The following is a 72,089-nucleotide window of genomic DNA, read 5'->3' on the forward strand; positions in this document are numbered from 1 at the left end:
TCCTTAAGTCCTTCTTTTACAAGAGAGACCTGGCCAAGATAGCAGCCATACAAACACACCACATATTAAAATACAGTATTTCTCATTTACCAAATTCAGATTTTTATTTATTTTAATATCTTTTGTACAGTATTTTAGCAAGCCCAAGCTGCGTTCAAATGTGCTCTAGAAATAAAGTTGACTTGACTTGACTCTTCAGAGTGTTTTAGCATCTTTCAGCTCATTGTATTGGTTTTCCAGCCCTTAACTACACTGTTTTGATCCGCTCAAAGCACCAACAACAGACAATGTTAGCGAGTAGCTGGTTAGTGTAGCATTTAAAAGCCAGTTATTTTCCTCAGGAGTTCATGGAAATCCAAAACAAAGATAACAATAGCAGAGTAAATTTTGCTTGTGCGTCCATTAATTGGACACCAGCACCACTCCAAATTAGGGTTAATGTTGCTCTGTATCTGATGGATGTTCATTACAGTTCGTTAACGAGTTTGCCGTACCCTGAGATGAGAATATGTTTGGTGTTTCATTTACTGCGTGTTTCCGCCGTCTCCATGTGACCAAATAATCAGCTACTGCAGGTTGAAAACTTGAACTGGTGTTCAGTATTGGTCAGGGTAATCGGTCCTGAGGCTACAGCAGATAAACTGAAGCTTATACATATGATGTTGACCCATAAAGTGAGCAAATGCACTCACTAAATGTGCATACAGACTGAACATGGAGTGACTCCTTATAAATGTCAGTGGAAAAAATGTCAGTGGATCCAATAGTGCAAGTACTCTCATGTCATTTTCATTTGAGTTTAAAATGTTTTTAAAAAATGTACACTTATCACATCCCACTGCTCTGATTTTGGTGGCCTTAATGAACATCAGTACGCTCATTTTCACTGTAAACCGATGATGCTTTTAGCAAAAGGCTGTATATCGAAGAGTGCTTCCTACTATTATTGCTGTAGGTTGTTTATACTTTCATTAAGTGGCAGTGATGTCATTCCCATCTGCTTCCAAAAGTCGCCGCAATCGTCCCTGCTTGTTAAGAGAAAGAGAAAACAACAGTGAGTGCAGCAGGTCAAACAGGGAGAGGGTGGAGCAGACCCACACCTCTCTGCCTGGGTTTTCATCGAACACTATGAGTGGGAGTATTTGCTGTGATGGTTTTTTTGCTCTAACATATGGTGATCTTAACATTTTATAGTTATATACATCATGCATCATGAGTGATTCACTGAGCCCTGACATTCGGAGCTCCAGTGTATACTGACATATGCATGACGATGCTGACATGCTGCCCAGCTGACTGCCCACATCTGTTTCAAACTTGCAACGTGCTGCTCACTGTTTTACATAAGTAAATGATAAATGCAGCTGTTCTCTCCTTCACAACAATCCCTCCAAGTGTTATGCTTCTGAAATAAACCCTGGACAAAGCTGAGTCCCACGGACTGTTTTTGTTGCCACTTGATAAAGAGTCAGAGTAGTGCATGGCTGCCTGGGCCTCATTAAATCATGTTATCTAGCTCTGATCTAGATGTGCTCTCATCTCAGAAAGAAACAATGGCTTAAGAAATTATTCTTGTCATTTTGGTAATCCAGAACACAAGGCAGCACCCTGCTTTGTGTGCATTTGTAGGGGATGTTTAGGAACACTCATACATACACACAGAGGGAATGAAATCCTCCCCCTGGCTGCAGAGCTGGTGCAGATTTATAAATGAGACAGGCATCACAGAACATGTTGTAGAATTTCACCAAGGCAGTATGGTCAATCAGGAAAATATACATTGTGGTTTTCTGTTTGGGACCCAGGTTGGGGTTTGGGAGATTATCTGACATAGGGTCGAGATGAGAGATGTAATTTGGCATGTTGTTATGTATTCCATGTGCCGCCACATCAGGGAGCATCTCCATCCATCCAATTTCCATATCCTGTGCTGGTTCTCGGGGGGCTGGAGGCTATCCCAGTACAAATTGGATGAAAGGCAGGCTACAACCTGGACGGGTTTCCAGTCTATGACAGAGCTAATACATATACACAGACAATCATTCACACTCCCATTCACAGTTCACCTGATAAGCAAGTCTTTGCAGCGCAGGATGAAACCCTCGCAGACACAAAACTCCTCAGAGAACAGCATGGTCAGTTTCAATTCCAGGACCTTCTTTCTGTGAGGAACCAATACTTACCACTAAATCACTATATTGGTCCATCCCTGCATGTCAGTATAGCAAAATTATAATTCCACCTTCATCCTCTATGTGACCAGTGTTCTGGTGTTCCTGAAAGGAACAGATCCATTTCCAAAGGAAAAATATATCTATATATAGTTATTTTTTGGTGATTTTGCCTTTATTGTTGAAAGGCAGTGAGAGAGAGACAGGAAGTCTGGGAGAAAGAGAGGGATAGACATGCAGCAAAAGAGCTGTGGGTCAGACTCAATCCCATGGCCGCTGTGGTTAGGACTAAACCTGTATGGCACGCGCTCTACCAGGTGAGCCACTGAGGTGCTCACCGTTTCCAAAGGAAATATATGCAGTTCTAACCCTGTATGAGCTTTTGCCAGAGGTGGGCCAACATCATTCTCTTGCAGGTCACAGGTAAGTTCTAGCTATGAAGTCCCAAGTCAAGACCAACAAGTCACAAGTTAAGATCAACAAGTCACAAGTCAAATCTCAAGTGAAGGCCAACAATTATCAACTAATTTCCCAGGACAAGAGCGGCAAGTTCAAGTCAAGTCCCAAGTTAAAACCGTCAAGTTCCATCTCAGATCCCAAGTTAAGACCAGCAACTTCCAAAATAAGTTACAAGTCAAGACCAACAAGTTCAAAGTGAAGACCAACAAGTCAAGGCAAGGACCTGAACTTTGTGCCTCAAGTCCTAAGCAAGTATATTGTTATTGGCTGTCTTCAGGTCTGAACTGATAACTGCATCTTCCTCTCTCGCATAGCATTCAAAGAATCACTCATTGGTGTTTAAGTCAAAGTCAAGAAGAAAGCATCTTTTGATTTTTTTCACGTCAAGTCTAAAGTCACCTGATTTTTAACTCCAGTCTTCCTCGAGTCCAAATCATGAGACTTTTGCCAGAGCCCTTGATTTTCATCAGAATCACCTTTATCGGCTAACTCTACTGGCACATACAAGAAATCCGACGCTGTGTGTTGGTACCTACTAATATATTCTTACATACATTTATGTCTGTGTATATTACAGTGTGTTTCCCACGCAGACAGAGAGGAAATGTAACAGGGAAACAAAGAGACTTCAAGACAGAATATTTCAGCTTGTACATTCACTATATCGTGCATTTATATGTTTCAATACAAACTTCCTCTGGTGCCATCCACAGTTATTCCCCTTAGGGTGCATGTTAACACACAAGGGGGGGGGGGCTTCCACAGATGTCCCTTGTGTTTTCACTGCATTAATATTTCAATATACACACAAGCACACACACACGCAGTTGGATATAGCTCATCTTTAAAACATGATTTTTTTTTCTACTCACCTGAAGCAGGCCTTTAGTGCTCACATGGCATTTCATTGTACATCTGTTTGCACAATTAACATACTGTAAGCACAAGTACAAGTGCATATGCTCATACACACACAACAAGCACACACATATACATACAGTACATACACACTTTACCTCTCTGTAACACAAACAGGATTAACTTTTGCATAAAACATGACATTTTGGGCACTAGAGACAAACTCTCAGAGGACACTTTTAGGAGTTTTACTACTTTGTACAGTTTAGACTAAAACAGTGAGAGAAAGAGATGAAGAGAGAGTCATGGAATACCTCAAGAAAGACTGAATACAGTGGGATCCAAAAGCCTGAGATCACTTTCCCATTCAAACCCACTTTGGCTCATGCTTGACACTGAATGATTTACAACAATCTTTTGACTTCAAGGCCTTAAATGACCACTCGATAGGACACAAATGGACAAAAGACTGACATCTAAAAGAAGTGACATCCTTAAGATAAGAGGCCTTGTATTGAGCTTGTGGCCACAACAGGAATTGATCAAAGTAAACATTCCTAGCAACAAAACTCACACAAGTGGCTTTAAGTGAATACATATCAAATAGTGGAGCAGATGGGCAAACCAACTGTGCACTTTATGACTAAAGCATGAAAGTTTCAGCATATAATCTACATACCCCAGGGTTTTATTTCAGACGTGGAGGCAATTTGTAAGTGACCTCTGGTAACCTTGAGAGGTCACTGACCTCAGCATTGCATTTTTCCAGTTTTTGCCCCCCATTCCTCCATTATAATTATGTACATCTTTGCCAAAATTGGATTTTTGTTCTAATAAAGATGCTTGTTTGCTGCTATGGTCGTGTAACATAATTTTGCTTTGAGCACCAATTTTGCAGGGGGGACTGCAGACATTACTGCACATTAGCGAAATGCTAGTTTGGTCTGGACCACACTCATTACTCCAGGGGGCTCTGCCCTGACCCAGAGGTCACATCTGAAATGCCTCCATGTCTGAAAATAAACTTCATGGTTTATAGAAACACTGGACAAAGTTTCATGCTTTAGTAATAAAATGCACAATACCTTCCATATACAAGACATACACAACGCTGCAATCTGAGGACACACGGCTTCACAGTCACATATTTATATAATCAATAAATGTCTCAAACAAACACAGACTTTCTATACTGGCAAGCACTTTATGTTGCCAAAGACATGAATTATTTAGTCCGTCACATCTTTATTTTCTTTAACAACAGAGTAATAAATATGTCAATTGAAACAAATAAACACATATATATTAACATCTTTGAATTTAATAAATGGATGGCTGAAAAAGTCAGCTTTACAACAAGTGAGTAATAAAATTGCCTCATATTTCCATTGACAAGGTCATATTTAACTGTGCATGATGTTCTGACTGGCCCTGATGTCTTTCATTGTTCCCTGTCAATAAAAAAAAAGAAGGAGATTCACCAATCCATTTACATTTGGGGGAAGTATCATCATCACTTCTTTTGGTTTGAAGTGTGATGATAACATCATTCTGTTAGATGGGAATCCAGAATTTATAAATCTGCAGTAACCCAAGGAGGCACATCACAGAGAACAAAAATGAGCATTTCCTACCCAAACTGAAAATGTAATTCATTTGCTGATGAGCATTCATTCCCAAGCACTTCTTTGCAATGAAGAAAATTAATTATCTGGATTGCCAGACTTCAGATTGATCCAGCCTAATGTAATTTGAGTTAAAAGGTCTGATTTGATCACAATTCAGTGTGAAAGGTTCATATTGAGTCCAATAGCCATTCATTTTACTTTTTACCAACTGAAATTAGATGTGTATTGGTTGAAATGATCATGTTTCAAACTATTTCATTTGAAAGAATGAAGATACAGTTAAAATAAACCTTGCAACAGCTGTATTATCATCTGGGGAAAATCTAACATTGTTTCTCAATATTTATTGTGAAAGAAAATATTAGAAGCATGGTCCGAAGCTCACAGCATGCTCAGTGACTTATAAGCAGACTCCTCTACTCATGTCAGTGCGTGAGCTGCCGTTGCTCTCTACTGTAGAAAAAGAAAAAAGAAATCTCTGTCCCAGCTTTTACAGTGGCTGTATTTCACCACCGTACAGCACATGTGTTCTTTTCTCCTTGCTTTTCATGTTTGCTTCCAAAGTTGTCTTGTAAAAAACAAACCCATAGGTCATCTGTGCGGCAGGTCATCATAACCCAGAGTTACATTTTGTTGCTAGACGTCATATAGTGGCCGTAGTAATTATGACAGGAGCAAAGGGAAGAGAGAAAAAGTCTGCATCAGGAGGATGTTGTGGTGGATGGATGGGTCAACAAAACACAGGAATGTGACACAGGAGAGCGGTGTTCAATTCCCGTATGAAAGTTTGTTGTTTCTTTGCTTGTTAAACGAAGTTAACCATGTTGTTATCGTTGTAACCATGACAACAAAGATCGTCTAATGTTAAGGAACTACTTGTTTGACCCCAAGCTGCAACCTCCGAGGCTGAAAAATGAAGCCAACATCATTTTCATCAACAAGCTGCTTGAGTCTGGCTCCAAAAGCAAGTCAATCCCCACAGACTCCCATGTTAAAATGTCCAACTTTACAGCAGAAATAAACATGTTTACAGCCTGGTACAAAAAACAGTTTTGGTCTCTATAGCTAATTTCCTCCTTCATGACAACTACAGGGGGTGTATCATAAATCAACTATTTACATTTTATTAAGGTTTAATTGAGGGTGTGGCTGCTTTGAGTGACAGGTGGGTGAGTGTATTCTTGCCACCACCTGTCATGCACCAAAGTCCCAGTCAGGTCACTCGCTCAGTCTTGCGAGTCAGGTACTGATAACAAGATGGCAACGGCAAAGCAGTCCACTCTGAGCTTCAAAACCGCTCTTCAGCAACCTGTGGGTGACGTCACATCCATCTTTATTTTGCAGTCTATGGTTTAACCCAAACAAACATCTTCTCCGAAACATAACCAAGTCGTTTTTGTGTCTAAACCTAACAAAGCCATGACTGTTTATTATTGTAACCATGGTGACAAAGGTCCGGTATTCCACTGTTGGTACAGTCTGCGTCTTTATTATTGTAACCATTAGAACCAAAGTCTGGTTCGCCTGACGCCGTAGGGGCACTATTTCAGGAGACACTCCCATGGGTCGTATCAGAGGGGTTGAAAAAAAACAACTTCTGTGTCAACTGAGTGTATATCCATATTATTTAATTTGGCTGAACTGACCCTTTAAGGAAGACAGTGTGGCCACCTCTATAACCTGATTTCTTGTATGGATTTCACAGAAACATTAAATTAGATGAGAAAACGTGCTAAGGAGACAGTGTGCCAAGCACTTAAGCAGTAAGACACACTATTATTTCAGCAATATGATGTACCATAAAAAAGTCTGATGTCAAGGGCATAAGCAGTAGACACAGAAAAGTAATGTAACAAATGAATGAAGGACTCCCAAGTGCATAAGTAATAAGGAACAAGGTTATTTCAGAAGTCAATTATGGTTTGATGAAGCTTGCCACTATAATGGCGGTAAAGACCAAAATAAATCTGTTCAGAGCGAATTGTCTTTTCATCTGACAGGGCCCCATGTGATCATATGGAGTCTGTTTGATGCATTTCATAACCTTTTTATGACATATTTTAAGCCCTGTTTTTGGATGATGTCCCAGTTTATCATATAATAATAACTCGTTAACCTCAGGGACCATGAGGAAAAACAAGGCAGTGGCACGTTGTGAAGAGCTGCTTAGAAAGTGTAGCTGGCAGAATTGTTGTAATGGCAGATTTAAACCTCTAGTGAAGCACTCACTACAGTCTCGTTTATGGGAGGCTGTGAATTTTTGCAAAACTGTTATCTGTAGTCCAGCCATCTGATAGCTTAAAATGTCTTGCTAGTCATAGTATGCAGTATATTCTCTCTGCATTCAGTTCTGTTTCAGACAGTACATCTATAGAGAAAATAATAGACCAAGATGAGTTTAAGTTTTTCAGTTTTACCTTCTGGTAAAAGACTTTGAGCTCAAAAATGAATATTACAGTGTAATTCTTCGTTTTTCATTTTCAAGATTCTTGAATCTCCATGTCACTGAAGATATACTGTAGCTGTGAGGAATTCATATTTACTTGTTGAGAATAGCACAAGACAATAAAACAAAGTGTCAGGATTTAAGATTGAGATTAAATGTCTGGCATTTATTTATCTCTGTATGCAGTATTTAATGTCATCTGGTAACTTGTTCATTTAAGGCAAACCAAACGTTACTGAGCACAGGCAGGCATTATTAAAAGAAATACAGCCTATATGTATGTCATTACTCCTCAGCACAGTTCACAGCTAAGTTTTAAATAATCAGATAATGCATCTTTAAAAAAAAAAAATGACAGGATGGAAATAGCAATTTAGGCTGTTAAAGATCTGTAAGTTCTAATTGTCAGGAGTTGAGTGTTGTGCCGACTGTGGCTGTCACTACAGGTTAATTAGGCAGAGGTGTGCATGCTGCTGCACAGCACTAATACTGTACATGAAATCCTTTCTTTGCTTTGCTGAAATATGACAACTGTCTCCCACTCAGTATCAACCCAAACACTCAACCAACTCACTGCGCATAGACTGGTGCAACACACACCACATCTTGTAGCATTCGTCATGTGTCAGGTGACCTTTGCACTAGAGGCAGCGTGCAGACAGGAAACGTGATGGTAGAAAGGATGCGCTGATTTGATCAAATTGTTGTTTTTCTGGAGCGCTGTAACAGTGATTTCTGGAAATAGGACGTACATGCATCATCGCTGGGCAACACTGATCAACACAAAACATCTCAACACTGATGAAATTACGAATAGCAGAAACCGACTTAAAAGGTACTCTGTGGAGTTTTTTTTTTTAACCAATATGGAGCATTGATTTTGCAAGTGGGTCCATTTTGTTTGTTTGACACAATTCCACGCACTCAAGTGATGTAATACAAAGCCCCACCAATGGTTCCTCATTATTCCTCTGGCCTACAGGTGGCAGTAATGCGCCAAAAAAAGTGTCTGCAAATGCAGGGAAGAAGGAAACTGCAAGCTAGTACATGGATGTAAAACAATGCAGGTCCCAAAAAATTGCCCTTGCGAAAGTTTTATAGAGGATGAATTCAGCAACTTTGTTAGCCTGAAGGATACACTCAAACAGATTTTGGTGGGTCAAACCAGTAAAAGCTGGTAACATTGACCAAGAAGCTGACAGGGTCACTGTTAAACATTACAAACCAGTCAGTGAAGCTTTCCTTTCCTTCAGCAATCATCTATCCACTGATTGAAGTTACCACTGTCAGAGGACTGTGCTAACTGCTAACTGCTCTGCTAACTCCTACCCCTACTGACCTCCCACGCTCGCCCCAGATTTCACCAGATAGCTTACATGGACCTGCCTTTCAGAATAATTTTACAGGAAGTAGGGAGAGAGGAATTTCAATATGCCTGCCACTACATATTATAGCCTAATCAGTAGTTTGCTGGCTGGCATTCAGTAGCTTTGGCTGCTAATCTAAGTGTTGTAAATTGGTGTCATTGGCCAATAACAAATGTCCCGTTAGCTATACATTGCCAGCTAATTGGTTCTGGCAATCTAAACCCATGTAATGTCTACCCATTTCAAGCTTTTTGCATGTTGTTTAATGCCATTTTGGTGAGGTGTTAGGGGAACAACAAGTGAAAAGCAAATAGATGCTTGAGTCCAGTTAACGTGTTCTCGCCCTGGAAGCTGGCTACAACCATAGCTTAATATTTTCTTTTGGGCTAGCATGAGTTAGCACCTGCAACCATGAACTGTCACACCAACATTTGAAAAAGATATGAACAGGAAGAACAGGCCAAATGGACGCTATGCTGCTATAATGCGAATTAAACAGCTATGACACTGTCCTGAGACCATTTGTAAAACACATTAAGCACATAAATATATAAATAACACCATAACCTCATTGGGGAGTGGGCACCACACAAATCTAGTGTAGTGTTTAATAATTTGAAACGTATTACTATAAAGCATACTTTCCAAGTCCTTGTGGGGATATTACACCAGTGTTATACATGTCTTGAAACCAAGTGACATAGTGCTTTAGAAATACACTCCCACTAGAGGCCTCTATATTTTATCCATCACCCTTCTTTGGCTTCCAGTAGGCTAGATACTCTTTTTTCACAGTTATCGACTCACAGTTTTTTTCTTTTTTTTTTTCTTTTTTTTTTTTTATCATCCCTTTGCATCTTGCGTGTTGCTGTCGTCCTTTTCTCTTTCAGTCGTCAGCGCACAGCGGAGTGGCAGGAACAACGTGGGAGAGAGGTAGGCGGCGGTGGACGACATGAAGCAACATTAAACCTCCAGACATGATCCCCCTACGACGGGGGGACACACAGCCAGCTCGGTGAGCCGCTGACGCGCTCGGTGTGCCCCGACAGAAACACCTTGATGACTGATTCTGCCTCGGGGCGTTTTAATTATGCCCTCAGTCATCGTAACACGTGTGTGTGTGTGTGTAAGTGTAAGGGAACTGGTGGTGCGTGGGGGAAGTCAGAAACACAGTTGGATTTTAAAATAGTCCCTGCTGTCTGCTATTGTCTCTCATGCTTTGATGTTTCTGGTAGTGAGTAGTTAGTCATTAACGCACCCACACAATTTGGCTCATCTTCCCCTCTTTCTCATTCTCTCCTTCATTTTCTTTGTCCAGATTAACAGTCAGCACCTGCCTTTCTTTCTGTCCTCCTTATATTACTCTTTCATTACTTTATCCACAGGTGGCATTTGTCTGTTACATTTTTCTAATTCAACGTTTTCCATTACAGCATTTTGTTTGCCCCCCCCCCAATACAATAATTAACCCTACACTCTCTCAATCCCTTCATTCCCCCAACCTCTTACCCCTCCTCTCCCTCAATCCTTCATCCTTCTTCTTTTTAAATAGCTTTTTCCTTTTCTCACAATAGCACAGCAGTGTGTTCTGCTTGCGGAGAGAGTCATGTAATTTATCAACACATGGAAAATTACCGCTTATTGTTGTTGGGGAATGAACAGGGGCGGCGGTGTAAAATAGGCTTAAGCACGTAAATGAATCATCAAGCCAAGACTTTTAACTCTTTTTTTTCTTCTCTGGATTTCTATTTCATTTTTTCTCTCTCTCTCTCTCTCTCTCTGTCTCTCTTCCAGCTCCTGCTGCTGTTGTTCTCTCTCTTTTTTCCTCTCCAGCCTGATCTCTATTTCAGACTTGGTTTGTTCCATTTCATGTAGGGAGCTGCAGCTCTGACCTTTGCAGTCTTTTCTATTGTTGGTTGTTATGCTGGCGATCCAGGATTTGAAGCTTACTGTAAATACTCTCTAAATAGTGGCTTCATCTGTGAAGCAAACAAGCTTATTGTAGATGCAAGCCTTTATTCCTATTCCTATAGTATATTTTCTCATATTTCAGTAAGAAGCCGCCCTGTTTTCTGATCTGCTCCTGTTTAAATTTGCTCTTAATGCAGTTTTTCATGTCTGTTTGATTAAGTCTTGAAATTCAGCGTAATGTACTGTATCTTTCCACAGTGCTACTTTTATCAGTACAACAAAATCATGACATACCACTCTGTGGCTGTACATTTCTATCAGTGATTTAACTCACAAATTAATCCTGAGCTCTTATACTTACTTGCACAGGTTTCAGATTAAAAACCCTCTAGCAGGTCAAAACACTTAGTCCTCACATTTCTTGGTGGAGTTCCGGGCAGGAAAACTGTGGCCTTCACTATTTAGTGAAATTTTAAATGACTTGCCAGAAAATCATAACTGATATTGGGAGAAGAACACTTCAAGATCAGCTGTTGGTGGCGCTTATTCTCTAGCAAGAAGCCATTAAACCACTGCAGAAGAAGAGGATGCAGCGAAATGACAATTTAAAAAGAGCACAACAATCAAACCGCAAATGAACAAACACAACATGGATGTAGGCTACAGTCTGTTTCCATTGCACATTGTCACATTTTGTTTTTATCGATACACCAACATTTCCAAATGAGTAAACAAAAACTGTTGTGTACTGCTCATGGGACTTCTTGGTGTTTCTTTGACAGACCCACAAGACCTCCAGAGGCCTCAGCGATGATGCCTGGTGTTCCAGGTGCACCCCCCCCCCTTCTGCTTTTACCCCTCCCGCTGGCTGATGGTCATCTTGCCTTATACACCGATGGTCATCCTGCCACCTAGCTCTTGTCTTTTGCATTTGAGCCAGAGCAGGTTGCTGCTCCACTCGACACCTTCTGCCAGGGATTTGATTGCCTGCTGGAGGGCCTGTCCTCGGATTCTAAGATTTATTTATTTATTTATTTTAATTTCTGCCATTTCCACTCAGATTTTTTATGTGTATTCTCATTTTGCACAGGTGGATAGAAACACACTGTGTAATGATCAGGGACTAAGTGGTGCCCATGCATTTGCTACTGCATTGTAGATTTTTTTTTACTTATGCACCTACTGTTGTATTTTTATTATTTATTATTATTTATTATTTTTCCATTCCTAATTGTACATATACAGGAGATAATGTATGTGCACACGTGAGTGTGTGATACAGCATCTACACCCGCAGTCATTTAAACTTAAAAATCCCAGATATCAGTTGTATGAATCAGTAGGATGTTAATGAAAAAAAACTCAGTCAGTCTTATTTTATATGAACAGAGAATGGACAATCTTACACACAACATGCAACACGTCATTGGAAGTAAGAATCTAAAAGCAGTTCTGAATATAGTGAGGTAGAAAGGAGCAAGAGATTAGGGGGAGAGAGTCTTCTAATTTTAGACATTATAATAGTGGCAAAGGTTTCAAGGCCCCTTTCAAATTATACAACAGATGATTCAGTAGGCCTATTTCATGCACAATACAGCAAATTCTACCACAGATACAATCCAGTACATTTATAGCTAGAATGGCATAGATAGCCAAGGTCATGACGTCAGCCTCTGCTCCACTAGTGTGTGTAACGCAGTGTAATCGTTCATTCAACATTTCTTTAATCTGCCTTCCTGAAGAACACGTGTTCCTGCAGGTTGACTCTCCACAAGATGAATCACCATCCACTGCAGCTCTTTCTACAAGAAATCCAGACCATTTGTAACAAAGTTAAACAATGATTGAAACTACAGCTGAAAAAAACTACAAGTGCAGCAGAGTGTGTGTCGCTGTGACTACACCAACATTCTCTTCTGTAGTCATTCTGTCATCTTGATAGTTGTAATCTCTGCCTGTCGAAAATCTTCCACATTGTCTCTGTCCTGCTGTTATTACAGCTGTCCGACCTGAACATGACCTATATGATGTAATATGAAGTAGGCATAACTTGAAGTGGGCGTAACTGTAAGTATTGGCTTCTGTCGAGCCGTGACGTTTAGCCTGCAAACATCTAGCGCTTATGGGAAATGGTGTTTGTTCGTCTTCTAAAAACATAAGCATTGAATAAACAGCAATATTAGATCCTTTTTCAAAAACTTTATATAAACATGCGAAGCGAGCCACATAACATACTGTTGAGAAAGACTAGATTTGTTGTTATTAGTGTGGTTACAATTGTCAGTGGGATGTTGAATGAGGTTTTCCTCAGGCACAGAGCCTGGAAGTCCCACTTTAACTTTGGCTCTGTATAATTATGGAATAAAAACAGCGTTTCTGTTTGAAAGAGTAATAGAGTCGTGAATGTGGCATTACCATAGCATCAACCCAGCCCACCTGAATGTGTTATTCCTCAGCCTTTATCAGACCGGACTTTATATTTTCTTGCTATCATTTGAGACAGGGTCATAATTTGAATAGTATTTCTTCTTTGACACTTTAATGTCTTCTGCTGTTTACAGTCACCATAAACAGCTTGAACATATAATATAGCGTTTGCTGGGCCTCTGTCTCTTTCTGTGCTTATTCTTCATTATGCAGTTGTGCCACTGCCTCTGAGGGCTGTTTAAAATTAAATGTAAAATTCAAACGTGCCTCAGAGAAATAAAATACTTATATGCCATATGTTGCAACAGCAGCAGATAATCTTGCAACTGAAGAACAGCATTTACAGTAAGGGACCACTAAAGTTTGTCACTTCATAAACAACATCAGTATTTAATCATCTCTCTCTTTCATAGTCTTTCTAGTCTAAGTATCTATTTCAGAACATTAGATGTGACACATAAACATTAAAGTGCTGCAATCTTTGTCTCTCTCTCTCCCTCTGCACCCACTCATCTTCCCTCTCGCTCTCTCTTTTGATGGCTCCTAGGAATGATCTTTATCCGAGGAAACAGAATTGAAACTTCACTGTTAGCCTTGCTTGAATCCTCCTCCTATGTGTGTGAGAGAAGAAATACATATGTCTGCTTGCATCACACACCCAGACATTTGTCCGGGTAATTCTGTGCATGTGAATGCCCTCGTGCAAGCTGTGTGTGCTGCATGATTTTGATCCATGATAAGGATTATGTCAGAGAAAAAAAATAAAAAAATAAATAATAATCTTGTCTGTAGCACAGTTGGATTTTCAGTCGTCCGAGCACATATTTTTCAACAGAAGTCACTTTTTGCAAAACAGTTAATGCAGTGCCCAAAACTGAACAGCGTTTGCCAAAATGACACATTTCTTCAGCATAATGCTCCAAGTTACTAAAAACAAGCACAAGATGGCATGAAATTTCACCAACTAGTCCAAAAGCGTGTGAATTGTCAGATGTCTGACTGAAACTTTTTACATTTGAATCAGTCACTGTCCTGTGCCCTGACACATGCTGAAACTTTCAGTACACACCGAACAAACGTTTTCTTAGCTCACAAGAGGCGTCTTTCTCTCAAATCATCTTCACAAATGCGTTTAAATCGGTCTCAGTGAGCATTTCTCCTTCACCGTGACAATCCATCCACCTGACACAGGTGTGGCATATCAAGATGTTGATTACGCAGCGTGATTATTGCACAGGTGTGCTTTGGGCTGGTCACAATAAAAGGCCACTTTAAAATGTGTAGTTTCATTTTGAAAAAAAAAAGACACTTATTAACTGTGTGACCTGGGCTACAGGTGTACATTATTTTTTTATTATTATTATTATTTTTTTTTTTTTTATGAGTCATTATCATTATGGTGTCATGACTGTGGGACGACCATTTGCCTCATGCACTGCGACACATTTCCTTTACACAGAGTTGATCAGGTTGTTGATTGTGGCCTGTGGGATTTCGGACCGCTCCTCTTCGGGGGTTGAGTGAAGTTGCGTGTGAACATGAAGTCATACGGGCAGATCCAGAGCATCCCAAACGTGCTCAATGGCTGACATGTCTGGTGACGACACAGGCCATGCAAGAACTGGGATGTTTTAAGCTTCCAGGGATTGAGTACATCATGATGCAACATGAGGTGAGGCGGCAGGCACGACACTTGGCCCCAGGATCTCGTCACGGTATATCTATGTGTGTGTGTGTGTGTGTGTGTGTGTGTGTGTGTGTGTATCTTTTGTATTTATAGAAAAAGGCTTAGATCTTTTATTGCAACTTGTGAAATTGGTTGTAAAGACTAAAGTGTTGCATTTATATTTTTGTTCAGTACATATAAACTTTCAGTATAATAATAAATTGTCCCAATTTTGATGTTATACCTAAATTAATGAAATGTAAATACATATTTTACTACAGTATATATGTTGTGTTAACTTTTTCCAGCTATAAAATTCAGACAAAGGAGGAACAACTGCACCTCCACCAAAAAGAAATGGAGAAGAGACATTTCTTCTTTTTTCTTTTTTTCATGAGCAGGTCACACAGAGTCCAGTGACCTGCAAGACTGATGGAGCAAAACATGGTCCCAGATCACAAACTATTAAGTCTCAGTAGTGTTGATTATTCAAGTGGAACAATGTTGTGGGACATTTCCAGAACTGTGATTAGGTACTGTGACTGTGATGTTCCACATCTGGGACAATGACTGGAGAGACTGAGCTTTCACACATGTGGTGTCGCATTTTCACCAACTCTTTTTTTACCAATATTGATCCTTACAGGTCTTGATATGTGTTGACAGTTTGGTAACTTTACACTGTTGACATGTACAAACAGTGTTGGGAAAGTTACTTTGAGAAAACAATGTATTAATAATTTGTTGTAATTCCACTAAAATGGTAAATGTTTACTCATTACTCGATGATCAAAACAAATCCATTTCCAATACAATACAATACAAGTCACTGGTATTTTGCTCCGGTTTTCTCAAAGAAATGTGAATTGTATTTAAACCTAGTTATACACTGGAGATCTGACATGAAACATCCTTTGATGCTCAACATGGAGCAAAGAATCCTGAATGGAAATCCCAAACATTACTGAAAAAAACAAAATTTGACCAAGAGAAATAGAAACAGAAAAAACAAAGAAGTGAATAAATTATGATTTACATTACATATGAAAAATAGCAGCAGATGAAAACATCCGATCTGCCTGAAAAGGCGAGGAGACTGTAACTTTACTCAAATGAATCATGAATCAAAATAAACATAAACACCATATTTCCATTTGCCTTCTTCTTCTGCAGTAGTTTTATTGTACCCCACTGAAGAATCATGGCCACCAACGGCTTATTTCAATGTTGCCAGCTTTTAATATTCTCAAAACAGTAATAGATGGAAAATCGCATTAATTAGCATTTTATTTTGCTATTGCTTTGGAAATGTATTCAAGATTTGCCCTACATTTTATTCAAGACTTAACCATAGCGAGCTCAAATGAACATCAGTGAGATGTCAGTGTAGTCAGAACATGTCAGTGTAGCTACAAATAGCTTCAGATACTACACAAACACACACACACACACACACACACACAAAACCGACACAGAACCCTTCAGGCTGCAGATACAAGTCACTCACATACAGGACAAGCGGGGGCATGTCAAGCTTTGTGCCTGCATCCATCAGACTCATTAATGCCTGAGTTAGCTTCAGCTTGACCTCACTGACTCTACTCACCTTTAACTGACACTTTAAAGTGCACTTACTATCTTAAACTTTTTTTTACACTAGCTAAGCTGTGCAATAAATAACCAAAGCAAAATTGCCGGCTGGTGTTGTGAGGAAACACAATGTTTTTGAACTGTTAAAAAGGCCAGCTCGCAGTTGTGGTGAAAGGTCAGCCTTAGCATTCACTGCACATAGAGTTGCAGTAAAGGCTGAAAGAGGGTGATAGTAGTAACACATGATGTGGTGAAAAACTGTCTACACCTCAGTTAAGAATCCCACAGGCGTCGAACAACAAGTGTGTTTGTGAAATTCTAATCCAAACAGAGCGGTAAAGGGTGTAGAGCGGGAACCACACTGCATAGTCAAGGCTGAAATCTCTAATCCCACACACATGACATGCTGCACACAGCAGACCTTGGCAGAACTACATTCATTGAACTGGAAGACTGGGAAAACTGGCCTGATGGATCTGGATTTCTGCGGTGGCAGATGATAGGGTCAGAACATATGAATCCATTGACCCAACACGCCTCGTGTCAACAGTTGAGTCCAGACACGTGATGGTGGTGTAATGGTGTGGGGAATGTTTTGGAATGTTTTCCTGTTACACTTTGGGCCCCTCAATACCAATCAATCTCGGTTAAAAAGCCACAGCCTATCTGAGTATTGTTGCTGACCACGTGCTTCCCTTTAAGGGCCACAGTTTACCATCTTATAAGGGGGTCAGCCCTATGTTCCCACAGCCCTATGTTCCCACATTTCTAAGAATGTTTTGAAAATTAGGCCCTATTTTGCTCAGTTAGTGTATGTAACGTAAATGTGCACTGCAGTCCAGTCGTAGCCTTGTGAGTAAATTGTTGAATGTTGTGGAGAGCAGGGACAAGTTTTTAACCTTGACCTGCAACAATGCAGCGGGGAACTGATGACACGGTTGATTACACTCTGATATATGTGTGTGACAATAGATATCTCACTGCAACGTGTGTATAATACTTGGCCATTAATAAGGACTGGTTGATGAAATATCTGGTGATCAATCCCCAAGATGTACAATGCATTTTTTCAATCAGCCATAGTGTGAATGGGCCACCAGTATAATACGCACTGTGATTTATGAGTCTGCTGAAAAGGTATGTGATTTAAATTAGTGTTCAGTTCTTAATTACAGTAGCACTATGTCTTCTTCAGTTGGCCGGTCAACACTAACACTAAAGCTCTCTCTCTGTCTCTCTCTCTCTCTCTCACACACACACACACACACACACACTATTTAATTTAATTCAAAATAGTAAAATGTCAAATCATACTCAGTTATATGGACCACAGGGCTGTGCAACTTTTTCACTTTATTTGCAAAAAAATCTATGAAAATATAAACTTTCAATATAATCATTAATATTTCAATATTTTCCAACACTGATCAAACACCGCAGTGACTCGTTAGATAATAAGATTTCAATAATTCTGTTTCAGGTAACCTGGCATTGCATGACCACCTACACAGTGACACAGTCATTCACGATACAGTAGATCTGACACTGTTCACTGTTTATACATGGTGGTATTTAATCAAGGAGCTGTGTTTGCATTAATTAAACAGTGAACATGTATAGAAATTTCAACAACAGGTGACAGCCTCTACTATTTCCTGGTGGTTGGGATCTGGGGAGCAGCTCGTTAGGAGTAATGGCTGACACCTGGTGTGACTGCTCATCTATATACAGTAGGTGTCTGAGCGGTCAGTCTCCCTCTTCTTTAGGTTACATGTGCGTGTGTTTTGTTAATTATGGGTGCCTTAATCTATTTTGGGCTCGTTGTTTTGAGGTGAACAGGTAGGGGTGTTTTTTTTTTTTTTTTTGACAGAAAAGTGGTAATCAGATAGCAAAATACAAGTTCTGGTACAACATATGCCTGGGTCCTTGGCCCTAGTCTGGCCCATATACTGTTTGTCTGACAGCCACGAGATTGTCTGTGTATGTTTTACTTTTATAGTTTGTTGAATTTCAGTTACTGGTTCCTCATTGTATAATTTGATTTGTAGTTTGTAAACCTTGCCAAGAAGCCCTGTATGGGAGAGCTGCCATTTTGTTTCAACCATTTTTTTTCCTCCTGTTTTAAGTGTGTTAGGGAGTTTACTATTACTGTATAACCTTTCCTTTTGTATCAGTTTCAGTATTTTGTTTTTTGTTTCTGGTTAGGGTCGTTCTGTTTGTTATGTTGGCCTTCGCTGTCTCTGAAGTTACATTGCGCTTCACGTTTTGGCAATAAAACTTTTAGAACCTGATCAAAATGACTCCACACACAAAAAGTTTTGTAGAGTTTACCTCAATCTGTTTACCTAGGTTGCTAGATTTGGCTAGTGGGTTTGGTTAGCCTTGTGGAAGATTTCATTCAGTCTCCCTCTGATGAGTTGCTCGAGCAATGTACCAAGGAACATTTGATGAAAATTGCTCAGCATTACTTTGCTGAAGTTGAGCCAAAATGTACAAAGGCAAACCTTTAGAGAAGTACCTGATGGACAGGGGAGGTAAGAGTGGTGTAAGTACTTCAATGGCTGGACTAACATTTGAACATCAGACAGAATTTACAGCTTTTGAAGTTAGAACATGAAAAGGAGTTGGCAAAAAAAACAAATACAGAAAGAAACAACTGGAATTAGATGTAAAACTTGGCATTGATTAAGGAAGCTTGAATGTCTGCATTGGCTTTAAATGAGGAAATCGCTGCTTCACATTTTGATGTTGCAAATAACTTGATGTTGTTGCTTAAGTTGTGAAAATGATGTTCAAATTTGATTTTGCTTGTTTGAATGTGTTGCTGACTCAACAAACTTTAAAGCTTACTGCGTCCCGTCTATTGAGGACTGTAAAGATTACAACACATTTAAATCAGCTGTCTTGAAAGCACATGGATTAGTTCCTGAAGCGTATCGCTAGGTTTTTAGTAAGCGTGTGACTAATGCTGCCACTGGTTGCCAAAATACAGAAACAGTTCTGTATCAAAGGTCCCCTGTGGAGTTTTTTAATGAGCTAGTAAGGTCTGGAGCAACGTTTTTTATGAGTGGGTCACTGTTTTGTTTCTAGCTCATGTATGAGTGTGTACATACATGCGGGGGAGTGTGTGGGCGACACAATACACACTCCAGCCACTATTCCACTACCCGACATTTGGTGGCCATGACATGCCTACAAATGCAGCAGTGCACCGGGAAAAGGCAGAAAAGAGTAAGACTGATAGGAAGATTAACATGGAGAGACAAGAAATGCTTTTAATGTGTTTGGTGAATAGATGGCCATAAAACCATTAGTGCAGACTTTCTCCTTGGTGATAGCCATTCAAGACAATCATGATACATATATTAATGTACTAGATTTACATCCATTTACTATGGCTGATACAACATGGAAGCAGTCAAGCGCAATGAAGGAAAAAGGCAGAGTTTCTGTTTTTTTTTTTATTGTTTTTTTGGCATTCACTGCTCTTTATCAGTCTAGAAGAAATGTTGAGCATCAAACTCAGTTCTTTTACCCGCCAAGAGCTGTCTCTGCAGGTTGGAAAGCAACACCAACAAACATGCTAACCAGCTAGCCCCGGCCTGTCTCATCATTTCCCGATAGCAACGACTGTAACTTCCAACCTGCCCTGACGACGTAGCGCTGTTCGGAGGGTGTGTAACGTTAAACCTCTTGTTTTATAAAGACCACGACAGCTGGAGCTCTCGTCAAGCAGCAATCACCACCACCTGCTCTCGGCAATAAACAACATTCGGCAGCGAAAACTTAAAAAATAGCTCCTTTAAACACAATAAGCACTGTTGAAAAATGTTAATTTTAGGAGTCAAAGTTTACATTTACACATTTGGAAGATGATTTTTTTTTTCCAATGCGACTTACAGTACGGGGGTGGCTTGTTCCATCATCAAGGGACCCCACTGTGACAGCCTGGCTCAACAGCTGGACAATCAGAAAGGGGATACAACACGAGTTGGCGTTTAAAGTTCAATAATTTATTTACAATAGGAAAACTAGAGGTAGGCCGACCAATAACTAAAGAACAATGAACAGAAGAGAGGCCACAGCTGCCATCAGGTCTGCCGGGAGCGCGGGATCACTGACGACAACACGACAAGCCAGAGCGCGAACAGAGAGGCAGCAAGAGGGAAACCGAAAGCCCCCCCCCCCCCAGGACTGAATAGGGATGCCTTTTAGGGTGCACACCAGGCCCAGGTGTAGCACATCAGGCTGATTAGATCAATGTATTCAGCACTTCAAAAAGAGAAAACTACAAAAAGAAACAGGGACACCTAGTGCCCTGGTGGCGGGGTCGTCACACTAAAGACAAGAATAGTACGGGCTGCGATTGCTTTGTGTACAGGGATGGCAATGACACCCAAGATCCCTTGGAGGAAAGTAAACATATACAACTAGCAGAGGATGGTTTCGATCCATCGACCTCTGGGTTATGGGCCCAGCACGCTTCCGCTGCGCCACTCTGCTCTTATGGAGCATTGTTGCCAAGGTCTCCTACTGCACTGAAGCTGTAGGATTTGGGGCGTGGGACTTGCACTGCTGGTATGTTAAACAGATGATTATAGCATCGTACAGTTGAGATGATGCTTATCCTTTGATCAGAGAGGCACTGACAAACTGTGTTTCTCCCTCCTCTCTGGGTGGTAAGGTGGTAATTAGCCAATGTGACGCACACAGGTACATACACACACAGCAGGACCGCGTGTGTGTGTACTTTTAAAAATGCAAAGCCTCTTCAGCATGTGCCTGCAGTCACAGTTGTGTGTCCCTCATGTGTGCACACGAGTGAGAAAAAAAACAAGAGCTTACCTCAGTTGATTTTGTGTTTTCACGTGGCTTACTGAACGAGTCGGTGTCCTTGTATTTGAATGAGGGGGCGATAAATTCATTTATTTCAGCCGTCAGTGACGACTGGCTGGTGGGAGGGAAATTAAAAACTACTGCATCAGGTAAACACTGGGGTGCATTCTGTGTGTGAATGTGGTAGATGTTACTCTATGTGTGTTTGTGTGTGCATGCCCCAGAAAAAAAAAATGAAACCACCCCCCCTCCTGCCTCCTTAAAAGATTAAAAATGAGCAGAAGCAATTAGTATTTTGGGTACCAAAACAATAATTTAACAACAAGCATCAGACACAAATGCAAACATAAATCTCCACTGCTTAAGAGAATATTACATCGGGTTTAATAATTCAGGAAGAGCTAAAAAAAAATTACATACAAAGTAATTATGGAAAGGTAATAAGTACATTTTCCAGGCTTTTCTTGATTTGTTCCACTGAAGCCTCATTTTGAGATGTGATATGTGTTGATTTAACACATTCTGAATACATGGGCCTCTGAATAACTGCAGTCATTTGGATGTCTTATTTTAGTGTTGTGAACATTTTCTGCTGTTGCACTGACTTTTTTATTTTTTTACTTTCTGTTAACAGTAAAACAAACTGTAAACCATAGAATCGTGGTTGTTGTTTCATGCACTTGATGTTTGTGCATTGTTTTTTGTGACACATGTAAAATTATTCTTTATCAGAAAGGTCACTTCATTTGTCTCTGCTTTTTGAAGCCACAACATGATGCACCCAGGGTTTTCACAAGGTTACAATGGCTGTAATGTTCACACTAAAAGACAATTAATCAGAGATAGTGTCGGGCCAAAATGTGATCAGTTATTAGTTACATCACTTCAATCATCAATCAGGAGAAGTAGTTAATTATTTACATGTATAAATAGAAAATAAGACATTGTTGTTGAGCAAACAGAGCCTAAGATCAGGAGGTACTGACCACTAACAGCCTTAATGTTAGCCATGTTGGTGGCACCCAGTGCAACAAAATACCGTCTTCAAGAAGACTAAACAAACCCACTGATTCCTGACTATGAGCCTGATTTACTAAGATCCCAAATAAAATAAAAAATAAAATGAAATTTGATCCGATATTCTGAATTATTTTTCCTCCTGTCATTCCAAAAATGTTAATGCAAGTAAGAAAAACTTGTGCTCTACGTACTCTTTCATTGTGCCCATGTGTCCTCCTCGCTGCAATAACAGCAGCCATCTTTGCACAATGCTGGGCTGATCAGCATCTTCCTTTCAAAAGTATTATATACGGACGCAGTCACAATCACCAAAGTTACTTTCCGGCTTGGTAAATCACAATGCATGTGCTAAATTAACCTATTTGCATTTTCTCCTCCCAGTATTTTGCACACTAGGGCGGAAACGCCCCATATTGCATATTCATTAAGGTAAATGTACTAAATGGACAGCATGTGTTGTCTTGCACATTTGAAAGATGCAATCCTCAATGCACACAGTTAGTAGATGCATGCACATTTGTTTTGTGGGTCATATCAAACTTACATGCGTTTTTTTTTACACACACAAACCTTAAAGTACCTTCAGTGGCTAGCTAGCAACTAAAAACACATGTAAAGACAACAACTTTTAAGTTACTCAAAGGTGAATTCCTCTGAAAGCAATTTAAAGTAATGAAGTGTTACTATGATTAGTAACTGTAACCTGATTACTAGATTACTCAAGTAATTTCTTAAACTACTTATTATTGATTAAAGCACTAAGTCATGTATGACCGTCCAGCATTGGCCTCACGCAGCTGTCACGTTGACATGAGAGCACACAAACTACACTAACTGATTTCAGACCGGGTGTACTGGTTACAAGATTATTCGAACACTCCAGTCCAACATAATCGTATATATTCCTCATACTGGCTGCGCCCTGAAACCCACTCCACACTTGTTGGTGTAAAACCTTGTTTGAAACTTGTTTGCAGAGCTCTACCTCTCCACGTGTGATCAAGAGCCCTCTCAGCTAATGCATTTGAACATGACCACTTGACTACCTCTGCATTTGAGTTCAAATGAGTGTGCCATTGTTCAGCTGCTGGTCACTGGCATTCAAAAACATCTCTAAACATTTTATCACTCTTTATATGATCAAACAGCTCATTTTTATACACGTTGGTGTAAAGTTTTTTGTAGGCTGCTGGAGTTTAATTCTCTTGCACAGTGATGTGTTTTATGTTTATGTTCTTCTACAGTGAGGGCAAATATAACTGTATTTCTTCTGCATTTCTTTTATTCGCGTTAAGAAATGTGCATCGCAGGAGCAAACTATTCAGTGAGTACAATCAATTTATTCACACGGAGCAGATTAAACTAGCAGCATATGGATGGGACTATTTGACTGCCTGTGCATTTTAATTGCAGGGAGAACTGAAGCAGAACGTACAATAACTCACCTGTCATCTCATTTCAGTGTGCAAATATTGTCTTCACTCACACAGTGTTAGGATCATAATATCCTATAATTTCCAAGTTTTCAGACTTAGGAAATGTGGTTTTCATAGTTACAGTTTTATTCGTGTGGTGTTCATGTTAATGCTGTTGCGGCAATGCAAAAGACAAGGGGAGCACTCACAGACAGGAAGTGTTTAATTCAAACTTGACTTTGACATTTTATTGTTTCATTTAGATTTAATCAAGATCTTCTGACTGTTCAGCTGTTGAAATCCTGATGAGAGAAAAAAGGGAACAATAACATGTTGATATGTCCGTCTGAGTGGCCTTGGATTCTATGTTTGCGACAATGAGCTTAGCAAGCAGTGGTGGGGTTATTTGGGTTTATGTGCACATTTTTTCAGTTTAAAAGGAAAAAAAAAAAACAACAAACAAAAAAAACTACAAACTCCTCTGCACATTTTTGAGTTTAAAGACTCGGTCAAAACCTAGTATATGTCTGGACCGCCTGTGGTCAAATGCTGATTTTATAACTGCAACATCGTCTGACAAAATCACCAAACACATAAATTAAAGGCAAAGACTGAGCTGTGATTTTGGATGTATTTACTGTCAAATGATCACTCAGACAGAAAGTTAGAAGAGACAGACTATCTTTTTTTCCAAGTTATTTTTGAGGTTTTTTCCTTTATTTCAGTTATAGTGAGAGAGAGACTGGAAAATCGGAGAGCGAGAGAGAGAGAGAAAGAGGATGACAAGCAAAAGCAAAAAAACAATAGTTTAGCCTATATTTACTTCACCTCCAGAACATGACAGACTTTTGTTAGAGACAGGTCTAACTCCCTCTGTTTGATATGTAGATGTAGTCATAGCAGTTAGTACCAACCCTTGTTACTGATGACTTCTCTCTCTCCCTCCCTCTCTCCTGCTCCCCCTTGTCAGTGTGTCTCTTTTAGTAATGATGATAGATGTAATGAAAGTAGTTTTTTTGCTGTAATGGAGGCGAGGCTCAGTGTACTGCAAGCGCTCCTCCTCTTCCCTGCAGCTGCAGCTGGGAAACCAGAGCGGCTCGGTAGACTGCGGCTCGAGACTCCGCTCACCAGTGGTGGAAATATAATCACTCACTCGCTCACTCACTCACTCACTCACTCAGGGACCTTCACGATTATAGGGTTGGCTCTGCTGTTGCTGTCCAGACAAAATATTCTCTTAATATTGAATAAATGTGAAGTACAGTTTTAGTGAATGTGATATATAAATATTGTATTGTATGTGCACCAAGTATGAAGAACTAAATATTAGTTTTTAAGTTTTATAATACAGCAAATTACACAGCATTTCTATTTTCTATTAGACTGCTAGTAATTTAGAAAATAATAATAAATCATAATAAATTTCATAATAACAGGTTATTTTCTAGGTTGCTCTAAATTTGTAAAATGTCAGAAATAGCATCAATAAACACATACAAGCATGTACACAATAAAAAAAACGAATCGATAGCTGAGTGAGAATTAAAACTACACTTACAGAGATAAAAGAGGAGAGAGCTCATATTCCTTTGCTGATTGAATCTGTGGCCAGTTAATTGGGTCTTTGTATTTATACTGAAAAGTAAATCTGTGGGCCACATGTTTCCTCTGAAGGTGCATCTCACTTTAACGCTTGACTTTTTGTACTGTCTGTCTTTATTCCCTCAGGCAACCAATGTAGCCAATGTACTGATGTTAGCTAGAGCTGTTTGCTATGTGACAATGTACGCACTGACTCTATGCAGAATTAGAATTACGGAGGGGATTGGAGGGGTTTGACCCCCCCCCTCGATTAAGACTTGGACACACCACATATTCATGCTGGGAAGAATCTTCTCATATGATTTCATAATTTCTTAACCCTCGTCTGCCTGCCTCACTCCCATTAGTGGTGATTGGAGGGGTGTCTGTGCATCGCTCAGACACTGTAAGTGTCAGCAGCTAACTGTCTAGATCCTTTAATATACTTTACTTTCTTACCCTCTGATTTTCTGAATTGGATTGTGTCGATTACCAATGAATGAACAATAATGTTAGTTATAGTTTTTAACTTTTGCCTTATGTTACCCTTTAGCTAACTCATGTTAACTAGTTTCTAACTGTTTCCAGTTTAGCTAATAGCGGTCTTGATTCTTTCATTCTCCTGGCACTTTTGATTTGTGCTCGGCTTCTCTGCAGGCGGTCGTGCAGAGGTTGTAGTCTGCTGGCGTCTCTTGCGGGTTGACTGCGTATAATACTAATGCTCTTCACTTTGGCTGGATAAGTTTAGAGGAGATTGGCGTTGACCAGATGAGTTTATGACTCTAAAGAGGGACAGAAAGAAAGACTTGTTTGTGTGTGTGTGTGTGTGTGTGTGTGTGTGTTCATGCATGGCACAGAGAGTCCAGCATTCACACCTCTGTGATAATCAATCCTTTTGTTGTTACTTTTTCTATATAAGAAACAATAGACAGAGTCTCATTGTTTCAAACCTGAGATTTTGCCTGTGTTCTCCAGTTGGCCTGGTGTCCAAAAATTTCACAGCATTGCAGGAACTTATCAACTCATAAAATTTGTTTTCAAGGGTTTGAGTTTTGTTCACAATCAGTCCTGATTGTCACACTTCCACACAGGTGATCATCATCATGAGCTCAACCCACATTGTGTTCATGAGTGCTCATGAAAAGGCCATTTAAATAGATTGTAGATTACTATAGAAAGCACCGTTAGTCATCAGTCAGAGAGCAGTGAACACATTTACACCTAAATGACAGGTTTTAGACACACAAAGCAAACTTGTGGGTGTGTGTCAAATGTACCTGTGATTCAAATTAGAGGGTGTGAATTACACGTGTGGCTGTAAATCTTGTGTTAGGTATAATACTGTCAAAATCCCAACTCTGTTTAAACAGATAACATACACTTTCATAGCGAGGCTCGTCCTCGTCATGTTGGTGCAGCCTAAGACATACATCACAAAATATGATTTGTCTTCTGCTCAGGCGACGGTAAAGACATAATGTGTTGTTACGATAGCGTCGAACCGTCGCACTGTGGCAATTAACTTCTGACACACTCTCCATGAGGCATCTTTGATTATGTTAGTTCCTTTTCATTTAAAACAAAATGAGAAAGAGGTAGAGAGAATAAGGAAATGAGTCATATGAAACGTAATAACTTGTACACACAACTTGGTCATTGCTGAGAGACAGTTACAGTGTCTCTTTCTCTCTCTTTCTCTGTGTGTGTGTGTGTGTATGTGTGTGTTTCCCTACTGAATTTAGTTTAGGTAAAGGTGTGAAAATTCTCCATCTGTTGGCACAAACAAAATCCTGTGGCCACCTGAGTCCAGTTTTAACATTACAACCCTCGACCTTCTCTATCACTTCTGCAAAACACACACACGAACACACACACACACACACACACACACACACACACACACACACACACAGTACAATCTGATTGCATCCATAACAGTATTTCTGTAGACTGTCATGCTTATTTCCCCCGACAGAGATGGGAAAGTAGAACATTCTCAGTCTGACCAGACTATATTGTGCAAGGCCATGAAAAACAAATACAGAACTTATATTTCCTTGTGAAACAAGTCAGCGCTGGGGATATCCAATTCAGGCCTGAAATAGGACAAGAAACAGCGGTTCAGAGCAAACACTGAGTTTGTAATCTGAAGAGTACACAGTCCTCATGTTCAGTTAATACTTCAAACCTCTAATTGTCCAATTTTAGAAGGTGGAACCAATGAATGCTTAAACAAAACACCCCACCACTTTGGTCCAGACTGAAATATCTCAACAACTATTGGATGGAATGTCATAAAATTTTGTAGAGACATTCATTGCTCCCAGAGGATGAATCCTACTTACTTTGCCAATCCCAAGACATTTCCTCTAGCACCACCATGAGGTTAACATTTATGGTTTTGAGCCAACTACATAACGGATTGCCATGAAATGTGGGACTGACATTCGTGTTCCCAAAACTGGATCAGTTGTAATACTTAGTGAAGGGATCACCTTCCTTTTGCATCTAGTGCCATCATCTGTTCAACATTTTTGAGTTATCCAATTATTTGGTTTGTGACCATATACCTGCAAAACTCAAACAAAGCCGTGTAGACTTTAAACTGTAGACTCCTCTTCACTCTGTTGTGTAACAGAAAGATATTTTTGCAGCGATTATTTATTGACACTGGATTTTCTCGTTGACTGTCAAAATAAAGAGTGACTTTTAATTTATTCTGCTATCAAGTTGTTGCAGCTCCATTCTTTTCACTCGGAGAATGAAGGAGATAAACTTTCTGTGGGAGGCGAAATTGGAATTTGAAGTCAGAAACCGTCGTTCGTGAATGTGTGTGTTTGTATGTGTGTTGCATGTGGGCCCGATACTGCGCACGCAGCAGTGCCTGGCAATGCGATACAATGGCAAAACAGCCTCGGCGTAGCGAGGATCTTTTTGTAAAATATCTTTGTTCACTCTCTTGGTGTTGGGAAAGGCACAGAGAGATTCATTAGAAAACATTGACTTTGCTTTCCTGGAAGTACAATTAAAACCAGCCAAAAAAAAAAAAAAAAAAAATTCACAGGCCAGCTACAGGAAAAAGACACCCACATAATGAAGCCATATGAAAAAGGTGATTTCCGTTACCTAGCAACATTGTGTTTGCGTGGTAGCGGGTATGAAGTGTCACAGGAAGTTCAAGAGTCCAATGTTCATTCATTCGATGCATCAGCCTGTGTGTAGGGACTGACATTGGAATAATGAAAGGATAATGAAAATGTCTGAAGATGTTCCTGAAATGATCTCCTCCTTCTGTCAAACCCGGCAGCTCAATTAAAATGGATCCATCACTTTCTTTTAGAGCACTTCAGGCTGATTTTTCATCACAGAATTACTGTCACATATTGGGAAATATGCTTAATGTCTTGTTTTCCCAAGAGTTAAAAAAACATGACAACTCTTCATGACTGTTTTTGACTATTTTTCTACTTGCCAGTGTTGGTGTTCTCTTTCAAACAGTGGACACATTTCATTTTCTAAAACAATGAATGCATGTCCAGCTCCGGGAGAATTTTAAGGAGTCAATGTTGGAGCGGTCTGAATTTCTGGACTCATGTCTTTGACTGTGAGACTCTCCTCTATGGTTTGGTGTCTACTGAAAACACTGAAGAGAGTATTGAGTGAATGTAGTCATTACCACGAAAGATTTGCCTCGTGCTGTGAAACATGATGGCATGATGGACAGGAGTTGAACTGATGAGGCATACGCTACTCTGCGAGACTGCCTTCGCTGCGCCGGCTGGGGCTTTTTTTCTCATGCCAGATGGTGAGGACATAGATGGACTTGACAGACTGTTTGACAGAGTACATCAACTTCTGTGTAGACACCTCTGTTCCTGTCAAAACTGTCTGTTTTCCCAACAACAAGCCCTGGGTTACCAAGGACATCAAAGCACCTCTGAACGAGAAGAATAAGGTGCGTTCAGGTCAGCAGTCAGGGAGGCGGTATAGAGGGGGTCCACAGACAGCTGTCAGTGAATATCAGAGAAGGAAGGGAGGCCTATAGGAGGAAGCTGGAGCAGACGCAGTGGCGTCAGCCCAAAGATGCTCAAGGCCTTCGCCCCGTACTCCAGCAGCTCATTAAGCTCAAGTTTACATCTAGAGAAAGTTCCCTTTGTCGTGGAGGACATCCAGTCTGGATCCTGTGCCGACATGAGAACTGTGTCAGACACAGCGGCGACCAGTACGGGAGCTCCGCACAGGACTGTCCTGTCCCCTTTGCTCTTCACCTCCTACACCTCAGACTTCAGGTACGACACGGAGACCTGCCACCGACACCAGTTCTCTGATGACTCTGCAGTTGTTGGATGCATCACTGCAATGTGGATGAGTCAGTGTACCAGAAGGTGGTGATGCAATTTGTGCAGCTGATGTGAGCTATTACGGTACTTTAATTGTTTTACTTCCTCTTTCCTAATTGCATGTTGAGCAATTGTAACATCCCTTTATTGATCCCTGTGGGGATCGATACATTTTTTTCTGATTCTGTTGAATGACAATACTGCCAGCCACCTGTAACCCCACAGATGGTAATGGTTAGGAAGTATCACATGAATGCTTAGGACAAAAGAATTGCAACTAAAAATGGAGAATTTCAGAGTCAGTCAAGGAAAGTCACCTGTACTGTGACGTCTTCTTCCTGGGCTTTTCCGATATTAAAATGTTGAATAATCTGGCGTGACGGCCGAGTAGTCAGGGTATGTACCACATGGGCATAAAAAGCAACTGTTCCCCAGTTCGACTCCCGGTCAGCTGAAGTGTTTGCCATATGTCACTCCCCTCCTCTCTCTCTCTCTCTCTGTATTTCTTGTCTGTCTCCACTTTCACATAAGGAAAGTAAAATAAATTAAAAAAAAGATATATATTGTATTTGATGTATATTGTATATATATATATTTACTTAGAATAACCTCTGACCACTAAAAAAATGCAGTACAAAATACACACAGTATATTTTTTTGGATTTGATTATTGCTTTTAAGACAAGTCATGTGAAGCAAAGTTGTGTCAGACAAGAGTGCACAGAGCTGCAAAGAGCAGGGCTGGGTAAATCGTTAAGGCTGAGAGTCAAACTCCAGTGCATACACACACACACACACACACACACACACACACACACACACACACACACACACACACCTCACACCACCAGACAAACAGCTCAAGCAAAACCATGCCAAATAATAATGCTGACAAAAGTATCTTTGTACAATAAACAGCTCTGCTTTTGTATGAAATTTTTTATTTATATATATTTAAAGACTCAGATAAAGAAGAAAAACATCAAAAGCATTCTTCTAGTCAATAAGACATTAGGATAAAGATTTAAAGCTCAGTAACAGCTATGCTCAACAAACCACAACAAATGTTAACACACTAAATTGCTTTTTTTTTCCTTTTTTTTTTTTTTATGAAGCAAAATGTCAAAATCGTTATGAGTTATGAAAGACACACCAGATTTCACCAGTTAAGACAGTAAACACGCCAGATGACAACTCCTACACTTTCCTCATTCACATGCCAAATATAATGGCACACTTTCATTATGCCATCATATCTGAAGATATCTGAATCAGATTTGGGTTATGTGGTAGACTGGTGAACTGTCCAGAGTGTACCCTGCCTCTCACCCAATGCATGCTGGGACACACTCCAGTCCGCCGCCAACCTGAACGGCATAATGAGCACAGAGACTGGCTGGATGGACAGACTCAGATTTGGAGGTCTTAAAGTTCAGGTCTGATGTAGGCACTTGTGACTATCTTGTGTCTTATTTCTTTTTGTAACTGTCTGTCCTTGCACTACAGCAGGCCAAAAGTTTTCAATGCAACCCAGTGCAAACCTATTAGCTTGCTTACTTTTATGTCATGCATTGACATTCTGCAACTGAAGGGAAAAAGCACAAGGGTGGAAACCAAGGGCAACTTGTCAATCACCATCTCAGGAAGGAAATACTTACACGTAGGAGAGGAATGAGGAGGAGGAGGAGGAGGAGGAGGAGGAAAAACTGATCTAATATGGCTGCACCTCGCTGCTTTTGCTCTAAACTGCTGATTTCATTTTGGGCTGCGATTTCTGGCCGTGTCGTTGTGGTCAACCAGCAGAACAGGCCATTAGGAATTCCCCCAGGACCTCTGACGGCCATTTGGAAACTGCCTGTGTGCAGTTTACAGCCATGTCCAAAAATCACTTCCTCACATTCCCTCATTCACTGCGAACGTAATGTCTAAGAGGCAATGTTACGACCCCGAGTTGGTCTAGTGGGAAAGGGAAGTACGATGGATCTAGCTGAAGAATCTGAGGAGTCACATGGTTCAGGATTTCAAAGGTTTATTGCCAAAATGAAGCACGGTGTAATGTCAGGGAGTGACACCATGACCCTACTTCAAACAAAAGTAGGGTCATTGGGGGGTTTTAACAGGCAGGGTTACAATATGTCTGGTATCCAAATGGATCCGAGCAGATGGGTCGTCATTCTTATCACAGGACAATGTGTTTTTAGTCGTTTTTAACATTTTGGTCCAGACTGAAATATCATTTAACATCAATTGTTAGAAACTGAATTTGAATGATTCATTTGAACTGTCCAACTTGAACAATTGCATTAAAAACCTTTTGAAAACATTTGAATCACATTGAATTTTGTTTCGTTTAACTTGAATAATTCTGATATGACTGATGCTGTAGCATCTAAACTAACCTCTTCAGGAGCTGCCATTGTTGTTAGTGGCTGCTGTCACACCTAAGACACGCCAGTATTTCCTCCCTCATATGACGCTGATTGGTCCAAACACTGTGGTTCGACCACAGGCGAATAGCTTGGAGGCTGGTAAGATGGATTCTTGCTTGTGAGAAATCCAGCTGCCTCACAAGGTTAACATTTATTGAATTACATTTACTAAATTTAATATAAAGTTGTTCAGATATGATTCCTCAATGCAATTACACAAGTTAAACAATTCAAATTCAAATATACATGATCCAAATGCAGTTTCTAGTGATGCACTTTTCTGCCCATACTTGTATTTATTGTTAATGACTTCGAATTAGGACCACACTTCCTTCAAGTCTTTTGTCACAGTACATCCAGTAATTTTTAATCTTCCTTTAAATAATATCATCTATAATTTCTGGAGATGTACTCAACTCAGACACATTGTTCTAGAAAACAGCCATTAAGAAATCCCATTCTGTCATTGGTGGCAGCAAATATCTGTGTGAATGAATAGTTTGACATTTTGGGAAATACTGTTCGCTTATTCACTTTCCGTCTGAAAGTTTAATGGGAAAATTGTTACCACTGTAATTTCTGTATTCTAATTATAAAGTTATCACCAGGAAATGGTTCATTTAGTTTGGCACAAAGACTGGAAAATGGGTGAAAATGAACACAATCTGCCTACGAACAACTTTAAAAGCGCGCTAATTAACACACAAAAGCACAATCTGACATTTTTTACACAGTTTCGTACGACTTCAAACGAGATGTCAAATATTGCCTTTTTCATCAGTGTCCAGTCTTTGTGCGTTGCAGCTAAATCCCGGCAAGAAAACGAATGAGCATATTGCTTTCAATCAGTAATGCTAACATCTCAAAAATGGCTAAATGATTAGATGTGAAGATCCTCGAGATACAGAGACAGGGAGGCAGGAAGTAAGCTAGAGACTATAGTAAAGATGAGGTGAGACTGAAAGAGCACAGTGAACCAGAAAAGCGTAAGAGGTGAGAGAAAAAGGGAGCCCTCACTCTGAGGCGTTCACCTCTGCTCCACGAAACCTCATTTTCCTCCTCTGATGTCCGCCTCCATCCATCATTCTCCTCCTCCTCCTTTCCTCGTCTCTTCCTCTGCTCCTGGTGACTGTTCTCATTCTGATTAATGAGCAGAGCCCTGGTTGAACCTATTAACAATGTGTAATACCGCTCAGTCTGCAAATAGCCTGCACTGTCCAGACCTACTTTGCACTTCTCAAGGTAGCGGTGGCCTATTAGGCTGCGCTCTGACTGTGCCGTGTTGCCTCTCGCTGGGTAGCTGTTTCTGTAACTCCCCCTCTCTCTCTCTCTCTGTCTCTCTCCTCTCCTCTCCTATGTTGTGTCTATTTCTGCCCTTCTGCCTCCCATCATGTCTTTCAGAGCTTCCTCCTCCCCAGTTGTCTGCCTCATCTCTTTTTGTGTCACTTATTTCTCTCACTCTCTCTTCTCCAGCTATCCTTGGCCCTATTAGGATGGTCAAGTTGGGAGATTAATCGACCTGAAAACCACATCAATCAAAAAAAAAAAAAAAAAAAAGCTTGTGGCCCTCACAACCTAGATTTTGAAGTAAAGACTCCTTCACCTAGTGTGCATGTACATCACACACACACATTCAGTTCATTAGACTGTATTTCATCTCTTTATTTCTATGTAATGTAATATTCAGCAGTAAATATGAAGTTGCTCATTTTTAAAAGGGAGACTACAGTCTGTGACTTTTTGCACAACATTAGCTTTTGACATATCATTGACATATATCATCACCTTATTAGCCGACATCGCTAACTTGCCAACAAACAGGTGCTTATTTGCAGAACAACATTATCATTGATTCGGAGTCATTTTTGACCCAGCTGATGAATGTTATATCCAATATTCTAACATGACGCTATGAGAGCAAGTGAGAGTGAAACAAAACAGTAAAGCTGCTGAAACTGAACAGCTAAACAATGAGCTGGGAGGCAGGGCCAGAGAGGAGTGACTCCAATTATAATTGTTTTTTGGGGATGGGAGGGGTCGGCCAAAATCTTTCTTGCTCACATCAGGGTCCCGCAGGTGTACAGGTCCTGGACACACGTTTATTGGTTGATTTACCATATACGTTTGCGAAAATGAATAGGGCCCAAGTAGAGAGGGGTAACGACACTGAAATGTCAGTTATATATTAATATTTTTCTAATATTTGCTAACTGTAGCTAACGTTAGCCTCCACAAGACAATACTGCAGCAGTAAAACCCTTGAGTGTATTGAATTGAGGATGTCTTTCACTCTTTACGAAGCCAACAGTTTCAGCTGTAAAAGGAAGACTGTAGTTTCCTATTTCAAAAGCTACATAACTTCACTAAATCAAGGTCTAACAGACTATTTAAAACTGCCATGTAGCTGAATTTTTTTCACTTAGCCTGCTTTCAGTGCAAACTACTGAGTTACCTCAAAGTGAAATCATTTCTTTTCCTCATACAGCTGTAATGACTGTTATTGTGTTTCGCTTTAGGAGAGAAGCAGAAAATGACCTCACTGAGTTGGCAGCATGTCTTCGTCTGAATATAAAACTAAATAAGGACATGTTTGCCGTGTTGCGGGGATACAGTATTTAGAACACATACTGAATACAGATAGAAAATTCAATATTGTATGTGCGGTGATACTCACAACAAAGCAGTCCCCAACACGTCTCGGAGGCCAGAGGCTCTCGCTCTGTAGCAACATTATCTTGAAACTCCAGCAGGCTTTTTTTTTATGAAGGCCGGTGTAAATGTGACGCAATCAAAGTGTTTTACTCCAGCGTTTTCCTCGCAGCCAAGACGAGCTGCAAGAATGTCGGGCTCGATGCCGTTTAATGTTTTCATTCACCATCAGCCGACACTTTTTTACCCTCCGGACGTGTACGGAACGACTGCACAAACCCCGTGGGATGGCAAAGAAGAGGGAAAAAAAAGTTGAGGGAAAGACAGACTGGTGAGATTTAGCAGAAGGAAGATTAAAAAAGAGATTTTTGAGGTGGAGGAGGGAGGAGGAGGAGGAGGAGGGAGAAGAAGCTGATGAAGAAGTGGCAAAAAAAGGCAATACAAAGAGGAGATAAGAGTGAGAGAAAAAACAGTGGAAAACGCTGTTTATAAAAGAGGAAATCTAGCGAAAGGAGGAGACAGATTCAAATGGACAGATAAAAAAAACTGAGGAAAAAAATGAACAGTGGGATGCCACTGTTATGGTGGTAATCGCACTGTGGATATGGTTTGATTTGTGAAAACGGAGCTTTAGAAAATGTGACAATTTGACAGTAGCCTGGGGTAAGCAGTCTGGGACGGCCACACTTTCTAAAAAACTGGCTCCTCTTCTCCTCTGAGGATTAAAAAAAAAGGAAAGACCTGGTAACCTGTTATATAAAGCACCAAGTGAAAGGCTGGCACAGAGAGACGGAGCATGTCCATATCCGGAGTAAAGGCGAACACGAAAGAGCTGAAATTGAGGAAAATTGGCTACAAAAATGGTCAAGTACAATTCTTGTGCTACTTTTTTGCCCATTTCTTTCCGTCTAGCTTGAAAGCAGATATACTGAGTGTAAAAAAAAAAAAATGAAATATGTAATGGAGGTTTGAATGAAAAAGGGTTGCAGCCCCCTTTGCGCCAAGCTTTTGTACATCTACAACATAGAGTATAATCATCTCACTGGACTTCACTCTGGTGAACACAAACACATGCTGCTGGAATCTGTGACTGGCTCTTTCCGTCGATAATGTCGCAGTTTCTCTTTGGTTCATTTTCGCAAAGTTCAGGAATTATATTCAAAAAGTTTAAAGTGAACAGAACAGTCATGCGAGTAATTTCAAACTGTTCCGCTGCTCTACAAGTGGTGGTGACACACCAGCAATGTGCCCGCAAAGACAGGAAGAAGAAGAAGAAGAAGAAGAAAAACCGCTAAACTGCTAAAGTTAAATGTGAATGTAAACAAATTTAAAAATCGGCTGTGCGAATGTTTCATGATGTAAATGCGTTTAAGACATTCGCTAGAGCTCGAGGACACTCATGGTGGGTTTTGGTGAGTAACAGTCAACGTAAATGTAACTGTGTTTTGTTTATGAAAAAGCACCACAGAGCACCTTTAAACTTTATATAAGCAGGAAGGTCNCGCTAAACTGCTAAAGGTAAATGTGAATGTGAACAAATTTAAAAAATCGGCTGTGCAAATGTTTCATGACGTAAATGCGTTCAAGACATTCGTTAGAGCTCGAGGACACTCATGGTGGGTTTTGGTGAGTAACAGTCAACGTAAATGTAACTGTGTTTTGTTTATAAAAAAGCACCACAGAGCACCTTTAAACTTTATATAAGCAGGAAGGTCCCATCGAGATCTCTCCCTGGCCAAGACAGCAGCACCTTTAAACAACTCGGAAGCTATCTGAAACCAGAACAAAATAATAACCAAGAACAATCAACAAAGTACTAGAATTATTAAACAATTTAATAATATGTCCAAATTCTGAGGTGGAATTCATGCTGTTAACAGTTAAAAAACAATGGCATGTCCATTATTCTCTCTTAACAATGCAGAGTTACAGTGTTTGCCGCGCTGCCGGTGGTCATGCAGGTTTTAGGTTAATTGGCGACTCCAAATTACCCGTAGTGTGAATGTGCGCATGAATGGTTGTCTGTCTTTATACTCAGCCCCGTGATAGAATGGAGGACCTGTCCACCCCCCCACCCCCCCCACCCCCAACCCCCACCCCTATGACCCTAAAAAGGGATAAGCAGTTAGAATTCTGAATGGAAAAATTGAAAATGAACATTGTGCGACACTGGCGCTGTCAGTGATGACACAAATTGACAATTCATACGTGTTGGAACCTCAGTTTACTGCTCAGTGTAAACTGCTGCGTGCCTGTTATAAAGGGAGATGCTGACTCTGTTTCCTTTTTCCTCTCTACCCAAATCCATGACAATTAGCTTTGTTTGTTTGTGTTACACTATGAATACTTACTTGACAGTACTGTACTTACAATTTACTATCAACAGGGCTGTTCTATCCATGGAACACTGACATTCTCCATCCATTCATACATTTTTTTTTTTGTTTTTAAAGATGTTGTAATGTCATCAGTCTTTTAACAAAGGGTCAAAACAACACAGGTTTTCTCACGATAAACTTTCTCTGTTTTGTACGAGGGTTTAGACGCGTCTCTGATTTCTCCTCCATATGACATAAGGCATCACTCTTTTATCCAGCTTGGGGTTGGTGGATGAGATCATCCATTCACACAATATGATCCCATTAACTGTGTTGAACTTCCAACACAGATGCGAGCTGACTGGATTATTCTAGCCTGAGTCACGCAGCTCCATCTGGAGGAGTGCTAAACCGGCCCTATTCATGGATTACCAGCCTGTGTCTATAAAACTTAGTCATTGATGACTTTTCGCTGTTTAACATACAGTCCCTACTCTTCTGTCTTCCACCTTGTGTATGCAGTTGACACACGACAGAAAGCACACGAACGTCATTAAGCCGATAACGCTTTCAGATCGACGCTCTCGTCTGAAGTCCGGCGTAAACACTGAAGCCTTCGCAGCGGTGTCACTGCGACATCAGTCAACAAGCAAATACACGATATGCATCTCTCCATTTGAATTAAGTATTGACAATTATGCCCTACTAACTGGAGGACATTTTCGACCCTTTAAACTCATGCAGTTACAATTAATTAAGAAAGATTTGACATAGCAGAGACTGCATGTGTCTCAGTTATTAATGTCAAATGGGTTTTGCCTTTCAAGTTTTAATTGAAAACGTGGAATTGCCCGACTTTCTAATTGTGGCTCTTGCGCTCCCATTACAAACGTGCGTGTGTGTGTGTGTGCATGTGTGTGTGTGTGTGTGCTGGGGATAGCTGCCACTGACTGCTAAGGGCTTCTCAATAACGTCATCTCAGCAGCATATTAATGTCGGTGATAAGTCAGACTGTTAATGTTGCCTCTTAAATAAAAAGGAGAAAATTTCAGACTAAATGTGAATTGAGAGAGCTCGGTCTATATTTAGGACACATTTCTCCCAGACTCTCTTATTCAACTCTGTATTTCAGCAGTGAATGGCTGATTCTAGTTTACAGAGACATATCACGCCAGAGGATTCAGAAAGAGACACTGCCACCTCTGCTTCAGACATTTGAAGCACCTTAGATAAAGCACTTGATGGGTAACATTAAAATCCTTTAACTGGTGAGTCCATGAAGTCAGACACCAAGTAAGTGTCAATACAAACTCCAGTTTTCGTCTGGTGATCAGATCACACAGAGAAATCAAAGGAGACACTCTCTGAGCTTTGACTCAACTTCAAAAATAATTCTCATAAAGTTTCCCGGCTGCCTTTCAAGAAGTGAATAGTCTGTTCAGTTTTTTCATTAGATGGCCTAATGGAAAATGAGTTAAATCAATTTGATAAGATAAAACAACTGTTGACAAGTATCATAATTAGGCCCATTCAAATTAAATGTAGTACTTGAAGGTTTTATTATCCACTTCTAAATTGTCCTCATTGGGTTTTTATCAGTTTCTCAGTGAGGACTTACAGGAAATGAACCATGTAAGTTGTAAAGGGAGAAAAAGAGTTTTTAACTAAAATGTCACGTGCTAATGATGTGCAATGAGTTTATAATTTTGGGCCACAAGTCTTAAATGAATGATTATAATTTTGGACATGTTGTAAAAGTGGTAACTAGCTATTTTAAAGCTGCATTCATTCAGAGCCATGAAAAAATTACCATCATGTTAAGCTCATGTGATTAGCATGTAGCAAACGATTGCTTACTTACACACCCGGCAAACACAGCGGGCGTGTGCCGGTTCTGTAAATTAACATTTGTATTGACTTTATGTCATGTTTATGATCGCCTCAGTAATGTCAATCTACCCTCCTCAGGAACAGGCTGCTAGATGTGTCACTTGCTAGCTGGTAGTTTTGCAAACTGCCAAACGGAAGCGATATTGATTGTTTGTATTCTATTCTCTCTTTGCTGCAGTTTTCACTCTGTCTATGTGAAATGATGTAAAGAGCCACAGTAAACAGCAAGTAAAGCTCACCATGAATCAAGTCATCATTTTGCAAGCCAGAGTTTAGCATGTTGGATGGTAGAAGTGCAGTGCTGTTGTGAAGCCAACATAGTGATCATATGTCGAAGAAGTTAAATAATAGAAAAGTTACTGCAGACTGCTACAGGTGAGTGATACATTATATGTGCAGGCAGAGGACGTGCACCTTGTGGTATAGTGTGTGCAATCAAATTGCTACAATTTCAAACATCAGGTTCTAGTCTGTCTTCAACAGCGCGTTCTTTTAATGACCTCAAAACCTACTGTTACATTTTTCTGTGTCTTAGGACCACCTTTAAGTATGTGGCTTGCTACTGAAATTATGATGTCTGCACTTGATGTGTCCCCTCCCCTTGGATTGGTCTTTTTTCAAAGGTTGTGAAAAGAGTCACTACCGCTCATAAACACCCTGCAATACAGTCTGACAGCAAGTTCATATGAAGGTGAAGCAATGCATTCCAAATAACATAAACTGCAGCAGCATTGTGTATTAAGTACAGATTTAAAAAAAAAAAAAAGCAGCAGTCGAAAAGTAAAAGCTGCCAATCTCCTTGACCACAGTGTCATCTGCTTACAGTCTGCAAATGATCTCTGTAATGATCTGCTATACACGGCGACTTTACCACCTCTGAAAAAAAAAAAACCAGCTGGGAAGCTTGTCTGACCACTTTCACTGCGTGTCACCGCATTATGCATGGTCTGCTAGCTCACTTTGCAGTCCTGCTTTAATTGGCTGGCACTTTGTGGGAACTTGCTCTTCATTTCCTTAGTTTCTGTTTGAAGTCTACTAATTTCTCAGAGGAACTGACTAGGACTGTTTTTCTTTGTGGGAAATTAAAGTCTGAGAGTCGCCAAAAAAAAAATGCTATCTCCTCTTTAATTCTACTAGTTTTGTTTTTGTCTTTATATGGCTTCCTCTGTTGTCTGTCTACCTCCTCCTTTCTTCTATAGTCACTGTCTTTTCTTTTCTCACTTCAATTTTAGCTCCATAGCCCAATTATGACTGCTCGGCTAACTTCATATCTCGACTCTACACAAGCCACTGGACTGGCAGCGGCGTTACTCTGAGAGATCGAGCCAGAGGAAGAGTGGGGGAGAGAGTGAGAGAGAGAGAGAGAGAGAGAGAGAAAAAGAAAGATTTAAAGTGACAGAGCAGCAGAGCAACAAAAACAGATGAGAGGAGAGAAACAAAGAAATGAGAAAAGTTGAAGAGCTGCATTAGGGGAGATGAAAAGTGATTTACTGGTTCAGAGGGTGTTGTGGCCTCTGTTGGCTGGGAAATGGCGTTGTGATGCTAATACTGTGTGTGTGTGTTTGTGGGGCTTATTTTACTATATTTTCGGGGCCCGAAAACTGGAAGTCCACGATACCTGTGGGCTCCGACAGATTTGTGTCGGCCGTCATCAGTAGCTGGGTTTCCGTTGCAGTCTCGTGCAACATAGAAGCAATTTTTTTTAGAAAAGTTGACAAAACACAATTGTGAATGGTCTATGTTTCTATTAAGTGATGTTATGCAAAAAAAACCTAGGTTTTTTTTCTCACACAGTATTATTCCAATTAAATTATATTGACAGGTACCCTGGGGCATGATACAGCAGGCGCAACGGCGGCGTATGAGATGGTACAGTGTGCAGTGCCCAGTTTCAGGTTTAGAGGTTAGGCATTCAGTTGTGATGGATAAGGTTAGAGTAAGTTGCTGGAGAATACATTATGTCAGTGTCGGTTCCCCACAAATATAATAAGACAAGGATGTGTGTGTGCGTGTGTACGTGTCCCTCTGAGAATGTGTTTGTGTGTACTTACCCATATGCATATGCCCCTTGGTTTTTTCTTTTTTCCGTGTGTGTTTGTGATACCAGGATCATGCTAATCAGTGCTGTTTGGGACTTGCAGTGAGAGATATTCATCTGGACGTGGCTCTAATTATCTCCGTGGTGATTTTCACCAAGTGGTTTAGTTTCACTGTCTGATGTGTGGCTTGATTTTTATGTGTACATATGTGTGTGTGTGTGTGTGTGTATGAGCGTGTGTGAGTGCGTGTGTGCGTGCATGTGAGTGCGCGCGTGTGTGTGTGTGTGTGGGTTCATTTTCTCTCTGTTTTTTTCCCTCCATATTTTTGAGTAATGAGATTCCAATCAACTGTGTCTGGACAACAGAAGCCCCCACAACAAAGAACTCTGTGGAGAGTAGTGGGGATGCAACAGGAGAGCGTCAGGAGCAGAAGAGGGGAGAAAGAAAAGAAAGAGGGGGGGCCTTGAGGGAGGAAGAGAGACTTTATGAAGAGAAGACTTTTGAAGGTCTTTATTAAAGAATTCCACCTGGAGGGGAGGGGTGGGGGGGGGGGGGGGGGTGTGGGGGTGTCCTAAAGTAAAAAAAAGAAAAAAACAGAAACATGCCCAAATCCCTGGCTGTCATTTAAAGCCTTGATCAACAAACCCGCCCTCATATGCATACACTAACACTTAATCACACTCAATCCCAGCAGACACGAGAGATTGAGCAAGGTGTGGAGCTATAACACCAATGAGGAACAACGAGAAAGATCATGGCTAGATTATGTTTAAATGAAAAAAAAAAAAAAAAAAGACTCCTCAAGAGGTTTTTGGAGCTGTATCACAACAGCTACTTCTGCTTTATAATTAGAGAGTGCAGTCATTACTTGCATGACAAACAAAAAAAGAAAAGAAAAAAAAAAAATTTGCATGGTGAATGGATCAAGATATGTGCACACAAGGGCAATGGAGCGCCAAGTCTGGTTATTATACTCATAACATTAGCATTTATGAAAATCCTGCTCTTTCCTCAAAGTAAAGCAGACACTGGAGATCTGCCAAATGTGCGACATTAATGCAAAAACTCATATTAGAGAGGACTGCAGTGTAAACAGAGCCGAGCGTCACTCCTGACAAACTGTGTCAATACGGGATTTAATCAGTATCATTCATCAGGCACACGGGATCATGAGAAGACGCTCTGTTCGTCTGTTTAGTTGGTTTCTCTGGAAAAATTATAAACATGATAATGTGACATATTTTCAAACGCATCCACAGTCTTCATTAAATCCAGAGCTTTGACCAGATCACTGGAGCTAACATCTGATTCTGCAGCCGGAGTCCTGCACAGGTTCAATTTTGCAAACCTGCACCCGCCCTGCACCCACAAAGCTCATCTGACTCATTATCTGGCCCCTATCCAACACAATAATATAAGACCTGACCTGACCCTTGCCTATAACATCCATGAAACACATAGTATTTACTCAGGGCTTGCACGATGGCTGGGTCTGAGGTTATCCTGCGTGATGCATTGTCCCAGTCGGACGTGCAAAGCGCTCCCTAAGTCAGCGCCCACTTGTTGTAGATGTAATGCAGAGTGACACAAAGTTAACCAGTTTTACAGTAATCACCTGTCTACAATCATCTGTGGTCTCTGTGTTGCTGTCAGTCAGCTGCGTTCTCAGCTCTGGAACGATGATGAATAGAGAAGTGAGAGGTTGGATCACAGGCATTCACAATGAAAACAAATACTGATTTGGATGTTGAAAAAATGCTCTTTTTCATTTTTATTTTCTGTTTAATTTCATTTTAGCTTTTTTTTTTTTTTTTTTTGTTCTCAAATTTTCTTTCGCCCACTGCCCTCCCACATGTAGTTCATTTCTACCTGTGCCTTGCTGTTTACCTGTTGCTACCTGGCTGAGTGCAGGACTCTGCTCTGAGCTAACAGGCAGGTTTCCCTCTTGAGATAATGAACTATTTTCTAATCATTACTTTGGAAATTTGTTTAGTTTTAGGCACAAAGCCAACTCTTCATGTTGATCTCCTCTTAAACTCCCAGTCATTTTGTATCGTTTTTACGTCAGTTAGAAAACGATAGAAGATGTTCACATTTTGTTCAGTATTTTGAATTTGGATGAAGTTCATAGTCTCAATAAAAGGGAGTAGTTTGTGTTCATTTCCTCCAGTTATTTTTAATGAGCTACTCTGAGCTTTTCCTTTTCAGTAAAACCTCCTCCTACCAATTCACCCCCAGCCCTCAATCATTGCCACATTACTGTATACTACAACAGAACCACAGGGACTGCTTTTAAAAGACAAAAAAAAAACAAAAAAACAATGTGAGTATATGTTTTACCGCTTAAACAATGCGTCATAAAGAAGGACAGCTCAAAACAAATGGGTTTACAAATGTCAAGCGCACTCATACACAACAGTATTGAGTAATAACTGAAAATGACCTCTGTGGTATGAAGAGGTCACTCGCTCCTCACTAGTTACAGTGGTTAGGGCAAAACAAAGCAAAAGGGACATCTGTGAAAACAATGTCAGGCCGAATGAACAAAATGCTAACACTTAGCATTGAACAAATGATAATGAAAATTACATAAAACATTCTCACGGAAAGGTCCATTTAGTAGCTGTTCTGGAGCTTTCAGACATATCAATTTTGTCAACCACTGTTTCTAAGGTCAGGAGATACATTACATCACTGATGACCATTTTCCAAAGCATCCTTTTTTTCCATTATCTTCTTGGCTCACAGGCAATTGAGTCATTGATTTCCCTCCAATATTCTATCAAACTCAAAAAATTACAGAGACCAGACAATGGCTTGAAATGAGTTATCACAGAAAAAAAAAAGTACTTTTTAATTTAAAGTAAAAAAGATTCAGACGGGTTTCAGCCGACACTGATGTCACAAATGGGAAAATATTTTTTTCTTTCTTTATATTAACCGTTCAAAATTCCAGTCAGCATACATGAGAGAAAGGCAGTATGTTAAGTCTGGATTACAGTTACGCATACTGTGCTCCATTTAGCTCACTCTCAGAGAAAAGTCACTAGATTATTACTGTCCCATAGAAAGTAAATCTTCCTTCTCACAGGGAACATCCAACACGTTCCAAACTGTACAAGCACTTGAAGAGCAACATGGAGAGAGCAGAGGAGGAAGTAAAAAAAAAAAAAAAAAAAAAGTTTAAAAAGGGTCACACTGGTTTGATGATTAGTTCACTCTTATCTTTGCATTTCAAAGTAATTGTGTGGCAATAAAGCAGCTATGATGCCTCTCTTCTCACTGTTCCTCCTGGAAGCAGCAAACACCCTCATATCTTTTAAAGACGCCATATCTCTGGAAAGGATCAGAAACAATAATTAATTTTGGTAATTAAAGTTTGTTGTTATCTCAGACCTTTCTGTTTATCACGAATCACATAACAAAATGAAACAGCCTACTTCACACCACCGTATCATCTGTATTATGCTTTATCTCTACTGTAGTGGTGGTGGTCAAGCTAATTTGGGCTTGCTTCTCGTGTTAAGGCCTGGCAGTCTTTTATTTACTGGACACACCTGCTGCATAACGTTATAAGATAAAACGCGGCTTTTATTAACTTAAGGGCACCTTGTAAAATTGCAGTGTATAAATTCAGTCACTTGTGGATGCAGAGAAAAAAAGTGTGGATGTCAAAACATCGTTGAAGGTTGAATGTTGAATATTGCATTTACTTGAGTCTATCGGTCAGTTTAGATATACGGCAGCGAATGAGATGCTCAAAACAATATTTCAAGATGTTAGGAATCATTCAGGAGAAACAGAAAATCTTCTATACAACAAACAGAATTGGTCTTTAAAAGAATTCAGAGATCATGAATTAGCTTAAGTGCCACTAAACAAATCAGAGCATTCAGAGATTCAGGCCTTTTAACTGCACAACCATAGTTTAAGCTGCGTAACCGAACACTGTGTGGTTCGTTGCATTAAAACACCATGCAACAGCACTACAAATCTGTATTTGTACCGCACTGTACGGTCATGGCACAGGTAGTACTGGTAAGATCATTTGTTTTGGGTGTAAGGGATTTAATTACCACTTAACCTTATGGCTGTAATAGCTACTAACAGACCATAACATGTGCTAAATACTGCAGCTGCTAAACAAGAAAAGGCTGCAGGTCTTACTTGAACCCGAGTGAACTTGACAAGCTACTTCTCTCGTCATAAAGCATTTTGGATTAAAGAGGCATTATAAACGCTGTCCTACGCCAGAAATGCACCTGCATTTATCGTGCGATCATTACCTTATGTAAGCCAGCTATCTGGAGTGTTAAACACTTAAATGTACTCTGTTCTCAGCTCCGTCATTATATCAGCAATAATGAGAAAAAAGAAAACGCTCTTTCTTCTTATATTGCATATTCTTAGAATGTCTTGTCCAACGTGCCAAAGCTTGTCTTTACGAGTGACTGCAGCAGGTATTTCCAAACTGTAGATTAAAAGTTGTGACTGTCATTAGTTCAGCAGATCTCAGGACTATCCGCTGAACTACTGCATGCAACTTCATAAACACCTCCATTTATAATCACACCCCAAACATTAAACACCTCAATTAATATGAATACACTACATCCCTTATCTCCTGTTCTGTATTATCTCAGGTGGCCAGATTAATGTTTTGTGCTGAACCTACGCGCAGTGCCTCAACTAATCCCTCCTATTAAATTCCAGTCTCCTTGTAAAGGGAAAGCTATTACATTGTTAATGATGAGTCATGTGAGTAAAATCTTTAAAGTGCAAGAATGAGTAATTCTGCATTGACGATGAGGCGCAGTAAAAGTCGAAGAGAACGGGTGTGTCAGGCGTTTCCTGTTAATGTGCATGGAGTCATAATTAGATGCTGTAAAAAAAAAAATAAATAAAGAAGCACCTGTGCTGTTAAAAGTAATGTACGGAATCTCAGCTGCTGGTTTGAACTTTAAAATAAAAATATAAATGTAAAATAGCTCATCAAAAGATGAAGCCTAATATTGAAAGTTGAATTTCATTTAAAAAATATGACTCAGATATGATTCAGATACGTGTGAAAATGTGCTGAAAGCTGCAGTAAACTTTAAATTAAAATTAAAATCTGTAGCTATTTACATGCTCGATGTAACCGGAGGCCTTATTTTTTTTAATTAGTGCAAACTGTGCATCTGCTACTTGCTAAGCTTCATCGGTTTCCCTTCGCGTCTGAGACTGTGTGTACATTTCAAAAAGCTCTCCTGACCCTGCATATTATCAAACCATTAGGTAGAGAAGAATAACCCTGAGTTAACAGTTAAGGGAACCCATTATAGACACACACTCACAACACTAGAGTGAACTTGAGAAGACACACTTAACATTCTCCCCTCTCTACCCACGGTTCTTGGCAGCTAATCAAAAAAGGTGTGCTGTTGTACTTTGTAGACTCAGTTAAAGCTGGAATTATGATTCTCTGCAGATACATGTAACCGTCTCCGCGAACCTACACAGAGAAGGGTGTTATGGGTAACTGTAGATCACAGAGGCTCGGAAACGAGCTGACACGCACACCTGCAGAATCTCAGCTGCTGCAGACCTGCCCCGTCAAACAAGTTCACCGGTCGACTCAGTTCCTGTCCAGAGGTGGGGATGAAGTATGAAACAGCCATGCAAATGTCCGAGTAATCCCCGTGTGCACGTTCTCCTACATGCAGCTTGGAGAAGTATAATGTCGTTATTTCATTTTATCCTTCTAGACATTTGGGTTAAACTGTGTCATAATTAGTGTATTGGTTGGGGAGTTATGACCAAAAACGTGTTTTGTGAGGTGACTGTGATCTTGACCTGTGACCACCAAAGTCTAATCAGTTTATCTTTAAGTCAAAGTGAATGTTTTGACCTTTGACCACAAATCCAGTTCATCAGTGAGTCCACGTGAATATTTGTGCCAAATTTGAAAAAGTTCCCTCAAGGCGTTACTGGGATACCGCATTCACAAGAATGGGATGGATGGATAGAAAGGTCAACCTGAAAACCTAACGGCATAATGACGATAGAAAAAAACGGCTACCACTGTTTCTGTGTCAGCTGGAAATGAAGCTACTGATTGGTCGGGGGGAAATCATGTGACTGAACTAGGATCTACCTTCTGTCTACTAAAATGTTGAAGACTTGGTCCTTTTGTTGTCATTCGTCTTTATCTGGCAGCTTTTGTTGTTGGGAGCGACTGCAGCCTGTGTTGATGACTCACTTCACAGAATGAAATGCTGAGAATCGAGGCCTTCTGCTATTCACTTGCTTTGCTGTCTGCAAATATCTACAGTCTCACTTTGTATGGAAATACCTGTTAATAATCACTTTCAGATGAGTTTCGTGTTGAACTAGAAACTTTTCTCGCTCTTTCACAAGGTCACGCTGCAGATGTTTCACTTTGTTTTGAGAACAAGGAAATCATCTCGTTCAAGGGGGCAATTTAGTTCTTTTAAACTGACATTGACCTCCAGTGTTTCCTCCTCTGCCAAGTGCATTGTGGTTGTGGCTTCGTACACACAACAGATCTCAGACCCAGGCTCAGTTTTAAAATCCTGTGGGATGTTTTAATGACGTTATTCCTAATTGCATTAAGTACTGGTACGTTAGGTACATTTTCTGTGATAGTGCAGCCATTTTTTTTGCCACTCCAGATACGAGTGGTACTCTTCCTCTTCCTGTGCCACTGATGTCTTTTTTTTTTTTTTTTTTTTTTTTTTGTGCTGCAATGCTGCAGTTGTTTTTTCTTTTTTTTTTTTCTGCCATCTCTTTCAGGTCAAACCATTTTATCTTTACCTCTGCCAGAGTTCTTATTAGAGGTGACACAGTGTTCACAGCACTTATCACCTGCCCCCCCGTGCTGTCTTTTGTGTGTGTGTGTGTGTGTGTGTGTGTGTGTGTGTGTGTGTGTGTGTGTGTCTTTCTTGGCCGGGCCCCTTGTGAAAGTGCCAAATAAAACATTTTGGTTCCACTGAACCTCATTCAGCACCACCTCACCTGTGATTTATGGGAGATTCTTTAAAATTATTCCCGTTCTTACACAAGGAGGTAGACGTAGAGCAGATAGAATATTCATCATTGTACAGTAGCTACACACAGGTGTGCGTACAGTATGCATATTTGATTAATACCAAATTTCTTGTGGGTTACAATGAATTCTTACACACAGGTTTAGAACTCGTCCTTCTCAGGCTTTGATGAATGAGGCACCTGGTAATTAGCAACAACCTATATTATCATTATTATTATTATTATTATTATTATTATTATCATTATTGATTATTTCCAGCCACATAACTATGGAGCCCCAAAGTATTCAATATTACATAGATAAATAAATAAGGAATGATTAAATACTGACATGACTAAACTGAAACTATATAAATCAAACAATAAACTAAATAGAACACATAACTCATTATTTATTGTAATTTTTATGGTAAGTCTCATTTAAAAAAAAAAAAGGAATTACATAATGTCCATTTTTAAATTTGAGTTTTTATTTCATAAAGGCATTTTTCCCGATGACACAACGACACTACCTTAGCAGTGTTTGGATATTAAAGGTGCTTTTCAAAACAGAACTTTTTCTGTGGTCGCAGGATGTAGCATGTGGCTACGTAGCTAACATTTAGTTAACCTTCATGGGCTATGTTTGTATGAAAAGTGAAATCATGAAATAAAAAATCACATTATTACATTGCTGTGTGTGATTTTTGAAATACATTTTGAGATAAAAATCTGTGAAAAAAAAATAATTACGTTTTAATAATTTCTAAATTATTCTTGAATTTGTGTGTTTGTTAATTTATTTTATGCATTTGATTCATATGTTTACTGATACTCATATTTATTTATTTTACTGTTACTGTTACTGTAAAATGTCACTGTTAATAACATTATGTTGCTATTACTGCTGCTTTCTAGTACTGCTTTTTATTTGTTTTATTTAACCCACATAGGAGAGATGCCATGCAAGATTCCATTGTACCTGAGTGTGATGACAATAAAGAGCATTCTTATTTTTATTTGTTTAATATTGAACTCTTTGGGACTCCATACATGATGTGTTAACGTACTGTGTGTGTTCAACAGTCATGTCAATAATGTCAGATGTCACTGACTTGAAACTAATAAAGTGTGGCCAGAACAAAAGCAGGAGAGAAAGATGGTAAGAGACATTAAGACAGTGACGGAGCTGTGGAGGGGATGAGTGATTAAAAAGGGAGGATGACCAACAGAAGATAAGATGAGATGGAGAAAATGAGTAAAGATTCTTCATCAGCTCACACTGTGAAACTTTTGTACTGTTTTCTTTCATGTCTCACTACATCTGTACATCACTTTACTCCTTTCTCTCTCTCCCTCCTCTTTCTCCATCTCTCTGCTGTCTCGGACTTCTTGCACATCGCTCCTTGTTCTTTCAGTCTCTGCTATTTAAACCTCCTCCAGCGTATCTCTGTCGTTCCGCCTTTTCTTTGCCGTGTCTGTCGACCTACAGTATCTTTCCCATCTCTCCTCTTCCTCTCTAGCTCTCTTCTCTATTCTTCACCTCCCCTTTCTGCTGTGTCACCCTCTTTCCTCCTCCCTACTCCTTGTGTCTTTTAACTTCTGCGCTCAGATTTTTATCGCTCTGTTATCTTTTTCTCCACCCCTCTCATCCCTCTCTTCTCCTCCCTTGCTTCACTTCTTTTTCTACTTCCTTCTTGCTCTCTTCTACCTCTCTCACCCTCTCTCTCTCTCTCTCTCTCTCTGGGTGTCATTGCGCTCCTGCTGGAGCCTGGCAATAGAAATGACTAATGGAAGATTATTGCTGACATCAAGACACACACACACACGCACACACACACACACACACACACACACACACACACACACACACACACACACACACACACACACACACAACTATGCCCAGATTGTGTCCTGAGATTGTGTTTGAATTTTAATGAGGGAATATGATTTATGTGAATTGGATTGATGTATCATGATAAACGTATTGTGACTTAATATGATAAACTTAGCTTCAATATTTTTTCTGTGCAGATTGCCCAACTATCAATGTGTACATCTTGATTAGCAGACCACCTGCTGATTAAATTTATTTCCTCAACCTACTAGGATGTGAACTAAATATGTTAATTAACCTTTGCATGGGTCTTGTTTCTCTGGATGTTTCTCTTTCTGTGATGACATAACATGATATTTAAAAAAATGAGGGTAACAGGATATCTTATGACTACACATTATTTATTTATCTTCCTTTTAATTTAGTCTCCTTTGACCCTCTCTATATGGAGGAGTCTACATTGAGAAGATAACCTGAGATAGAGCCGTCCACATGCCAACTGCTATTTGTAGTCCCCTAAATCCTACACCTAACCTTAACCACTGACCCAAAAATCATACATGGATTTTGTTCCAATAACTTTATTCTGAAATTTATCCCGGGAAAGCCGATGACAGAGAGGTCATTTGATCCAAAGAAATTTCCTATGAAGTTTTTCATGGTCTATAGAGCAGTGGTTGCCAAAGTGGGAGGAGCCTGGAGGTGGGTAATGGATGCTGAGAGATTCGTTCTATCACCGTTCATTTATTGAGCATTTTAATAATGTTTCACTACAATAAAAAAATCTGTAAAATCTATATGAACTTCATTTTATGTTACTTTTTCAACAGTAAAAGTGCCACGTTCTGCAAATACTGGATAGACTGTCATTAACTTTTCATCTAGTGCCATCATATGTTCCAAACTTGAGTTTGCTCAATACGTTGGTTTATGACCAAATACCTGAAAAACCAGAACTTTCAAGGAACTAGTTGACACATTACAGCAGTGACACCGACCACCCAGGCAAACTGAATACATACATACAGTACAGGGCAGCATGGTCATGTCTTCACTATAAAATGTGAGAGCAACAATTATTCCGTTGAAGTCAGCATTGTTTTTTTGCTTTATTTATTTATTTATTTTTTAAGTTTGCTTTTACACAGGATGTGTGCCACAGAGCATCTGATTTTATTACCTTGGAAATGATCCATAATTGGTCCATATTCGCTTAATGTTACTGTGTTAATTTCAATCAGCGTTTCAGTCTGAGAGAGAAAAAGTGCGATAACAGAACCAGAGGACTAGGGCTGTTAATTTGTCACTTGCTGCTGATGGACAAATATACATCTGAACACTAAGAATATGGTGTAGCCTCAGATAAGTGATGAAGCGAAAATAGTTTGCGAAGGTCTTTCACTTTGCTGTGTCTGTACCATCACTTGCAGCCTTAATTTACTGTCCTTGGAAAGAAAACGTCCTGTCTTCATCTCAGATTCTATTTGTGAATTGGATTGCAGATCACTTCTGTGTCTGCATATAGAGTAACCTCACGGTTTCTGCTCTCCTCTTTGGGTAACAGACATATTCCTACTGCAGATATTCTAATAATCAATGCTCCTGAAATCTTCATAGCATGCATCCAGGTTTACCTCAGCTATCATTAACATTTCAATGCTCCATATTTGTCATCCAGTGAGTCTTGGCCTGACAAGTGACTTGACAGAAGACTCATCCCACAGCAACCTGTGCGCCCACAGCTTCTGTTATGAATACTGATGGAGCAGTGTGTGATTAGGTAAAGGAGATTCAGTATGTGGTTGGATTTGAGTGAATGGTCTTTATAAGTAATCATCAGTTGTTCTACTTCATCATGCAGGTGTCCTCTCTGACTGGCAGGTGTCTCACATGGGTGTTGGTAATAATATGTACATTGCTTTTTGAGAACATCATTATTTCAAACCCCTTGACAGATGTATAGAAGATGATTTGAATAATACTTTATGTACTGTATATATGTGTGTGTGTGTGTGTGTGTGTGTGTGTGTGTGTGTGTGTGTGTGCAGTACAGTGCATTCAGAAAGTGTTCAGACCTTCATTTCTTTTTCATATTTTGTTAGCATAAGATGGACTAACTGTGTTAGTGGCTGCTCTGTATGCAAGTATTCCTGACCTGAACTTAATGTGAACAGCAACAGGGTAGAGAATTCACAATGTCAATACACACTCATTCATGTGTTTGGAACCCAAAATCACAAAAATATCAAGGGTAACAGAAAATGTAGCTCAATGCTGATTTTCCAATTATAGCAAGGAAAGCCAGGGAGAGAGGATGACATGCAGCAAAGGGCCCCGGTCCGGCCTCGAACCTGGGCCGCTGAGGTTAGGATTAAGCTTTAATGACATGCACTCAGTTTTTCACAGCACACAGAGCTCGTCCATCTACCACTCATTGATAAACTCCTCCTGTCCACTTGTAGGCTGTAACTGTTTTGGTTTTACTTGACATTACATTATTCACAGCACTTTGAGGACGTGACATGTAGGAAAATACGGCACAAATTGCGTCATGTATTGATTCAATACAGGACAAAGCGTTTTATGTTCGGCACGATCCCGTATTATACAGGACGGATGGAAACCTTACAACAGGGAGCGAGTGGAAGATAATGAGACGTGGGGTAACATGAGCTGTTTTTAGCTCGTTGAAATCAGACATAATGCTGTATGTTGCGTAATGGCAAGAGATGACCACTGCCTGTTGAAGGAGTCAAACAGTATATTCAGTCAGATAGAACCATATTTTTCAAGTGACATGACATGAGTGACGTATGCAACATGGTTACTGAAAGTTACTTTGAGATTCCTTGCAGACTGACCGGTATTCCCAAGGAGTTCAGTTTTAGAGGCACCGAGTTGAAGGTGGTCTTCCACGATCCATGTTGAGGTATCCTTTAGGCGGAGATCAGACCTGAGACAGTTGGGTCGTCTGGTGGGAAGGACAAATACAGTTGGGAATCATCAGTATAACATTGGTAAGAAAAAACATTTAAACAAACGAACTAAGGGAGGTGGTGTATATGCAGGACCTACACGAGGGATGGTTTCTACACTCTGTAAAGGATTACACATTTGGCTTTGAACAACAATTACATTATTTTATATGCATTTTTTGTTATTTTTTAATTTTTGTATAAGTCTGTATTTTAATGTGCTTTTAATGTGTATTTTAACATACTCACCGATGGGAGGAGTTCATTTAAGTATTATAATGCAGGGTCATTCTGTCACCATCAATGTCACCCTCCACCCATTTGCAGCTCAAGGTAAAGAAAGAAGAAGAAGAAGACGACGAAGATTGTGAGTCCCAGGGTGACTGGGTCTAATTGAAATGAATTCTGACTAAAGCAATGACTTTAATGACATTTTGAATCCAGGACTGGAGTAATGACATGGACAGGCCCTGAGGGAGAGCGGCACTTTAAAAAGCCAGAGTGAGGGGGTGGGAGGAAAAAGAGACATACGGGGAAGAGAAGAAAAATAGAGGAAAAAAAAACGAGGCAAAAAGTGAGAGGCTGGAGAGATTAAGTTTGGAGAGGGAGTATTTATTAAGGAAGCCAGGGGAGACAGAGAAAGCCAGTGAGACACAAATAAAGACAAAGACAGACAGATGGAGACAGAGCAGTTTACAACTGCAGAGAGAGAGAAGGACTTTAAAAAGAGACCCAGGGAGAGAAGAGTTTTTTTCTTTTCATCAGGCTGTCAAACAGTTTCTCTTTTTAGCTCATTTCCCAGACTGCAAGACACTGTCGATAGGTCAACCTTATGAAGTCGCTATATGAGGCTCAGTCAAACCAACTGAGGCTTCACCACCACAAAATATGGTAAAACTCTGTTCTATGATTAAATATTAATCAACTAATGGCATATTTATGAGGTTAAAATCTAATATTGCTTCTCTTTGAAGGAATTATACGTTGCTGGTGGAGTTGCATTTCAAAGAATAAAGTACTTTGTGTTCACGAATCAGATCAGCAATTGAACAGATTTTAAAGGAAGCTCAGCTGAAAGGACAGCACTACGTTCCCATGGATGAGACTATGTTATAGCGCTACTTCTTCAGGGCAGACTGGACGCTACAGTGACTCGGTATCGGAAAGTGATGAGACGGGCCGACCGGGCCGGAGCTAGCTGGTTATCATGCTAAGTTCACAAGAAGAAAAGACATGAAAGAAATAGTTCTGAAACATGAGGATTGCTTTCCCCTCTCTGGAGACAGCTCTCTGTGAGTAAAGGAATTAAGTTTGATGCTGAACTGACATTGTTTCCTTTAGACTGGTAAGTAAACAGCTATTACAGCTAACGTTGGTTATGTAGAAATAGAACAACATACAAAGAAAGAGCACAAAGAGAGAAGCAAACTAGGACTCTGGCAACATTTAATTAATTTGATTTCCTTGTGATTCAACCTGTAGAAAGAAAATTAACTGCTTTAATGCATTAATTCAAAACCATTTCACTTTACAGCAACGCTTTGAATGAGTATTAACTATATGAATGACTGGCCACCATTATAAATCAGCAACAACTTTTTTATTGAGTGTACAGTATTTAAACTGCACATCATTATTTTCATCTCCAGTGATTTAATTTAATACCCCAGTACACAGGGACATCACTCGTCTGGGTAACTTACCTGATAAATAATAAGATCAATGGAACATTAATGGGACGTAGAGGGAGGTTCCTAAAAGAATGATAAAAGCGAAATGGTGAAATGATACAAAGAAAGCTGTAAGAATTTAAATGGTCTCTTCAAACGTGTGGAAAATGCCACAAATTAAAGTCGACAGTGTGCACTTCATCCTCATAATGATTATGTCATTTCACATTAAACGTAATATGAATGTGCCACCAAAACATGAAACGCAGCGTTGCTGTCCAAATTGAATGCAAATTGAACACAAGATGTGCTCTCTCTACAATATATTGTATTAAACTATAATGTGATATGCAAAAGGCACAATGCAGCCAGATACTGAAATCTCTTAAGAAAAAAAAAATCTACTTCCAAAACACTCAGACAGTGTCATATATAATTTATATGTGTATGATTGGTCAATAATGATGTCTATTTCAAATCAAGTCCTTAGCCAGTCCCCCCCCCCCACACACACACACACACACACGTTGCCAGTGGTTGTTTTAGAGTGCATACTCCTTTAATTCCTCGGCAACCTAAAGCAGGACGTGGAGTTTAAATTTGTGCTTTGGATTAGTGGTTCTGACATGAATTAAAAGTATTTTTGTGTTTCTGGGTCCCAGGGCAAAAAGTCTAAATTCATCATTGGTGTATCAACCCAGAAAACCCATTTAAAACCAAGGCTCTGATTTTCCATCATCAGAGGAAAGACTTGGGTTTTTTGTTTGATTCTGAACTCGCTTGATGGGTCCATTTTACATGGATCAGTGCTTAATGTCATTGACTCTATACAGACGAAATAGGATTTGAATGTAGATATGCAAGCTCTTTTGAATGCAGTCAGCAGCATTCTGAAAAGAGAAAAAAAGAGAAAATAACATTTGCAAAATAATCCAACCACAAAACTTAAAACTCAGTGATTTAATTAAATTTCATCCTCATGTTGATGCAGTTTCACAAAATAAAATAAAATAGGAAATGAACATTGATAAATTCAACCATAAACTTAAGAAAAACACAGTTATATTTCTTCCGGAGCATATTTCTTACTTGTTTTGTTCTGTTAAAGATAAGTTCTGAAACTCATTTATCTTGAGATTCAAAACAAAAACTTGTGTGTGTTCCATGTTGCATATTTAAAGACCATAATATCCACAGTATATTAGCTGAAATTTATAGAACTTCCATAAACTACCTTACAACAGAAATGTTTCTTTGTATTTTCTAACCTAACAAACATTTACACATTGAACAGCTCATTGTATAATTTAAGAAAACTGCACACTGAAGAAGCAGCTTAATGGCAAAGCATGGCTGTTTTGTTTTCTTCTCCTGTATCCAGAGCCTTGAACTGTGGCCAAGCTGTCAACCTGCTGCAGCAGCATGCAAGCAACACATACAGGTTTAATGCTGGATATTTGAATTCTCTGTTTATTTTCCCTTCATCAACTTTTCTATATTTTTCTGTGCCACCGGCTTTATGATTGTTACGACCCCAGTGACCTGCACGCAGCTGCGTCTGTTTGCTGATTCGCAGGAGGCGTCATATCGGAGGACGAGGCCTGAGTCGAGGCCTCTGGGCCAGAGTGCGGCAGCGTGGTGTCTGGTCGTGTGATGCTCCTCGCGTGAAGGAGGTTGCTTTCTGAGTTTGCCTGAGTTTTCATTTTGTCCTTTGGTTGTTGGTAATCAATCCCAAAATCCCCGGTTGTTTAGAGACCAGCGCTTTTAGTTGTTTTGCGCTGCGTTTAATAATGAAAGTCATCGTTTTCCCCACACTTTTGGTTTACATCCCTATCTTTCTTTCCTCCAGATGATGATGTCTAACCATTTCTGATATGTTCATATTCTACTAAAGGAAATATATTGCCACCCAGATACTCTGACTCAACAGATGTAGGCTGTGGGTATGCAACCTGCCACTGGGCGCCTATTCTTCTATTCTTCTTCCATTCGTCTGCTTCCCCTGTGTATTACTGTTTTCAAACGGCCCTTTGCTATGGGAAACCAACAACAACAACAACCTCCGAGCTAGCAACCGACACGCTAGAAATGGCGAGCTCGGATGAAGATTTCATCAATCATTTTAATGACAGTGCTCACCTCCGCATGTGCATGCGCAAGTCTGAGACCACTTGCCAAGAATGGGAAAATAAACATTTGTTTGAAATTAATAAGAATAAAATATATGAGATAATAAGATATATAACATTTTTATATGTTTGTTGTTTTAGTGCACGTACATAGCACTTTTCTAGTCTTATGGACCACTCAAAGTGCTTTCACACTACAAGCCACATTCACCCATTCACACATACCTGCACTTTCTACTACTCATACAGTGCTTCTACCATATGTACACACACACACACACACACACACACACAAATAAAAAAAATAAAAAACAACTTGGGGTTCGGTATCTTGCCCAATGACACTTTGACACACTGACTGGAGGAGTCGGAGTCGAACCATTGACCTTCTGATTTGTGGACGCCCTGCTCTACCTCGTGATTAACATGTTAACATATATGGTCGCAACATGTTACACCATACAAAAAAGATATTTTTGCCTTTACTCAGATACTAAAGAGAGAGACAGACAGGAGGGTGAGGGAGAGAGAGAGAGGGGATGACATGCGGTACACGCGGTACAAGCGGTACGCGCTCTACCAGGTGAGCCACCTGGGCGCCCCTCATTACAAATATTTTTTTGGGGGGCTTTTTATGCCTTTATTTGATAGCACAGTAGAGAGAGACAGGAAATGGGGAATGACATGCAGTAAAGGGCCGTCCGATGCGGGATTCGAACCGGGGCCGACTGCAGCGAGGACTGTAGCCTCTACATATGGGTGCTCAACCCACTGCGCCACTCGACGCCCCATTACAGATATTTTTAATATAAATATTTTACTATGGTGGTGGCCCAATAGCCGATCAGTCGGGGTGCACACCATCAGGGAGCAGATGCCCTGAGCAGCGAGTCCCCGATTTCCCTGCCAATCTCCACTGTCCTATCAAAAAAACTTGTATAAACTTTATATGAACTTGTATGAATGCTGAAATAATATATCCCCTTATAGGTTAAATATACGGCATCATCACTCTTTATATAGGAACATACTGTATATGTCATATTAAATGTCAGTATGGGTAACCTAGCAACATGGAAAACCCCGAATCATGGACCTCGACGAAGCACCGTGCACACTTGTGTATTTTTCCTGCGACTAAATGTTTTCTAACTGGTGCAGATAGTTATTCAGAATGACTGCTGTGTCCCTGTCCCCAGAATAGAGAAATCCTCTGAAGCTGACAGGTCACACAAAGACGACATCGTGCTTCAGTATTAATAGCTAGTCTTGTCTTTTATGGGGCAAAGAGAGAAGACAAGGAAGGCCCCCTATTCAAGTAGTAATTGCTCACAGTTAATCATTGGTGCCTGCGTGTCATGAGACTGGGCAAATTTTGCTTTGGGGGGAAATTAGAGTGTGATTGTACAATAGCGGTCGCCACAAAAGTCAGGCGTCAAATTAAAGATAAGAGAAAGTAGTATGGGGATTTTATTGCACTGGATTCATTAGATTTCATAGTTTGACACAGAAACCAATACACCTGGGAAGGCAATTTCAAGAGCCTTGGTTAAAGGGGAATACTGCTTAATTTCTGAATTCCCACAACGTTGGCGGCTGCCATTTGTTCCCCCTTTGCTCTTTAATTGATATCCGAACATTATCTCCCGACTGAAAATGCTTCATAGCTGCAGATGTTAAGTTTCCTTCTGGGGGGGAAATTGGGAGGCGATTGTGAAGTGGAGGTTGCTCAGAAGTCAGGTGTCAGAGAGAAGATGGAGAAAAGTAGCCGGGGCGCTCTGTGGGGAATGGAATGCATTCAATTACACAGTTTAACACAGAAAATGAGAGAACGGCAGACGAATGAGAATGTGAGAGTTGGAGATAATTCGGGCTATTTCCAAGCATGGTTTCATTTTCCCCCCGTCCTTGTCCATCACGTCTAACGAGCCAATGAACACAGCAGAAAAATCAAGACCAAAAGCTCCCGCAGCACGTGTTATTGTAATATAATGACGCTGTACGATCTCTTGTCACAGCACATATCTTTAACACATAAAAAAACAGAATAACGATCATCCTCCTGTCTCACTTTGGCTTTATCCTGGATATGTGCTTTACAGTGAACTCCCTGTCAGGTGAAACGTGTGAAATGTGTGTTCTGGTGCAACTCTGCAAGGCTGTGTGTGTTGGTTTGTTGTTTACACTGACACCATTTGAAATGCATGCAAAAATGCATTAAAAAGGGACCGTAAATGTGAAGAAGGAGAGTGAACACCAACCACAGCAGAGATGTGTCACTGCTGATGATGTGCTTTTAGTGCGTTTTCTTTTCTTTTTAAGTTATTTTTTGGGCAGTTTTTTTCACCTTTACTGTGACAGGGAGCGACAGGAAAGTTGAGCGAGAGAGAGCGGACGACATGCAGCAAAGAAAGCCTGTGACCGCTGTGAACCCAGACCGCTGCAGTAAGGACTGGGCCTAACTGCGCTCTACCAGGTGAGTCACCAGGGCGCCCCGGGGTTGACTTTTCTAATTAAAGACCGTTAACCTCCTTCAGAGCCTCGGAAGACACTGCACAAACATTTTCACAGGGTTAATAGTCGACAGCTTGTCCATTAATCAACACCAATCATGGAAAATGACCTGTGGGAAATTTGATACTCCTTGATTTAGCAGAGTCACAGTTACTGGCAAAACTGCATTTCTTGTTTTGTTTATTGAGTTGCAACAAAATTGTTGGATGTTAAAGGCCAAAAAAAAAAACAAGTCTCTACAGATGCATTAAAACATCCACGAAAACATAACTCACTCCACTTCACCACTGATTATCTGTATGTTCAGTTTGCTGAAAGTTTCTAAAACACAACTTCATTTGCAGATCACTGAAAGGCTGAAGTCCAAGTGTAGTCACAAATCTGTGTCAAAGTTCAAGTATGTTTTAATTTCCACTGGGTTGAATCAAAAGTCGTCAGATTCCTGAAAGTCCAGAGGTCAATTTTACAAACAACCAGAATATGCAGAAACAAGGGGACTGGGGCAAATAAGAAAATCAAAGGAAAATAAAAAATCTCTGTATGTCTTGCAAACGTTCACATCGCCTGACAACTGAAGATAGTTGTAGGGTTACAGCTGAAATGCTGGTTATTGTCAGTTTTCATTGATATGAACAAAAGACTCAAGCTGATGTGATTTATTTGGTTTTCAGGCTTTTCTGCATTAAAAAGCTCAAAGTCAGATTATTCTGTGTTTTCAGGAAAATCAGAGTTTCCCAGTCACGATCAAACGTGACCGCTATTTAGAAATCAGAAACTGGAAATTACGACAAGGGTAGTATGAAATTAGGGTGGCATGAGGTTATTTCACCTTCATTTAACCAGGTTAACGGCAGGTCAGATGGGACAGACTATAGTGAGGATACAGGCCCACCAGGTCAGAACAGGAGGAGAGCTCGACAAGCAGACGAAAGACGTCTGGAGACACTGACTAAAATAGTCTGGAGCAATGGGAAGCAGCTGGGAGGTAATCAAGGACATGCAGAGCAGCTGGATGAAACAGTCCGGGGTCAGGGACTGTCATGTGATGTAGCAGAGTCATCAGTGAAGACAAAATACTAGGCAGTACGGTACAGATCATCCGGTGTCACATTTAAATTTTAAAGCTGCTGTCGTGCGCTTTTTGCTGCTATTAATACAAGGAAAGGAAACATATGTTACAAAGTAAAATTAAACTCAAAGTTTTATCTGAAAACTTCTGATTTCTGGATCAGGTCTGCCTTTGAAAACACAGCCTCTCAAATGGTAAAGCAGGAGCCCTAGAGTACGCCAAAAAAAAAAAAAGAAAAGCACCCAGATGATAACAGGTGATGTTTACCCTCAAAATAAAAGCACACATTTTCAGCAAAGTTCCTTAATTTTCTTCTTCAACTGATAATGTATGCCATCAAAATAACTCGAAAGGATTAAAATTAATGTAGTTATATTATATATATATATATGTTACAATAGCATTAAAATTCTACACACAGTGGTTTTAAAGGTATAAAAAAGCAGTATAAATGGGGTACTGTTATTATGCTTCCATTTGTTTTGCTAGTCAGAATGGCAACTTGAGGCTGGAATTGGAATTGGTTGGAATCAATGTTAAAATGTCCAACTTTACAGCAGAAAGAAACATTTTTACCGCCTGGTACAAAGCAAATTTCCTGTTTCATGACAACTGAATGGGGGGTGAATTTTTATATAACTCACGTGTTTAAATTTTATTAAGGCTTAAGGTTATTCATAATTGAATAACCAAAGTCTCAGCTCCACACACACCCCACCTCTTTCCCCATTTTTAGATTAGCTGGCAATTAGGCAGAGTCAGGCACTGCCATGATGGCGATGGCAGAGCAGCTCACTCTGAGCTTCAAATACTGCTCTTCAAAAACCTATTGGTGACAATACGGAGGCTATGTCCATCTTTATATAGTCTATGGTTGTAACACAGGCTTTCTGTGAATTTTGTAGTCTTTAAGCCAAAGCTGAGGAACCACTATGACATAATAAGGTTTATTTTCTCAAGGTCGACAAAGCTCCTCCAGGGCAGAAAACATTATAGTGTTTTCACAGCACCCTGTGAAGTAGCACTTGTGATGATAAAATAAGCAAATCTGCAGGTGTAAAATCTGTGCAATACCCCTTTCAGGAGTTTCTTTGAATAAAGATGACACCTTCAGCGTGTGAGTGACAGACACCAAAGTGCTTTCATGCAACTAATATATCTTCTTATTTAAATTAAACAGGTTTAATTAAAGGGAATATTATCAGCCTTTTAAGGACATTCTTAAGATGCCTCACACAACCAGTGTCTGGGCTCTGTGTGTGTGTGTGTGTGTGTGTGTGTGTGTGTGTGTGTGTGTGTGTGTGTGTGTGTGTGTGCCCATCAGCGTCTGTGGAAATATAATCACGCCTCCATGTTCATGCTTCATCAATTTCAGATTGGACATTGATTATATGTATATTTACTATTTCTGCGTGCCACTTGAATAATGCACACCCTTCTTCAAGAGCCTAGAAAGCACTAATGCCCTTGTCCCAAACAAATGACTGTTGCTGCTGATGGAAACACTTTGCAGCTCTCAGGCTCACTGCAGCTCAGGAGGATGTAAATGGATGCCTGCTGAATGGAGGCTAATAGACGTCTCTTAGCAGGTACACACTGCCAAATGCACAATACACACACATACACCATCTGTCTTTCACGCTTTAATACTGTACATGCACATACATAGTAGTCCATTCGTTTCCCTCTCTCAGACACACGTAGAGCCTTTTCTGTCACTTCAATACCATACAGTATGTACATGTACAGTGGGGTCAAAAAGTCAACTGTTGGTCTCAGACTTTTGGACCCCACTGTCACACACACACACACACACAGTGGTTTTTAGTTAATTGAAGCATTGAGCGAGTGTGTATTTCAGCGCATTGCATCATTTGTCTTCCTGTCAGTTTATACAAGGTTCCTGATCCCGAACCCTGCATATTCATGACAGTCAAGTCATAAAATACTGTGTGTGTGTGTGTGTGTGTGTGTGTGGGTGTGTGTGTGTGTGGGTGTGTGTCTGTGTGTGAGTGATGATTCGTTCAGCAGACTGACACATAAAAAAACCCCATTGAAAATAAAAGTGAAAGGAGGTTAAAGGGGTCAGTCAGTCATGAGAGAGAAACACAGAAAAAGAAAGACTTATAAATAATTCCAAGTTATTATATACATGATTTTACTGTTACTTTATAGGCATCGATCAATATAAACATACTGCAAACATAACAAAATAACCAGCAACATATCAAGGCGAATAATTTAGCATTTAATTCACAGAATGCTTTAAAAAAAACAAAAAAAAAAACAAGTTAGGGTTAAAGTCTTTACAAGTCCATAAACAAGTAATTTCTGGTAAATGATCAGTTTATTTACTATAGCAGGCTCTCTGCCTGGTTAGCCTCATTTATTGCATCATGCAGCTAATGAGGTTGATGATAAATCTCAGGTTAATGAGCCATAATGATCGTAAATTAGCATAAATTGATACATTAGCGTACTCCTCCAACAACCTCTTAAACTCTTAGGTGAGACAGATATAAAAGCCAGCTTGTGTAAAGCTTGCTCTGCAGATATGGTGAGCTCATACAGTTCAAATCCAGTTTAGATCAACTGGGATAAAAATCCGTGACAGAGGATAATGTGTCCTGGATACATGTGCTATGGCAGGACCATACAACATTACACATGCCATGCAGGATGAAATATGTTAGTGACATGTTTCTGTCTGTCTTTAGACACCCAGCCTACATGAGTGAATGGCATCTTTAACACTATAATAATCAAGCTGAACTGAGAGTGCTGAATCGGTGTCAGTCAGTAGCTTTTAGCAAAAGTGTCTCTTTCACAAGCTCCGCTGTTAACACAGCTGTGATATACAGTGTGTTACATTCTGGTTAAAAGCTGACAGAAGGAGTGTACTGTGAAGCCGCAGAAACAAGCATGATGCAATAACTACTGCAGGCAGGTGGATGCTGAGCTCTTACCCTTGAACAACACTGACACAAGCAAACACAGGGTTTTAAAGACCCCCTCTGATGAAATTCAACTTTTTAACCTTGTTAACATCCATATGATGTTTTTATATAATACAAGATATATCATGAGGGAAATAAACAGTCATGCATTTCCACCTTGAACTGCAGTGAAACATTGACAGGCTCATAAAATCAGATTCAGACAGCCAGGGTTTCATACATCACCAAGGGACTAATCCAGTCAACTTGCAGGGATGAGGGGCAGGGCAAAATAAACCTGAAATCATATCAGTATGTCAACCACTACCGGTTACAAGCTAACAAACAACATAAACGAGCAAAAGATGCTAACTAACTGCTAACCATCTTGTTCCGTCTGCTAGTCTCTGATTCTGGTCTCAACAGGCTCCTCATCTGAGTCTGGGTCTGACTGAGGCTCAAACATGTGGCTGAGTCCCGCCCATGTTTCCTCTAACAATAACCGTCTGGATACTCTCTGCTCTTTCACCGTTCATCGAAATGCTGTCAGTACACAGAGCAAGAGTTGTATCACTGTATCAGCCACCGCCAGTTACAAGCCGCTCTGATACATGTTGTAGTCGCTGATTTTGGTGCACATCAAACTCCTTGATCCTAAACTGCATAACTACTGAATCTGGGTCTGACTGAGTCTCTCTGATGTTTTCCTCCTCTAACCATCTTGATACTCTCTGCTCTTTCACCTGTCAACCTAGCGCTGGCAGCAGTGGTAGGCTGGGCATAAGGCCTGATCCAGAATTTCTCAACGAAGAAGTCAGAGTAGATGTTTTTGAAGCTCCAGTTTTCCATTTTTTTCAGTTTTTACATGGGAAAGTCATGTTAAATGTAATATTAATCATAACAGAGTATTTTTACATAGCTTAAAACATGTCTGGAGGGGAACTTTAATATCAAAGCCTTATCAAAAGTGACATACTTAGGTTAAGAACAAAAAAATAACATAGATTGTTGAAGTAGTTAAAGTAAGCTAAAAATACTGTTTCTGGTTATGAATTGTTTCTGACCTGAACAAATTCTATCAACCAACAATGTGATATGTCATTTCAATTTCTATTAGACACACGATTGGATCAACAGTCCTCCGATTCCTTTGACGATCATCTCACCATTCACGCTCTTGATCATGTTCATGAGGTGATGACACAACACCGCGCAAATATTTTGGCTGTGGAAAATACATGTTGATCTCAAGGCTGGTGTTTAGCTGTGCAGTAGGTGTTATATTCAACTGTAATTTTATATTACCCTGTGGGGGCAGACCACACACATAATCTCTCCCTCTCTGTCTCTCTCTGACGCACACGCTCACACATTTGCTTTGCATAAAATTAGCATTGCACTCTATAGGGTATTTTCCGTGCCACTGAGATCCACATGGATCCAGAGTTTGCCGGCCTCCTCACAGAGGGCTTCATTATATATGAGCACTGATCTCATGCCCGTCCCTCGTGTGATGATCGCTTTTCTGTTCAGGAGTAAAGAGTTTTGGGTGATTACCCAACTGTAAGGCGTCTGCCTGCAGATGCTGACCTCGTGGCGCTCGGCTCACAGTGGCTTCATACTTCAGTGGACTAATTGGCCTGTGAATCTTTTAGGATTCAGACAGTGACAGTCAGTGTCCACCCCGGCTCAGCGGGGAGCTGTGCTGCTGCCTGGTCGAAGATAGCAGCATGAAAATAAAATGCCAACAAGTGTGACTTGCAACTGCTCCATTTTAGGTGTGTGTGTGTGTGTGTGTGTGTGTGTGTGTGTGTGCGTGCGTGCGTGCGTGTGTCCGCACAGTGTTTGGCTGTACCAGCTGTAGCAGAACAAAGGCTTACACTTTAAATTTAAATTTGCTCTCATTGAAATTGTATTTTATTTCCTATACCAAATGAATCAGTCTTATAATCACATGTAGTTAAGATCTCAGTTCAGGGATCTTTTATTTCTGCCTTAAAAGAACATATAAACAACGACTTCATCATTGCTAAATGTCTATAGGTAATTGAAAAAATTAACCAGTAACATTAATAATTCAGAGCACTAGCCTGCTTGGTGGTGTTGGGTTGGAGCTGGCCCAGAGGAAAATCATTTCAGGTTAGTCTTTTCTTAAACTCTTAAGTTTAAGAGAATAGTAAGATCTCAATCTTAAATCTCAGTTGTTGCTTCTAAAACCCCCTAGGGAGAAAAGATGAGACAATGAGAATGAAGTTTTGAGACCTAGGTAAGACAAATGGATGTTGAATTGAGATCACAATGGGAGAAATGGAAGGAGTAGATGAGATATCATCAATTGTAACTTCTTGAATTTATTCAAGTCTTATTCTTATGGCTCCTAAAAAGCCACAAGGAGCACTATAGGGAGTTGTAAGTAAGATCCTAACTCGATATTTTCTTGAGATCACATCAATCTGAAAGTCTCCTAAAACCCTCCCTAGGAGAAAAGGGGGAGACGAGGGTGGCCCAGTAATCTCTTAAGGTCATCAAGCAATCTGAAGACTGATTCGGGTTTAATCATTTTTGTTTGTAATTTAGCAGTGTGCAAAGTTAACACATGAATGAATGGATATCTGAAAAGACAGACTTACTTTATAGCACAACAAGATGACACCTCTCGGTTGGATCCAAAGTGGTTTGGTGCTGAATCCACTCGCAGCTCCCCAGTGGTGCAGCGCTCCCTGGGGCGCAGAGGTTGTCAAACAACATGTGTCTGAAAGCGGAGCAGCTGACGGCCTCGCTCCAGGTGGATGGAGGATGCAAACAGACAGAACTTGGTCGATGGTGATGTCTCTCTGCTGGTCTGTTGATGTCAATATAATAGAAAATAATTTGCTCCACAGGTAACAAAATATTCAAATATCAAAACAAGACTTAGAGAATCACATAAAAAGACTGTAAAATGTGGATTTACTTAGTTCAGTACTTAACTGCAAAATGAGGCTGGTTTCAGATTAAAATCACAATGAGCACACACCTTAATAAAGACTTTAAAAAAAAAAAAAAACATTGTTGGATTGCCATCTAGTCTAGATGAGGTAAAAACCCCAGGGATGAAGTTTGGTGAACCAGATCTTGAACAATGAAAACAAAAAGCAAAAATGATGAAGACAAGCCTAAAGTTGAGTAAAATAAAGGCAGGGCAGCAAATAAGTTAAGTGTCGACGCCGAACGTGTCAAAGCGCAAAATGTTCCAGATCTCCCGATGTGTAGGTGCGGTTCTTTTCATCAACTGGATGGAGTTGTAACTTTCCTCCAATGAGCATCTGCATCTTTGTATTAAGAGATAGAGGAAGGAGGAGCAGGATCTGAAATGACCAACCATAGGGAGATTCATTTAATTGAAGTTTACCCGCAGAGATCACACACGGTTTTTCACCATGGTCAGTCAATAATGATTCTAAGCATGCATTTTATCTAAGAAAGCATATTAAACAGAATATGAAGGAAAGCATTCAGTGACAATCACATTAGTCTTGAGGGGAGGGCTGTCCTCACTACACAGTTAACATAATAACAGAAAAAAAAATTGGATGGAACAAAAGATAAAGTGCCAACAGAAAGAAGGAACAAATGAGAGAAAGAAAAATAAAATAAAGGATAAAAACAGACATCAACAGATAAATTCAAAATGTGTCTGTGCCATGACCCTTAATGTCCCCATCATCAATCACTTGTCAATACAACAATCTTCATCAAAGAATTAGTAAAGGATGTTATAGGCCGTATTTGACCAATCCCTGTTGAGCGCTTAACCCTGTGCCTGTGACACCGCATATATACGTTCTCCAGAGTTTATGATGTTATTACGGTGAAGTCAGTGTGCACTGAAGGATCCACCAGGGATAATTAGATGTGTATTTACGGTGGTCGTTACATACCATTAATTTCTGGTGGCCGTATAGTGTCCAGATTTAGAGCAGGGGAAGATTGGAGTTGTGAGTTCGCGGCTGTAAATTAGAAGAAAAGTTAAGATCCAACCATAAAAATCTAGAGCTGCTCCTTGTGATTAATACTTAGCTTCAAATATTGTAAGATATTTGATGAACAGTTTGAATGATTTAACTCCACAGTACAAATTCATCTTTGTTTTGACCTTGTGTGGGTATTTCAATGAGTTAAAGCCGCTACGTGTAGAATTGGTCGCAATGCAAGCAGCGTGGATCTAGGATTTGCGATGTTGGTTGGTTTGTCCACCATTTTAGTCTGAAGTGAAATATCTCAGTAACTTTCAAATGGGGCAACATGAAATTTTGCTAAACACCAGCATATTAGCATTGTCATCATGAGCTTACTAGCATTAGCACATTTGTAGCAGAAAAACACCACTGCCTAAGTACATTATGTCTTCTGAACTGTATGCATTTGTGTTTGTATTAAAATAAGACAATCTAGGTGACAATTTGATTTTGATGAATATTATGAGTTAGTAATAGCTGAGTCAAGGACAGTTTTGGACAGGAGGAAGGAATGACTTCAGTGACCAAAAGCTGTCATGGTGTATATATGGGTATAGGAGTATTGTTTTAAGATAGACTTGACAAAATGTGAACCTATCCTTTGATGCTAGTTAATACATGTTAGAATGCTAATCCCCTGAAGGTTAGCCTTTATATTGTGAGAATGTTTGTGACGTTAGCATTTAGCTCAAGTACAGCTTGATAGAGCCACTAGCATGGCTTGTCTTATTATGTATCCAGTAAGAATTTTGCCTTTCAAGAAACATGGAGTCTTTCAAAGTTAAGTGATTGTTTAAATAAGATATAAGATGATTTATCCACTGAAGTTCTCTCTTTAACAAAACAGCTTTTCATACCACAGCACAATGCATTTCACTGCACCGTAACATCTTCATTGAACTGTTTGTCACAAAGAACTATTCTTCTGCGCCGATGACTACCAGTTACCTCATAGTAAGATTTAGCAGACATTCAGACATCAAGACATTTAGTTCTTTCATTTTAATCATCCTCTTTCAGCAATCCCTTTAATAACCAGAGAGAGCTGCGCTTCACAACAAAAGCCAGTGTTTCCCTGCTGTGCTTTTCTTGGTAGGCTAAATTTCCCCTAAAAGGAGCCCCCCTACAAAACACTGGAAATTAAATGGAACAAGTTCACAAGGGAGCCTGTGAGGGCTGAAAATTTTTTATTTTGTAATGCATGAGTACGCTTTTTGAAAATCCCTCTCAGTGGGAAATCGCCTCAAGGAAGAGTTGTTGTTTGTTACAGGAAGCCAAATTAAAAATGTAGTCACTTACAAGCGCGCACATGAAAACATGTCAATAACATTGTTTTACAAAGCTCTACGAGAAGCATGCCTGATTTCCATCAAAGATCGCAGCAGACAATTGAAGAATTCAGACCTTAAGGCTGCACTAATCAATATTTTCATGTTAACGATGGATCAGACGTCTTTGTGTAATGTGAAAGGGTTTGCTAGTAGTTATAAGACTACATAGAATAATCACTCAACCACTCAGCTCTTCAGAGATTTAGAGCCTGTTTGAACATATTGTTTTGGTTTTCTGACCCACATTTGGTTCAGTCTCACTGCTCTCATTGACCTCAGTGTTGTGAGTCGCAGCAGGCGGCTGTTTTTAGCCAAAAAGCTCTAATAACCCCCTGCACAGTACTCAGCACCAAACAGCAGACACACAAAGTTAGTAAGAAACTGGTGACCATAGTGGAACATTGAGCAGAGACAGATATTTTCCTCAGGAGTTGGGAGAAACCAAAACAGACTAAAATGAAAGTCAATACATCCTTTCTTAAGGTGGAATACGACTAGAATTAGTGCTGAAGTTGCTCAGAGTCAACTGGATGTTCAAATAGGCAACTGTTTAACATGGTGGCCAAATCAACTTAATGCCAAATTTAATGTCAAATTTGTCAAATTTGTAAGCTTTAGCATTGTTAAAATGTTAAAAAATAGAAGACATTGGAACGTCTTAATATCTCAGGATATGGCTGTATGATACATCTCTGGCTGACTGTGTTGTGTACTCTGTGACCTTGCTCCCATAATTGTTATACGTTGACCCACTGCCACAAATGTCAGAACGCTCACACGCTACACGTCATCAGTGTTTCTCATTAATTACCTACACTTTGTCCTGCTCGTTTTATAATGAGCCTAAGATATTTTTACACTTTTCAGTGTTTCTCATATATTGATTTATTTTTGATACCTGCCACAATATCAAAATCCTTGCCCGCTCTCTCTCTCTCTCTCTCTCTCTCTCTCTCTCTCTCTTTTCCACAAACACATTGACAACAGAGCCGTCTGTCTCGACAAATGCAGGGAGAACCAGAACGCAGACTCACAAAGGCTGATGCAGTGAAGACACTTTGATAAAGAAACACAGGCTCACAGGTGGGTGGGGGATAACCAGGCAGGTGACTTGAAAGCCAGGCAGGAGAGCAACGAGGAAGAAACAACAAATCTTCTGACGAGGAGCATTCTGGGAACAGAAGAAGACAAACTGACAAAGAGTAAAGGTAACACAGACTAATGCTCTTTGTGTACTACTATACTCACATTTGCTGTTTTGAGTGCAGTAGAGAGTTCACATTGACAAGTATGGCAACTTGCAGTGCACTGCAAGTACCCGGATGGTGCACTCAAACCGGTCAAAAGGTTCAGTCTAAAACGATGGACGCTTCTCACATTCAACGGTTGCCATCTTGGCGATGTGGACGGTGAGGGTCCACCGACGCATTTTCAAATTTGTGAAGGAAAAAGGACGTATTGTTTGTGCGGATGGCAGCTTAATTTCAGTGTTTCATGACAGCGGAGGCGCACACAGGAAAAGTAAAATGTTCAATTTAAGTCGAGTGAGCAACGCGGGCGGCAGGTTGGTGACAATCACGTGTTCCAATCGTCATCTCCTGTGAGTGCACGACGGCAGTGCTTGATTTGGGACAACATTACCCTGTCAAAATTCACGCACCACATCAGTGAGCATACTGTGTACGCAGTGTACTACGTGTGTGTACTGATTTCAGGCACACCATACATACACAAGAAAGGCAAAGGGTAACTGGGAATGGGTTGAAATAATCGAAGCAATCAGAAGGGCGGGAAACACAGAAGGGCAGAAAGTAAAACAACCACAGACATATGAGATTAAGTGGTTTTAAAATAAAAAGCACCAGCAGAAATCACGCCATATCAGTGTGCCGATGGTCCATCAAACCAATCTGTCCCTCTCTCTGTGTGCCTGTCATTCATGGGTGTGCTGGGATTTCCCTCACTAGCCAATAACAACATGTAATCAACCCTGACCGACCTGCCCTGAGTCAACAAGGGTTTTTATTTGATGGATACAACATATATATTGTTCAGGTCTTTGTCCATTACAAAGAAAACTATCTCGTAGGTTGGATCCAAGTACTTCAATAAATTCACACAAGTGTTCATTATTCATCAGTTGGTGATTAACCTTCAAAAAAATTCTATGCATCTCATCAACGGCATTGAAATGTATTCTGATTCAATCCATTCATTCAATCGAATGTGTGATAATCTGCAGCTCAAAATATCCCCCAACACATGCATTAATTCCTCCTGCTTGAGTAACGTTTGCTAAAAACTACTGAGCCTTTTTAAATAATTCAACTTTATATTTATGACCCGTTTTTAAAGATTCAAGTCGGAGGACCGATGGGTTTAAGCCCGAGTGCCACACACAGGGTAGAGAGGGAAGTGTTGGATTTTGGATCTTTTAGTGGAATTTGTCGACAATAAGAAAAATACTAAGTAAAACAAGCCTTATCCTTTAACAGGAAATCTGCTCATCAGCGTGAGTCTGCCGGTTAAGTTCCAACACAGTCAGTATATATTGATACTGGCCTTCAAAATGCATTGATTTAACCTCTGTGTGTTACAATTTACAGTGAGTCAACCTCTTGGCAACTGACTGTCCGCCATTTTTCCACTGTGCTGCAACAGTGCAGTCGCCATGGGAACTGGCTACATGAATACCTTCTGTATAATTACACCCCCCCCCCATACTCTGGCTTTAAAGAGAGAAAGACAGAGGGAGATGAATGAGCGAGAAACAGGAAGGAGGGAGGGAAAGAGCGAGAGGATGGAGGAGAGAAAATGATAAGGGCCTGGGGGTCCCTCTACACCTCTCACTCATTATTGCACTGGAAAAGAGGGGGAAGAAGAATAAAAAGAAAGCTGTAAGGAGAGAGCGGAGAGAGAAAGTGAGCCGAGGAGAAAGATAGAGCAGAGGAGAAATGAAAGAAAGTGCTAACAAATGGCAGGGAGGAGGGCAAAATGAGAGGAAGGAAGCAGACGGATGAGTGGGATCAGAAGGAGAAATCCTTCAGTGAGCATGTATGACAAAATGAATGCATGTGTGCGCGCGAGAGAGGAGGACAGAAAGAGTGAAGAAGTGCAAGTGGAGCAAAGAATGACAAATGAGAGCAGAGATATGACGAAGAAGAAGAACAAGGAATGGAAGAGGAAGGAATCTCAACCATCCATTCATGTTACATCTGGTTTGATGTCTGCAGGTTAACAAGAGAAAGAAGTAGATAAAAGATAAATTGATCAAAGTTGAAAAAGAAAAGAATAATGTATGTCTTTGCAAAAACAGCTACTATGAAATTTTAAGTATTTCCAGCAACTCTATCAGTACTCTAGGATGGTCCAAAGACTTTTCATGTTCTTCAAGCTTTAAACGCTTGTCTTTATGGAACGAAAATAATGCCAGAAATTGAAAACATGACACATTTAAGTCCCTTTTAAAAAATTCAAGAAAACCATGCCACCATCAGTCGTCAGATCCTACTATAACATGAGAAATGAGAGATGGAACAGGTTGAAAACCCACTAGAG

General features: G+C 40.1%; 1 non-coding gene across 1 annotated transcript; it reads right to left on the minus strand.

Moving 5' to 3' along the window:
- Window positions 1-20,954: 20,954 nt before the first annotated feature.
- Window positions 20,955-21,026, minus strand: trnam-cau. Its single transcript has one exon. It is a non-coding gene; the product is annotated as a tRNA-Met (tRNA).
- Between the last annotated feature and the right edge of the window lie 51,063 nt (window positions 21,027-72,089).

Source organism: Seriola dumerili, unplaced genomic scaffold, assembly GCF_002260705.1.
Source record: "Seriola dumerili isolate Sdu_G_001 unplaced genomic scaffold, Sdu_1.0 BDQW01000161.1, whole genome shotgun sequence".
NCBI lineage: Eukaryota > Metazoa > Chordata > Actinopteri > Carangiformes > Carangidae > Seriola > Seriola dumerili.